This window comes from Apium graveolens, unplaced genomic scaffold (assembly GCF_009905375.1).
Source record: "Apium graveolens cultivar Ventura unplaced genomic scaffold, ASM990537v1 ctg7227, whole genome shotgun sequence".
Taxonomy (NCBI): domain Eukaryota; kingdom Viridiplantae; phylum Streptophyta; class Magnoliopsida; order Apiales; family Apiaceae; genus Apium; species Apium graveolens.
In genome coordinates this window covers 1-55,559 of record NW_027420149.1, presented here as the reverse complement: position 1 = coordinate 55,559, position 55,559 = coordinate 1, and the positions used below count along the sequence as shown (strand labels likewise).

Genomic DNA, 55,559 nt, shown 5'->3' with positions numbered 1-55,559 from the left:
CAAGAGATGAACCTTGACTCAAAGTCTAACGAGTCATTGACTGATCTATATGACAGATTTGTCAAACTCTTGAATGATTTGTCACTGGTTGATAAGGAGTATGATATTGAAGATTCAAACCTTAAATTCCTGTTAGGTCTTCCTGAAAGTTAGGATTTGAAGGCAACAATTATAAGAGATAACTATAATCTTGAAGAAACAACTCTTGATGAAATTTATGGGATGCTCAAGACTCATGAACTTGAGATGGAACAAAGAAGCAAGAGGAAAGGAGGAAAGTCAAGGACATTTGCTCTTAAGGCTGAAGAAGAATCCCACAAGGCAGCTACCTCAAGGAAAGGCAAGGGAAAAGCGCTCATCACAAAATCTGATACTGAGTCATCAAGTTCTGATAGTGATGATGACTCAGAAACTGAAAGCTTTCTGAGATGGATGCTGATGAAGAGATTGTGAAGCTGTGCGCTCTTCTGGTGAAATAAATCATAGGGATTACATATAGGAAGTTCAGGAAGGGAAAAAAGCTTTCCAGGAAAGGTGCAAATTCTGATAAGAGGAATTTCAGAAAGTCTGAAGGCAAAGGAGGAAAGTCTAACAGAGGAGATTACACAAATGTCAAATGCTACAACTATGGTGAGAAAGGCCACATATCTCCTGATTGCAAGAAAGTGAAGAGTGACAAAGGCAAAGATCTTCTCATACAAAAGAAAAGCTGGACAGACACTTCAGATTCTGAAAGTGAGGAGAACTATGCCTTGATGGCAAATGCTGATAGTAGTTCTGATGCTGCTGAGTTAAAGGTACCTCAAACTACTTATGCCTTTCATACTGATGATATTAATGAGTCGAGAAGATATCTTAAAACCATGTTCATTAGTTATAGAGATCAAACTTTAACATGTGAAAGATTAACTTCTGAAAATCTTGCTTGTAAAAATAAGAATGATTATTTAGAAAAAGAGTTAGTCATATTTCATCAAACTCAGAAAGATAGAGATGATGTTTTCTATGTTAGGGATGAAGTACTTAAAATGAATGAATCTCTAAAAACTGAGCTAGAAAAGGAAAGAGCGATTATCAGGACTTGGACTAACTCTGGCAGAACAACTCAGAATTTGTTAAGTAGTGGGAACTGGAAAGAGGGCTTAGGTTATGGAGATGATAAGAATGATAAAGGAACTATAGAAATTAAGCCTAAAGTTGTTAAACAAAAGCCAATCTAAAACCTGTTAAGTTTGTACTTGTAAAGTCTGATACTAAGAAATCAGAAGTTAAAGAGGAATTAACTTCTGACAAACTAAAACTGGAAATGATAACTGAAGTAAACGCAGGCTTAATGACGAAGAAGCAGCTTAAGCATAAGCTGAAAGATGTTAAGAATGTAAACAAGGTTCAATCACCTAGGAAAAATAGGAATGGAAAGGAAGGTGTGAATAAAAGCAATGATTATAAGCCTGTTCCTAATGCTCCTAGAAAAACATGTCATAACTGTGGAAGTTCTAACCATCTGGCTTCTTTTTGTAGGAAGAATAAGAACATAAACTCCTTACCTTCAAAGTCAGGAGTTAAGAGTCAGTTTGTTAGATATAAGCCACATAATCCTTATTTTCATTGTGGTAGTTTATGGCATTCCATTTATACTTGTAAGGAATATCATAGTTTGTACTATGATTATATCAAATAAAACCTTCTTTAAAGAAAGTTGGCATTGTTCCTTCTAGTGTAAGTTCTGATACAAAGTCTAATAGTGTAAATGCTGATAAGAAAAATGTTAACATAAACTCTGATGCAAAATCCGCTGCAAATGTTAAGCAACTTAATAAGGCCACAAGATCCAAGCAAGTCTGGGTCCTTAAAACTAATCATTAGTGGTCTTTGTGATTGCAGGGCAACAGGAAAAACATCTTAGTTCTGGACAGTGGATGTTCAGGACATATAACTGGAAATAGAGGCCCTGCTATCAGACTTTGTGGAGAAAGCTGGCCCAAGTGTTTCTTATGGAGATGGCAATATTGGAAAAACATTGGGATATGGAAATATTAATCTTGGGAATATCATCATTAAAGAAGTAGCTATGGTCTCAGGACTTAAACACAATCTGCTGAGTGTTAGTCAAATCTGTGACAGAGGTTATCATGTGGATTTCTTTGAAGAACACTGTGAAGTTGTAAGCAAATCAATATGCAAAGTTGTTCTGAAAGGATATAGGCATGGTAACATTTATGAAGCCAAGATTTTAACAAATATTCATATCTTGCTGGATCAAGGTTTCTTGAATTTTATTCACCTTGGCATGAGTTGTTGAGTGTTGACCTTGAAGGTGCCTTGTACTCAATACAGTAACTCTCAGTTGTGCCTTGAAATCATCATTTATTAGCATTTCATCAGCTTTTGCCAGATGCTCAGCAAGAATCTTTTCAGAAGGAACAAAACTAACTGAGTTCCATTCTTTAGTCCACTCCTTTCCTCTAGGAGTTTCACTCCATGGTACTGGTGTTTCTCCTCTAACAAACTTCTTCAAGCCAACCTTTGACAGAATTACCTATATTGAGAAAATTCAGGAGAAGCAACAAACTCAGATTGATGAAATTTTAAAGAATCAAGCTTCTCACCAAACTCAACTCAATGAGATCCAATCCTCAGTGGAATTTCTTATCTCTTTCTTTTACCTGCTGATGCCAAAAAGGGGGAGAAAGTGATTAAGTCCAAATGCAAATCTATTCAGACACTGAAGGGAAAGGATGATGGAAATGATGACCAGGGAAACTCTGATAAGGGTAGAGGTCAAGGTCAAAGCAAAGGATTTTTATCAAGTAAAGCTAGAATTACAAGTCAGGAATAAGTTCTGATACTAGGAGAAGAATAAGTTCTGATTCTGGTAAAAGGATAAGTTCTGGTGAACATCTGGAACTTGATGAAGAAATTTCAAAGCAGTTATTTCTTAAAGAAAATACAGGAATGGACTTTGAGAGTCTAAAGGAAGAAGAAGCTAGACTCAAAGCAGAAGGTGTCAAGATAAAATCTAAAGCTTCTGTTATTGAAAAGAAATTTCCAAAGCCTAAGGGTATTGTGATAAAAGAAAGAACAAATTCCGAGGCAACCAAAGCCAAATCACAAGTTGAAATTGATCCAAGGTCCAAGGGTAAAGAAAAAGTTAATAAACCTGTAAAGGTTTATATGCTAGTCATGGATGAAGAAATAATTGTTGATGAAGAAGATGCTAGTCTTACTCTGATGCAAAAGAAGATTTTTCAAACAACCTCTGACATGGCTCATGTTGTTCAGAGTCAAGATGTAATAAGTTCTGATATGACATAGAAGCAAGCAACCTCTTGTATAGCTCAAGTTGGCTTGATATCAGATGATAAGGAAAAGGAATCCTCTGACATTGCTCATGTTATACCTTCAAAGATACTCCAACCAGGATTCACCAAAGCTAAAATACTCAATCTTTGAAGACTGTAACAAGTGGTTTTGAAGCAAGAGTTGTTACAGGAAAGGAAGCAAGAGATAAATATGGATTGGGTAGTTTTGATGAAAGAATAGTACATAACACTACCAATGATCCAACTTCCTTAAGTGAACAAGGTGTTGGAGCAACTCCTGAAAGATTGAATCGACTTGAATCTGTACAAATGGTTTACCATACCTTTTTGAAAAAACATATCTTGTTATATTTTATGATAGATGGAAGGGTATACCATATCAGGCAGAATGCTATACCACTGAAGTATTTTGAGGAACTGGAACATGTCCTATTCCTACTTCAAGTGAGAAACAGATTAACAGATAGTGCTGCAGGTTATTTAAAGTCACAAATTCAAAGACAGAAGAAGCTTTATTCTGTAAAGTCTGATAGCACATATTGTCCCAAGTATAGAGATCACAAAGGTGATATTGTTAAAATGAACCCTAACTCTACTAAGATTATAACTACTTTTCTGGGTTATAAGGCTGTGGAATTCAATTTAGAGTCTGACAAGGCATATGATTAGACTAGATCAGGAGATATGAAAAGCTAAGATAAATGATCTCAGAGCAGCTATTTTTCAAACTGGTGAAGATACAACTGAATTGATAAATGCTAAAAGGAGGATGGTTAATGAACTTGAATATGGTGAGAGATGTCTTTTGAAGAACTATCTCAGAACAACTCCTGACATCAAAGAGATCAGAAATTGAAGCCAAGTCAAAGATCTACAACTGCTTAAATTCTGAAGTGTGTACAGACTGAAGCTGTTATCAGACCTTAAGATGGTAAAGCTAAAAGGACTGTAAGTTGTAGTTATCTAGTCAAATTCTCATGTATTTGTACTTAATATTCTTGACATCATCAAATATTTGTTAAAATTGTATATTATGCTAATTTATAAGTTGGGGGAGATCGTTAGATATATTTGTGATGTCATATGTAATACGATTTGTGTTTATTTTTCAGATCTTACTTAACATGACAAATCAGTACTTAACTGGAAATCAACACTTATAATGAAGAAAAAACTTAAGATATCAGAACTTAAGTTATCAGAAGATATTTATCAGGAGATAATATCAGGACTTAAGGAGACTTTCAGATAAGGCAGGCGGTTGATTGAAAGGAAAGAAGATCGAGACTAAGACATAAAGAAATATGCATGAAGAAGGAATTCTATGAAAAATAGAATACTTGGAAGAAAAATAACTAGTTGATATATTTTAGGAAGCAAACTTATATTCCATATCAATTAGAACATTATCTTGTAATTGTGTAGTATATAAACACAGGAATAGGGTTTACACTATATGTGTTATCATTATCGAAGTTATTATTCATTGTAACCCTAACAGCTCTCGTAATAATTAGTTCATCACTGAGAGAGGATAGTTCCATATTGTAATAGACTTTATTGTGTTCAATAAAATCTATTTTCTATTACTTGAGTTCTTATATTCGATTTGATTGTAGTAAACACTGTATTCAACCCCCTTCTACAGTGTGTGTGACCTAACAAAATCCTAAAAATTATGTTACACCCCTAAAATATATTGTTTCTAACATCCGTACAGATGGATCATCGAAATTTTATTTTAAAAGAATCGATACTTCATTTGCAACAATAGCGCAGTTTAGGTGTTAGTTTATTTTGAGTGCTTTGATTGCTATATATCTCCAAAACTAAATATATAAAATCCTAAATTTCCTGGTACACACCTAAAATAGATAGTTCCTAACATCCGTTATTGAGGGAAGTCGAAAGTTTATTTTAAAAAAATCGATACTTTATTCGGCACAATAGCGCAGTTTTGGGGTGGTTTATTCTGACTACTTTGACTGCTATATTATCTCACAATAATTATATATATATATATATATATTATATATAGGTTAATCCTAAATATGATGGTACACCCCTAAAGTAGATAGTTTCTAACATCTGTATGGATGAATCATCGAAATTTAATTTAAAAAAATTAAAGGAGTCAATTAAGGAGTCTTTTCTTTTAAGTAAAAATCAATTGTTTGTATAAGATTACATTCAAACAATGTGGTATAAAACACATTTTCATCTGTGGTGTAGTGAATTGCACCTCATATTGCTATGTGGGAGGTCACGGGTTCAATTACCAGGTTGTGCAAAATTTTTATTTAACCTTCAATAGTACTTCAACCTCACCACAAATGTGTCCCACCTGTGGCCACATTAGCAGAGTGTACCCTTCACCATGTCATTAGTGGAGCCCCACCAGATGGGGACCACAATCACCACTTCAGCCATGTGGGAACCCCAACTGGCACGTCAATAGTGTGGGGCCCAGAACTGGCACGTCAGCAGTGTGGGGCCCATATATGGGGACCATACTGTCACGTTAGCAATGTAGGGCACACATGCGGGACCCACCAGCCACGTCAGCAGTGTGGTGTCACCCATGTGGGGACCAAAGCTGCCACGTCAGCAACGTGGGGAGTATGTGGCCCACAGATGGGACCCACCGGGGTCATGTCAGCAACTGGGAACCCCCATGTGGGACCCACGTGTGACTACTCAGCAGAATTTTAATTGTTTTTTAATAAAAAATGAATATTTTAGTTTATACTATGGCTTGGCAACACTTTAACAAACCTATGCTAATATAATAAAAACATATTATAATAGGGTAGATTATCATAATGATATGGTAAAATTTTCTACGGCAACATCACTTAATCATGTTGTATAAGGTCGTTTATGGCGTAGTGGTAGTTAAAAGTCTCTGTTTTTGACATCGGTTCTGTACTAATGTGAAAGACTCTATAATACATCATTTCTAACTAAATAACTGATGTATTAAACATACAAAGACATTACTTACTATCCGATATCTTAGACACGTACTAAGATATCCGTTAATAATCGATGTAAAAAATAAGAACGATGTCAATAAACAAAATATATAAATGATGTCTATATATAAACATACATACATACATGCCAAAAACAAAAATAAGCCGAATCAATCATAGATAAATAATCAAAACTTTGATTATCATTATCAAACTAATACAAAGCATTCGAATATAAAACACTGACGAAATAAAAGTCATATATAATGTCAAATAAATAACATTATTATGTTAAAATGAAATTCATGTACTAATCTTTTTCAATGAGAATTTTTATATAAATGCAACAGTTTAACAATCCTCTCTAACATCTGCAACACGCGCTTGCATTACCACAAGATGCATAAATTTTAAAATTTTTAGTTTTTTATATAAAGCTTAGCTTCGTTGTTATTGAACTAATTTGGAGATGTCAAATTTTTAAGCATGACATTGACAGTTTTAGAGCACAAAACAATTAATGTGTTTCGCCACTTGAAGCCAAATACCTGGTAGGAAAATACAATTCAAAACTATCCTATTATCATGATCTACCTTTAGGTATGCTTTAGACTACCCTATTTTCATCAGCTACCAATATCCCCCTTAATATTCACATAATCAACATTAATATTTGTGACCAAATTTTTAATTTGACTATTATGAGCCACTACATCACTATCATAATTTAACAAACTACAAAAATGCAAACTTTCAGTACAATTCAAAAACCTAAACATTCCATATTATAGCCTTCCCTTATGTTGTTTTTCAAAACCTTCTATCAAACCTTTTGCATCAATATTGTGGTTTTATCAAGAATTGGTCGGTTAAAAAGCTAAAAATGTCAAATTTATATGGTCGATTTAAGCCTAGTCAGTTATAACATTTGGTCCTGTTGAACCCTTTTAACCTCAGTCAGTTATGTCCCACCTCAATATATAGAAAGTGGGGTCTTTTCTGTACATATGGCTATACATGTCATAACGACAACCTTAACGACCAACCTTAACCGACCAACCTTAACCGACAAACATTTAAGGATACGGTCGGTTTTACTCTTTAATACAGTCATTTATGTATTCTGGTAGTCGGTTTTTACTGTATATTTATGGTAAAATTTGGTCGGTTATGTCTTAGGTCGGTCGCTTTTTTGGGTTTTTTAGACAAAAAAATAATGGTTTTCTGCAGTTCCTGCAGTGCCATTCCAAAACCAAAAATGGATTTCCAAAACCAATAATACAATTTCAAAACCAACAATGCAATTCAAGTACACAAACAACCTACAAAACATTCAACCAATAAAATTAAATATTCACAAACATACATGATAAATATTAAGCGAGAAAAAGTTAAATTTCATTACAAACCGAGATAATACCAATTTTAAGGATGATATAACCGGACATCCAACAAACTGGTGCATCAAAATTGTCTTAACTTACAACAGAAGTTCCGATTTTTAAATTAATTAAAGTTCATAGAACTTTATAATTAATCCGACAAAGAAACAGAAGAAGATGATCCACCATCATTATTTTGGCCACCATCACCAACATCAGCACAACCACCACTATAATTACCACCGCGACCATCCTCATTGTTCGAAGCCTCATCCTCGGTGGTATAATCATTTTAAACCTCCAAATAAAGTTGTTCCTATATAAATATATAAACCTGTATAAACCAATTTAAAAGCAGGAATAAAATTAAATTTACAATATACCTGTTGAACCTGCGTTTTAGGTTTTTCGACAATATCTTCAATTAATGTTCCGACAATGTGAACAACCTCACTACCAATGAGATTATTCCATTGCAGCCTCTGACTTGGGTTAGAAGAGGGCGGTGCGTGCAAATGTGGGTATTTCCTCATCGAATATCTCATGAGCGAATCGATGTGGATTGGCGCGGATGAGAATGAGTCGGCTTCGCCTCTGGTGGAATCTCTATAGCGTGTAGTTGTGTAGGAATGAGGTCAGTGGCTCGAGCATTTTCACCTTCGAGGAACCCCGTTGCTTCCATCCACTGATCCTATAGGTCATCCCTCATACTTGTTTGAGTAATATCCAAGTGCATCCACTCAAGTATAGAGACATAGCATTCCTGCACAGTTTTCAAGTGAAATTATAACAAAAGAAAATTGTAGTACTTATATAAACAAGCAAGCATGTACACTAAAACTATTTGAATAACTACCGCAATGTGCATGGCATGCAGAGTAGTGTAGATGAGATTTTATGGATCAGAGCCGACTCTCTTATGACATTTATCCCACACCTCAAGTCTGGTTGATTTCTTCTTGTTTTGCTTTATAATTTCCTTAATATCAATAAATTAATTATATTAGCATATATAGTTTGGTAATAAAAACTTGAGTGTGTGCGTAGATGTTTAAATAAGATAACTCCCATATGGTATTGAATGACCGGGCATCGGCACTATGCAACCTTTTTAAGAGTTGACGATTAGCGGCTCCGAGGATGACAAATGTGAATGTCCCTTATTGGTTTCCCAATTGTTCAACATATCTTTCCAAAATAAAAGGGACCAATATGATGGCTTTAACAACAACCTGGACACCCCGGTCTCCCTTTCCATTTTCTTGGTTCTTTTTTAAGCTCATTCATAGTCCTTTTAAATTCTTATGGTAAGATCTTCGTACTTTAGGTAAGGTTGAACTTCAGGAGATTTTAGAAGAACGTATTCTTTGAAAACTTTTAATTTATCGGAATTTTGTACGTCAAACAAAACGTCATTACGATGCAAAGTAATCTCCGAATCAGAGGTAAAGAAAAAGAGAACAAATATCAAGAATATCCTCTTCCATATAATGTTCGATAATTGAACCCTCAACTCTTGCTTTATTACTGACTTTTTGTTTAAGTTTCCCGAAAAAACGCTCAATCAGATATATCCAATACCAATAAGCAGGTCCATCAAGTCTAATTTCTTCCACTAAATGTATAATCAAGTGTTCCATCAAATCAAACCAACTTTTAGGAAAATTTGTTTCTAACAAGCACAATGCTTTAAGAACCGATTTTTTCCATTATTTTCAAATCATTTTTTGTAACCACCTATGACCGCAAATATTGATTTTTGTTTTTGAAATTACCGTGATGGCATCCACAATAGGTGTCGATAGAAGTTCACGAATTGCAAGAGATAATAAGTTTTTTACAAAAATATAACAATCACGTGATTTAAATTCATAAAATATACACTTCTCATTATTGTAACAACGAGATATATTTGAAGACTAGCTATCTAGAAGTTTCAAAGAACTTATCCATTGACACAAAAGTTTAAGTTATTTTCTAGTGAAAGAATAAGGTGCGCTAGGCGACTTGTCATTTTCATCGATCCATAAATGAGGCAATGAGAGGCCTTAGACAAATATTAATATCTTTACCAATGCTATTCGGAATCAGCAATATATCGGTCATAAATATATAAGGCCTTTTCATACACGTCGATGGTGGAAGATTATAAGCAACTACAGTCAAGGGCCACACACTTTTTATGTTTTTTTCCGGTAGGGCCAAAAGGATTGAAACCATCGGTCGCAAGGCCAAACCTTATATTGCGAATCTCTTGAGCAAATGATGGATATCAACGGTCAAAATGATTCCACTCTTCTCCATCTGCAGGATGACTGATTTCTTTATCTTTATATCACGATTCTTATACCTTCTCCTATGATCGGATGTATCCGATGACATATACATACGTTGTAGTCGAGGAAACAAAAGGAAAATGTCTTAAGAATTTTTAGTATTTTCTTACCATCTTTTCTCGCAACATCTCGATTACCGATCTTGACCACATATATCACACACAAATTTATCCTTCACATCTCCATAACATAACATACAATCGTGCTGACATAATATAATTTTCAATATCAACCCTCAAACCCTTTATAATCTTTTTCATTATAAATAAGTTTGAGGAAACGTGTGTTTTTTGGTACCCCCCCTACTGTGAAAAGGTTAAGGCGAACTATCAAAAGCTATATACTATACTTTGAGTATTTTTGAATTTGGAAAAATTCATAGTAAAGCTATTCTGTATACTTTGTATTACCGGGATAAATAGGTTCTCCATTTTCAACAATCATTTTATACAACTTTTTGGCAATATCATTTCCATCTTCTTCTACATTACTAGTTCCCCGATCCACGGTATCATAAAATTCACGCTTTCTTCTGGAAAATCGTTCAACATCGCATTCAATCTACTAGTTGTTCTACCCTAAGAGGTTCCGAATACAATAATGATGATGTGATGTTCGACAACGTTTCCTTCCCAACTTTTTCGATGATCGACATCCATATGATGTACCCTCAAGGTCCTTTAGCGAGCAAATAAAATCTAAATCTCAATATCTAACCAATACAAATTCTGTACAATATTTACAAGGAATTTCATTCTACCATCTTATTTCTTTCCATTTTTTCTTGCAAATTTAAAAAAAAATCTACACCACTCTCTATATGGGAGTTAACGACGTGATTTCCAATCCAACTTCGATCAATGTTTGTCATCTACATACAAACATTTTATAAATATAAACAAGTAATTTGCAAGTATTTCATGAAAAATATGCATTTAATGTAAATACACACATATTTAATACATATAAACACATAAACAAGTAATACACACCCCACACTACAAACACAAATGTAATAAAAATAAAAAAAGAAAAGATTTACATTATATGTTTGTATCACTTCTCGTTCTCAATTCTTTCTATTCTTTTCTTTTTTTTCAATTTCTACTCATTTGGAGATATGAGAGCTTAAAACCGGCTATCTTGAGTTATGACTTTCGTACAAAACTATGTTGTTCCATGGTAAAAATGTACAAATTTTTCTAAATAAAATCACTTTTAATATTTTTCTGGTAAACTCATAATCAACCATGATCGAGGGTCAGTGTGATTCGTGCCATTTCAGCAATATAATCGACACATCTCTCTGCTCGATTTAATGTTGCCACGTCATCAAAAACGGTATGATTTTGTCGATTCATACAGTAATAACCGACGATTACGCCCTGTCAGTCGGTTTAATTTGCCGAATTTTCGTGCGTGCTTTTATGTGGTCGGATTTATTCTCTTTTTTTTCCAAAAATATTATTTTGAAAATAAATTTTTAACTAATATACTTTTTAAATAAGTTTAAAATGTAGGTATTTTAGACAAATTTTTATACTTATTTTTAATTACCTTTTTTTAACAAAAGGAACTTCTACCTTGGCCTTAGGATATGATTAATTTTTTTTTTTTGCTAACAATCACGAAATATATTATCATATTAAGTAAAAGATGGTTAGGTATATGTTCAATGGTGTATTTTTTCCTAAGAACAAATATATACTATCAGCCTTAGCTTATATGATTATTTTTTCCTTAACAACCACTAAATATTATTATCATCTTAAAAATACCCACTAATAAATAACTGCCAATTACATCATGCTATTGGTGCTTAAAATAAACTAGTAACACCAAATTGCTGATTAAATAAACTACTAACACATAACAAGCCAATGACAAACAACACATGCTCCTGCCAGCTATATAGCTAAAAAACAGCAAGCATCTTAGTTCAATATTTGGTAATTAAAATAAAGTGTTCAGCATATTGGTAACTGCATCTTAGTTCAATATTTGGTAAGTAAATAAAAGCATCTTAGTTCAATATTTCTTATTTCATCTAGGTATATATCCAAATTTTCATGGTTCTTGTGAGTAGCTAGAAAGGAAAAATGTACTCTGATTGGCCTCCAAAAACCTGCACACAATATGGTTAGTGTGTTTATTAGTATTGGCTCAGCAAAGCAATTGAGGAACAAAGCCAACATGCTCTCATTATTTGGAATAAAAGAAATTATAGGACCATAGACTGAAGAAAGTTAATATAAAACTGTAGGACGGCAGCCTTTGTTGGTAGAATAGTAAAAACTGAAATCTTCTGCAATGCAGTTAATCAAAAGAAAGAGACATACTTCAGCAATTCAATTATCTCTTGTTGAAGTTTCAGCAGTGATTCCTCGTCAATGTTAGCAGCACGCAAGAACCTTGGCAACTTAACTGTAATTGAAATAGATTGATCAATTAACATTAAAGAATTCCCCATCATAAAGCCTTGATTTGAGGTACAGGCAAACTTGTCTTGTCTGAAACTCTTGTCATTATATATAGCCAAAAAGTCTAGTAGCATGATAGGTCTGAAATGAAATAGTTTCATACTATTTAAACTGATGCTTTCAAAGTCTCTGCAAGCAATTATAGTACCTAGCCACCATATTAAATTAAAAAAAATAGCATGTATAGAAAAGAAAATACCATGAAACTTCATTTAAAATAATCTAAATAGCTCTCTAAGAATTGTCTAGCTTACCAAAAAGACGCAAAAAATGTTCAGCTCCATATATGGTTGAAGGCTGGATATTCTTTGCACGCACTTCGTCATATTGCTGGAGCTCAGTTTTGTAGAGAAGCTTTGTGGACAACGCTTTGTTGAAGTAATTGCACAAACCTTTTAAGATTTCTGGAATTGTCTCTCTTAACCTTTAACCCCAAAGCAAAGCATGTCAGAAGTTAGATGACTTCTAGATCAACAGAAACACCTAGGCCGTGGAACTATATATAAAGAAATATTACAAAATAAAACAACAAAAGTTAGTGACATCAAATATTTTTTTATTATATCACTGAAAGTAAAAGTCAGTTATTTCTTTTTGATGTTGACCTACATATAAAGAACAAACTGTTGTAGAATACATTGTAGGATTTAAGCCTAAGCACACATATTCTCAAATAATTCAATACTAACATCAATTATAAATAAGAAACTTACTCCTCATCTTCATTCACCCTGAACTCATTGAACATCTTCAAAATGCCATCGACGCTGGGAGAACGCGGGAGCCCAACAAGCTGTAAGTCACCAGGCAAGGATATAAGTATGAAGGATACATAGATCACATACGGTACACTAACTATGAAGGTATAATATCAAGGGCAGTTCAAGGGAGCTAATTCATATCACTGAAAATTTCGAAAAAGTTAAATTAACATATATTAGGATCAAAGAATTCCCAATCGAGTTAGTGCCAGAAGAGGTTTACAAGAAATGTAGATGATGAGTTTGATTCTAAACTCCCCCTGCTCCACACCTTTGCTTAAAAAATATATCAACTAACTGAAAATATAAGATAGTTTCATTTAAGATTATAGGATGGACTTAGAGCTAAATATATGATGTGTACCTGGTTAGAAACTTGTACAGTGAAGATTATATAAAACGAGGTGAAGAGTTTAATTTAGTAAAACAGAAATTCGAGTACCTTTGATGAATTTGTTACATATTCTCTATCATTCAAAAGTTGAGTCTTGAGTGCCTGTGGTATTTCAATACTCAACTTATTTTCCTCCATTATTAAAGGATCCTCCTGATAAATAACAAAAATTGAAATAGCATTTAACTGACTGAAAAATAAAATGTAAGAAACAATTAAAATATGAGTCTATCCAAGATCTAAAAGATAATAATTATTATTAATATAAAATAAGGCACAAGATATAATGGATAGCACAAAAATTGAGTGACATTGGTGATCTAACAATAAAAATATCACTAGATATTATCACAGCATTAACAACATCATGAAAATATGCACTTGTCATTTTTAAATAACAATTGAGAGCATAATTAACTTGAAACCATCAACCTCTTGTAATCAAAGTGTTAGTCTTTTATCATTGTTTGAACCTCGAATGGCAAAAATACTTTGCATTCTTGGAGTTCATTTCGGTCTTTCTCAAAAATTGGATTATAACTCAAGAACCTTCACTTTTATCTTACTAAGAATATGACAATTATTATTTGCATACCACCTCAAGGTGTATCTTGGAACCACCTCTTGTTGCATGTGACCATAACATAGGTATTAATATTAATTAAAAGAAGGCGAGGTTGAAACAAATACAAAATATTTGTGCATATAAATATACCATAGCTGATCTACCACGCTTCCCAAGTGCTTTTGAGAACATTCTTCACTAAATTTCTTGAGGAGTTGAGCATCTAATATCCATTCATCGTACCTGTGAGTTTGAAAGTTTTTAACAATGTTCTAGGAGGAGGCTAACATGCTTAAAAGCAAGCTATTAGAAAAAATATGAACATAAAATAGTTGAACAAACATTGAACTAAAGAACTTTTCATGAGCATGTAACCCACTCAATAATATTCAAATTAGCTATTATAACAATAATAAATAAGATAATAATGGATTTAACATAATATAAAGACTACTATAATTGATCTAATTACAAGAACACAAACGTATTAAGGAAAGAAATTATAGAACAAAAAATTTATTAGAAAAAAGTATTTTATTCTCAATGTAAGGTGCTTCCTCTTACTAACCTTTTATTCCAACCCTGCACATATAAAGTGACAATAGGTTATTAAAAAATGATTAATACTAATAATATTCATTGCTCATGAAAAAATACAAGGTTTTAATAAAGCAATACTCACAATATAATGAACCCAATATGTCCATGCCTCTATTTGTTTCTCGTATTCAACCTTGCGCACCTATAAAGAAAATAGAATTTATACCTTTTTTATTGCAAAAGCAAACCAAAAGAATGTTAAAGATGCAAAGGCAATAAAAGCACAAAAGATGACTGACCAATTGCTCAAATATATGCAGCAAGGTGGTAAATAACTTACGGAATCACGCTATATTAATGATAAAAGAAAAAATAAATATGCAACAATGACTTTCATGAGGAGCTAAAACTAAATACCTTAGTGCACATTTCATGTATTTGGACATAGTCACTATAGTATAAGTGCACAGCAAAAATCAACATCTTTGGGATTTAATCCTCAAATTGTGATGTTTGATATGATGTTTGCGAAAAAAGCACTTTGACAACTTCAAAGTATGTATTAACTTCTTCAAATAATCTGAATCCTCTTGAGGACAATAAGAGAACTTCAAAGTATGTATTAACTTCTTCAAATAATGTGACGATACAATAAGAGAATTGTGAAATAACAATGCATCAATTATTTTCCCTTCCCATATAATTATATCATGAGCAATCAATGTAAATCACCCAAATTCAATCACACACATTAATTAAAACAGATAGGAATCACTCCAATGATAAAGAAAAACTTAAAAGATAAAATTGCAAGTGCGATACCTTGGCCGGATACCACTTGCCACCATAAAAGGCCAGGACTTTTTCACCTTCAAGATAAAGACTGTTTGTAAGAGAATAGCGTGAGACTCCACTGTTTGATCGTCCCATTTCTGTATGAATTTTGTTTCTTTCAACCTACAATTACAATGGTTGTTATATCCCTTTTGAAACAAACAAAATCAAGACCTTATTATATAACTCTTTATAAACATAAACTTGGCTACATAGGATAGAAGTACCTGTTCTTGACTGACTGATTGGCTAATAGTTTGTTAATTTTTTTGCACCAGATCTAAATGTCTAAGACTAAGAGAGTGCTTGTTATTATAACGGACACTTTTTTCAAAAAATACATTTATTTTTTTGAAAGTTTTATTTAGAACCTATATTATGAATTTTTTTGAATCTTATGAACCAGATCTATAAAGTCTAAGACTAAGAAGGGATATTTTATAACGCATAACTTTTTTCAAAAAATACATTTATTATGAAGACAGTTTTAATTAAAAACATATATTAGGCACAATATTTTAGTGGTATTTCATATTTGGACACAATATTTAATCACTTTTATTAAAAGATTTTTTCAGTTACAAAAAAATATAGTTATAATTATTTTCGTAATTTTTTACTTTATAGCGATATTTTTAATTAATTTAGGTATTTTACTATTTGTGAATAAATTTGAGTAGAAATTAAATTCTGATTAAAAAATCTTATTATTAAAATACTCATAGTTTAATTAGATTTATTATGTTTTAATTTTTGCAACCGCTAATAAATATTTTTGAGAAAAATGGTCCAAGGATGACCTCAAGTAACTCACTGAGGTTATAAACTTTTACCATACAAATTTAATGTCATTTCAGTAAATACTAGTAAGTTATCTTAAAATTACAAACTTACACTCTTGTATTTATATGAGAAATGTTATTATCTCATGGGTCATCCTCAGCCTCATGTACATGATTTCCAAAACAAAATTTAGATCTTATTATATAACTCTTTATAAAAAAAAATTGGCGTAATGATACTATTACTCTTAGTTGGTTAATTTGGTTTCTAACTCCCATCTCTACTCGTAGATAGATTGGTTATTAATAGTCTGTTTAGCTTGTCATAGAACATAGGATGAACCACTTCAATATTCCCACTACAAGAAAGGAAAGGCCATAAGTCACCACCACAAATACTACCGTTGTGCATTGTTGGTTTGGCTTCACATTTCCAACCCAATATAACCAACCAATGTGGATGGTCATATTTAAGTACATAATCAACCAAGTACCGACCCTTAGTTGTCTATTTTTCTTTTCTTCTCAAACTGAACCAAACCAACAACAAACCATATAATCAGTTAGAAATATTACCAAAATCGACCAAGTTCAATCGGTAATATTTCTTGTAGGTCCCAATCTTATGGCCCAGGAACAGTGTGGTAGTCCGCCTCAGATTCAAAGGGGAAGAAACTCGGTTGAAAAAATGTCATATGGAAATGTCTACTATTATAAATCTCTGCATTTGGTTAGAAAATGATCATTTGGAAATGTTTACGATCATAAATGACCCAAATCGACTGGAAAAGAAGTGGTATTTGTTTTTCTAAACTTGGGAGTTATTTGTTTTTCTATTTGTATGTTTTAGTCATGTAGCTATGGCATATCTATGTGGATTGTGGCATTGAGAGTTTTTAGGAGTAGTCTTGAATAAATCTTTTTGTAACTAATATTGATGGTCTCCTGTGGCCAATTATCTAGGTCCACAGTAGCCACATTTTGTTTTATTTCTTACTCTTTCTTGCTGAACATTTTAATTGTAATAAGCTTTAAGTTCATATATGTCTTTATCTATATTTAGTCTTGGAGGCTAACAATATTGTCCTGTAGTGGTGGTATAATGCTGGAAGGATATAATGTTGTTCAATTGAGTTTTTCAGATCTAATTGAGACTCCTTTTATGCTGTGCATTTCTTGTGCTCTCATTTCTTCATTTTGCTATTTGTGTTTATAAAAGGATTATGGTATCAGAGCAGCAGGTGAAGATTGGTGTGTGAAGAGTGATTTGCATCGAGCTATTTTCTTTGTGATTTTTTCTGTATATTTGTGGTGTCTTTGTTTTGTTTGTGTTCCTGTATTGTTAGTTGTTTAAAAACATCTATGTTTGTGTGGTGTGTCTGCAATGGCGAGTGGGAGTAAGTTTTCATTTTCAGATATGCAAAACCTACTGTTTCTGCATCCCTCTGATAACCAGTTGTCGATTAGAGTCACAAAACTTCGAGGATCTGATGAATATCGATCTTGGAAGCGGTCTTTGGAGATTAGACTATCATCCAAACGAAAGCTGGGTTTTGTACACGGAACGGAGATTCGAAGTGCTACAGATCAGACAGAGGCTAGTTCAATGGGATATGTGTAATAGTATGGTAACTTGCTGGATTCACAATAATGTTTCTGTCACTATTAAAAAGTCTGTGCTTTTTATTACTTCTGCTTCCGAAGTCTGGAAACAATTAGAAAAGCGTTTTTAGTTAACTCATGGTTCCAGGAAATATAAGCTAAGTAAATAGGGGTATGATATGAAACAAAATGGTCTACTATGGTAGATTATTTTACATCTCTAAGTAGTGTATGGGAAGAATTGGAGTCCATGAACCAATTGCCTGCTATGAGTATTGTAGGTGAAGATGTCTCTCAAATATAAGCTAACTCGTATTTTACATCTACTATGGTAGATTATTTTACATCTACTCAAATAATCTACCATAAGCTAACTCATATTTTACATCTACTCAAATATAAGCTAACTCATACTTTATATCTACTCAAATAATCTACTATGGTAGATTATTTTACATCTCTAAGTAGTGTATCGGAAGAATTGGAGTCTATGAACCAATTGCTTGCTGTGATAACTGTAGGTGAAGATGTCTCTCAATTGCTGACTTTTATTCACACTCAAAAAGAAGAGGCAAAATTATTTCAGTTTCTTAATAGATTGGATGATATTTACACTCCTCAACGCAGCCAGATGTTAATGATTACTCCTTTACCAAGTGTTGAAATGGCTTGTGCTGTCATTCAACAAGAGGAGTCACAAAAAGAGGTTTTAAAAGGTGCCTATTCGTATGATACAGATGTGTCTGCTATGCTCAGCAAAACCTCTGTGAGTGCAGAGAGGTCATTGTCATGCTCAGTCTGTGGTAGAAAGGGGCACACTAGGGACAAATGCTGGAACATTGTAGGCTCACCCAGATGGAACTATAAACACAAACCTTCTCCATCCAATTCAAGAGTGTCTGTACCTAATGCACGGTGGAATAGCTCTCGAGTTGGTGCTTCTCCTAAAGGTCCTCCTGCTGCAAATGTGGCCATGGGTTCTACACCATCTGACATAACTCAACAACCAATTGTGTTCTCCCCTCAACAACTGCAACAACTTCTTCAGCTCATCCCATCTCAGTCATTGTCACATGATTATAATGAAGATGCTTTAGAATGTCCAATCTCGGGAATGATCACATGTAACAATGTTGGTATTGAAACTGGAAGGTAGATTATGGCTACGGGCATAACAGATCATATGACTGCAGACTATGGTCTCTTGCATAATGTTAAGAATGCCAAACCTCATGTAACAGTGAATCTACCAACTAGAGCAACAACCATGGTGACTCATCTTGGAGATGTGAAATTAGCAAGTGGTCTTAAACTCTTGAATATCCCGTATGTCCCTGTTTTTACTCGTAATTTGTTGTCAATTAACAAACTATCTCAGGACAATGATTGTTATGCTATCTTCTCTCCAACTGAGTGTACTATTGTTGATGCTGAAACTCATATTGTTAAAAGCAAAGGAATTTTCTAAAATGGGTTGTATCATCTGTCTCCATCTAATGCAGTGTCTGAGAACACCAGTCAACTTTCCTTTGTTGCATCGAAAGCTACTCTTGCAGATGAATACACTCTTTGGCATAACAGATTGGGGCATGCCACTGTGTCTAAATTAAAGTTTATAGAATGCATTAAACAATGCATACATGGTGTAGCAAGGTGTGCTTGACATGCCCAATGGCAAAATTTACAAGGTTCCATTCTCCTTGATTGAGTCACATGCTACCAAGCCCTTAGATCTTGTGCACACAAACATTTGGGGACCGTACAAAGTATGCACAAGATAGAAGTTTACATATTTTCTGACAATACTTGATGATTATTCTAGAGTGACCTGGTTGTATTTACTTCAACACAAATCTGACTACCTCAAGACAATGGAAACTTTTTATCATTTTGTCCAAAGGCAGTTTGCTTCATCTATTAAAGTGATCCGGTCAGACAACGCAAAGGAATTCGACGATACTAAATGCCGCAGATTTTTCCAGATGCAAGGAATTGTGCACCAGACTTTCTGTGCCTACAGGTCGCAACAAAATGCTCGAGTATAGCGAAAGCATAGACATGTGCTTGAGGTTACAAGAGCTATTATGCTTCAATCTGGACTCAAAATCTCTTTCTGGGGAGAGGCTATGCTCACAGCTGCCTACATAATTAACAGGTTACCCTCAACTACTCTCAGTAATAAGATTCCTTATGAATTGCTAAATAATGAATCTGTTGACTATTCTATAATGAAGTGCTTTGGATGCTTAGCATTTGCTATTAACCCTACTTATAGTTCAGATAAATTTGCTTCAAGAGGTGTCCCTTGTGTGCTTAGCATTTGCTATCCACCTACTCAAAAGGGCTATAGACTGTTAGATTTAAGCACTATACAAACATTTGTATCTAGAGATGTGACGTTCAATGAAACTATTTTTTCTTTAAATGTGACTATACCTAAGCCCTATATGTCACCTTTACCAACTGTGATGCCTACAGCTACAGTGCATATGCATATTGATGATGATTTTTTTGTTGAACTTATGAGTGATGCTCAGACATCAAGTGACAACCAACTCTCTGCACATGAAACCTTAAGCCCTATGCCCAGTGTGTCACCTTCTCCTATCGAAGCTACATCTAATGTACCCCACTCACAGCCTTCTACAGTTATACAAATTTAAAAGTCCCCTCGAAGAAGGTCATCTCGACAACATGAAACCCCAGCTCGGATGAAATCTTATATCACATGGCCCTTTCCTAAACCTAGTGCCAATCTGGTAACAGTAACTGAACAATAAATAACCCCGACCTTTGACTGTTTTCTAACCTCTATAACAACACACAAAGACCGTACTTCATTTAAACAGGCTGTTCAAGATGTCAATTGGGTAAATGTCATGAATCTATAGCTTTCAGCACTTGAAGCCAATGATACATGGGAAATCATAACCTTGCCACCTGGTGCAAAGGCTACTGGTTGCAAATGGCTCTATAAAACTTAGTTTACACCATAGGGAACAATTGAACGTTACAAATCTCGATTGTTGATATTAGGGAACAGACAGATTTATGGAGTGGACTATGAACACACATTCACCCCTTTTACCAAGATGACAACAGTAAGAGTCTTGTTGGCTGTAGCAGCTCTTCAGCAGTGGCACGTTATGCAAATGGATGTTACAAATGCTTTTTTGCACGGAAATCTATATAAAACAGTCGATATGAGATTGCCTCAGGGTTATAGTGGCATTGACAGTCATATTGTACTGCACCAGATGGAGTGTTCTTCTCTAAAGCTGAATTTCGTGTGCAAACTGAAGAAGTCACTGTGTAATTGCGTCAAGCTCCACGAAACTGGTCTGAAAAACTATCTAACACTCTCAAAGATCTGTACTTTGTCCAATCTTTCTCCGACTACAGCTTGTTCACTCTCACTACGTCCTCTTCTATCATTCTTGTGTTAGTATACGTAGATGATTTGTTCTTGGCAGGAAACAATCTTGCAGAAATCAATCATCTATAACAAATGATGTCTGGAACATTCAAGATGAAGGATTTGGGGGATGTGAACTACTTTTTGGGTCTTGAAATTAGCAGATCTACAACTGGATTTTTTTGTCTCTCAGAAGAAATATGCGTTGGATTTGCTTGAAGAATTTGATGTTATCTCTGCCACACCATTGAAACTTCCAATGGATATTCACCTTCGTCTCAACGTTGAAACAAGAACCTTCCTCAGTGACCCACATCCATATCAACGTCTTATGGGAAAACTCATTTATCTGACAATAACCCATCCTGACATCTATTTTTATGTCCATATCCTCACTCAATTTATGCAACACCCAACAACAGCTCATATAGATGCTGCTATCAAGCTTCTTCGATACGTGTCAAAATGTTTTCACTCATCTCCATCCAAGCGATGACTAATTTCTTCATCTTTAATATCACGATTCTTATACCGTCTCCTATGATCAGATGTATTTGATGACATATACAAACATTGTAGTCGAGGAATCAAAGAAAAATGTCTTAAGAATTTTTTTAGAATTTTCTTACCATCTTTCCTCAAAACATCTCGATTATGATCTTGACTACATATGTCATACACAAATTTATCCTTGTCATATCCATAAAATAATATACAATCGTACTCACATAAATATAATTTTTAGTATTCAACTGTTAAACCCTTTATAATCTTTCTCATTACATAATAAGTTTGAGGAAACATGTGTTTTTTGGTAACACATTCGTGAAATGGTTAAGCAAACTATTAAAAGCTATATTACTACCATGTGAGTTACTTTTTAATTTGAAAAATATCATAATAAAGCTTAATCTTGTATACTTTGTATTACCAGTATAAATAAGTGCTCCATTTTCAACAATCACTTTATACAATTTTTTGGCAATATCATTTGGAGCTTCTTCTACATTACTAGTTCCCCGATCCACGGTATCATAAAATTCAGGATTTTCATCGGTAAAATCGTTCAGCATCACATTCAAATCTACCAGTTGTTCTACCCTCAAAGGTTCCCAAATACAATAACGATGATGTGATGTTCGACTACATTTCCTTCCCACTTTTTCGATGTGACGTCCATATGATATAACCCTTAAGCATCCCGTTAGCGAGCAAATAAAAACTAAAATCCTCAATATCTAACCCATACAAATTCTTACAATATTTACAAGGACATTTCATTATACCATCTTATTTCATTCCATTTTCTCTTGCAAAATTAAAAACAAATTTTACACCAGTTCTATATTCGGGAGTTAACGAAATTATATCTCTTTGCACTTGATTTCGAATCTAACTCTGATCAATGTTTGTCATCTATATACAAACATTTTATAAATGTAAACAAGTAATTTGACATGTATTTCATGCAAAATATATGCATTTAATGTAAATACACACATGTAATATATATATATATATAATACATAAACAAGTAATGCACACCCACACATACAAACAAAAATTTAATGAAAGAAAAAAAAAGATTTACATTATATATTTGTATCACTTCTCCTTCTCAATTCTTTATATTATTTCCTTTTGTTCAACTTCTACTCATTTGGAGATATGAGAGCTTAAAACCTGTTATCCTTGGCTTATGACTTCCGTACAAAACTACGTCGAACCATGGTAACAACATATAGATTTTTCTAAATAAAATCACTTTTTAATATTTTTAAGATTCAGTTTGCGTTGGTTAATGGTCCTCGCATTCAACAAATAAAATCTTCAATTGCCAAGTGTGAGCAAATGAAGACCATATCAGTGGCAACCTAATTTGGGAAACTGGCCACTTTGTGGGAAGAACTCAATCATCATGAACCCTTGATTACTTATTCTTGTTGCTCGGCTTGTACAGCGGGTCAGCAACATGAAAAACGCAGGGAGGCTTCTCGGCTTTATCAGTTTTTGATGGGTCTATGTTCGGAATATTATGCTCATCTTTGTACATATATATTATCTCAAGATCCCTTGCCAACCCTTGATCGTGCATTTCAATTGGTTGTGCAAGAGGATCGTGTTCGTCACGCTGAGTCAGACCCAGAAGTGCAGCCACCGGATGTGATGTGTTTTCCACTCCGCACTAATGCAGCGAGGGGAAAGGCAACTGACTCAGATGAAAGATATTTGAAGGAGCATAAATCTCACTTGTATTGCACGTACTGCAAGAAAACAGGCCACCTTGAAAAATCATATTCAGAGATAATTGGTTACCTAGAGTGGTGGCCGAATAAATCAAAAGCAAACACAGGGGTTGCAGGAAAGTCACCTCAAAAAGTGGCCACGGACGAGGATCTACACAAGCCAATTCCACTGTGGCCAGAGTGGGTCGTGGGGCAAGCTTTACGGGAGGCTCCTCTCAAGCATTCTCGGCCGATCAATGGAAAGCTCTTGCGGGATTTATTGGTAACATCAAAATTCCTGATGACCGCTTGAATGGTGGATTGTTGACACCGGGGAATCTAGACATGTAACTTGTCATGCTTCGTGGCTCTTTCATACTCATGAAGTACATAACTGTCTCGTTTCGCCTTCTAAACGAAAAATCGGTGATGGCAACAAAGGAGGGCTCGGTCTGATTTTCATCAAAAATAACTCTAAAAAACATTCTTTTGGTTCCCAAATTAAGTTGTAATTTAATTTCGGTAACTCAATTGATTGATCATTTGCAATGCACTGTCCAATTTAATGACTCTATGTATGCTATACAGGACCATTCGAGGATGCTGATTGGAACGAATATTATGTGGGATGGACTATACTACTTTGATGGAGAGGCTTCAGTGCAACATTTAACAACTCATGGGTCTTCTTCAATTTTGGAGTTGTGGCACAGACGAATGGGTCATCCGTTAGAAAAAGTAGTCAAGCTTCTTCCTCCTGTTAATGATCGTAAGGGTAGTTTAAATAAAGCTTGCGAAGTTTGTTTTCGTGCAAAACACCCTAGAGACAAATTTCCTTTGAGTGAGAATAAAGCATTACGAATTTTTGAGAATGTACATTGTGATTTGTGGGGACCGTATAGGCATCCCTCTTCTTGTGTGCTAGATATTTTTTGACTATCGTGGATGATTTTTCTCGTGCCCCTTTGGAATTACTTGCTTGTTGATAAAACTGAGGTGTTTCATAAGTTTATATTGTTTGTTGCAATGGTTGATAGACAATTCTCACAAACAATTAAAGTTGTTCAGAGTGATAATGGAACTGAGTTTAATTATTTGAATTTTTTTTTTTAATACATCTGGAATTTTATTTTGAACTTCTTGTGTGGGAACTCCACAACAAAATGGGAGAGTAGAACGAAAACATAAATATATTTTGAATGTGGGGAGAGCGTTGCGATTTGAAGCTAATTTACCAATTTATTTTTGGGGGAGAGTGTGCTTGTGGCTGCTCATTTAATTAATGTCACTCCCTCTACCTTGTTGCAGAATAAAACTCCTTATGAATTTTTGTTTTGGCACTTCTACCATTTATAACACCATCCGCACTTTCGGTTGTCTTTGCTCCCGTAGCCAAGATGGTCATAGTTCGAGCCTTTCTTGCTATAGCAGCTTCAAAAAATTGGGAAATCCATCAAATAGACATCCACAATGCTTTCTTACAGGGTGATCTTGACGAGGAAGTGCATATAAAACTCCCTCCAGATTTTGAATCCTCTAGTCCTAACAAGGTATGTCGCCTCCGCAAGTCTCTCTATGGTCTGAAAGAAGCACCACAGTGTTGGTTTCCTAAACTTGTGTCTGCCTTAAAAAAGTACGGCTTTTTGCAATCCTATTCAGATTATTCCATGTTTACTTATACCAAAGGAGATATTCAAATTAACGTCCTTGTGTATGTTGATGATCTAATTATCTCTAGGAATGATTTCGCTGCTTTAAGGGCTTTAAAAGCTTATCTCAGTGATTGTTTTCACATGAAGGATCCAGGTTCCCTAAAATATTTTTTGGGGATTGAGGTAGCTCGAAGTTCATCTGGATTATTTCTCTGTCAACGAAAATATACACTAGACATTATTTCTGAGGTAGGATTGTTGGGAGCTAAACCGGCACACTGTCCTATCGAGCAAAATCACAAGCTTGGCTTAGAAAATGGAAAGCTTCTGTCTGATCCTGCATCTTATAGGCGACTAGTGGGCAGACTTATTTATTTGATTGTACCTGTTCAGATCTTGCTTATTCGGTTCATATTCTGTCACAATTCATGCAGGAGCCGAGAACTGAGCATGGGGAGGCAGCCTTACGAGTAGTACCCTATTTGAAAGTACATCTTGTCAAGGCATTTTATTACGAGCAGACAGTGAGTTAACGTTGCAGGGTGGTATGACTCTGATTGGGCCGCGTGTCCTATTACACGTAGATCATTGACTGGATGGATGGTATTTTCTAGGTAATTCCCCAGTCTCTTGGAAGACTGAGAAACAAAATATTATTTCCCGCTGTTCAGCAGAGGCAGAGTACCATTCGATGGATGCTACCACCTGTGAACTGAAATGGGCTGAAGGGTCTTTATTGAGTTTGGGTTGTCCATCATCCAAAGGCAATTTAAACTCTTTTGTGACAGGTCAATCGGTACATCATATTGCTAAAAATCCTAGTTTTCATGAACGTACGAAGCATATCGAAGTTGACTGTTATTTTGTTCGTGATGCGATCTCAGATGGCTTAATCGATCCCTCAATATGTTCATACTAATACACAGTTGGCGGACGTTTTTACCAAGGCTCTTGGCAAATCTCAATTTGAATTCTTGATACGTAAGCTCGGTGTCTTCACTCCGACGAGTCCAGCTTGAGGGGGTGTTAGGATTACCTTAATTATAGGATATATGATTGATATTGGCTGTGGTGATGATTGACCAGATTACCTTAATTATATGATATATGATTGACATTGTCTGTGGTGATGATTGATATTGTCGGTTGTATATCTATTCACAGGCCAGAGAAAAGCAATAGAAAATAGGCCTTACCTAAATCTTTACATAATTATTTATTTGAATATAAATTTTTAAATAATATACTTTTAAAATAAGTTTCAAATGTAGGTATTTTAAATAATTTTTTTATACTCATTTTTAATTACCTTTTTTTAACAAAAGAACTTGTAAAAAAATTCATTAGAAAAAACACTAACCTAGCCTTAGAATATGATTAATATTTTTTTGCTAACAATTCACTAAATATTATTATCATTATTAAGTAAACCAGGCTTAATACTATGATCAATAGTATATTTTTTGTCAACAATTAGTAAATACTATCAGCCTTAGTGCATGTGATTAATATTTTTTTCCTTAAATATACATAGCTGATCTACCACCCTTCCCCAAGTGCTTTTGAGAACCTTCTTCACTAAATTCTTGAGGAGTTGAGCATCTAATATCCATTCATCGTACCTGTGAGTTTGAAAAGTTTTTAATAATGTTCTAGGAGGAGGCTAACATGCTAAAAAGCAAGCTATTAGAAAAAAATGAACATAAATACTGAACAAACATTGAACTAAAGAAGTTTTCATGAGCATGTAACCCACTCAATAATATTCAAATTAGCTATTATAACAATAATAAATAAGATAATAATGGATTTAACATAATATAAAGACTGCTATAATTGATCTAATTACAAGAACACAAACGTATCAAGGAAAAACATTATAGAACAAAAAACATTAGAAAAAAATATTTTATTCTCACTGTAAGGTACTTTCCTCTTACTAACCTTTTATTCCAACCCTGGCACATATAAAGTGACAATAGGTTAATAAAAAATGATTAATACTAATAATATTCATTGCTCTATGAAAAAATACAAGGTTTTAATAAAGCAATACTCACAATATAATGAACCCAATATGTCCATGCCTCTATTTGTTTCTCCTATTCAACCTTGTGCACCTACAAAAGGAAATAGAATTTATATTTTTTTTGTTGCAAAAGCAAACCAAAAGAATGTTAAAGATGCAAAGGCAATAAAAGCACAAAAAATGACTGACCAATTGCTCAAATATATGCAGCAAGGTTGGTATATAGCTTACCGAATCGGGCTATATTAATGATAAAAGAAAAAATAAATATGCAACAATGACTTTCACGAGGAGCTAAAACTAAATACCCTTAGTGCACATTTCATGTATTTGGACATAGTCACTATAGTATAAGGTGCACAGCAAAAATCAAACATCTTTGGGATTTAATCCTCAAATTGTGATGTTTGATATGGATGGTTGCCAACAAAGCAGTTTTGACAACCTCAAAGTATGTATTAACTTCTTCAATATAAATCCTCTTGAGGACAATAAGAGAACCTCAAAGTATGTATTAACTTCTTCAAATAATGTGAATTGTCTTGAGGACAATAAGAGAATTGTGAAATAACAATGCATCAATTATTATCCCTTCCATATATTATATCATGAGCAATCAATGTAAATCACCCAAATTCATCACACACATTAATTAAAACAGATAGGAATCACTCCAATGATAAAGAAAACTTAAAAGATAAAATTGCAAGTGTGATACCTTGGCCGGATTACCACTTGCCACCATAAACGGCCAGGACTTTTCACCTTCAAGATAAAGACTGTTAATTTTTTGCACAGGATCTATAATGTCTAAGACTAAGACTAATAGAGTGGTTATTTCTAACCGACACTTTTTTTCAAAAAATACATTTATTTTTTAGAAAGTTTTATTTACAACGTATATTATGATTTTTTTGAATCTTATGCACCAGATCTATAAAGTCTAAGACTGAGAATGGAATTTTATAATAGATAAATTTTTTCAAAAAATGCATTTATTTTGAGAAAGTTTTATTTAAAATATATATTAGGCATTTTGGAAATATTGAAGATTTTAATTGTAGTTCGTATTTGGACATAATATTTAATCACTTTTATTAAAGATTTTTTCAGTTACAAAAAAATATAGTTATAACTATTTTTGTAATTTTTACTTTATAGCGATATTTTTAATGAATTTATGTATTTTTCTATTTGTGAATAAATTTTAGTATAAATTAAATTCTGATAAAAAAAGTTTTATTATTAAAATAGTTGTAGTTTAATCATATTTATTTATGTTTTAATTTTTTTAACCTCTAATAAAAAAATTTGAGAAAAATGGGCCAAGGATGACCTTAGTAACTCACTGAGGTTATAAACTTTTACTATAAAAATTTAATGCCATTTTTGTAAATACTAGTACGTTATCTTGAAATATAAATAACCCACATTTGGTTAGAAAATGATCACTTGGAAGTGTTTACGATCATAAATAATTAAAATCGATTGGAAAAGGGTGGTTGTAAATATGTTCGCGATGCATTTAAAGTACTCACCAACATTGTAATGCACTTTCTGTTGGAATAATCTTAAATTTAGTTATTAATTTGTGTTTTATTAGTTTTGAATAAATTGTATAGGCCTAAGTGAATGTTGTGTTGGTTAGCACAACAGTAGCTGTAGGCCGGCAGTCATAGTTCAGTTTCACAGCAATATTAGGGAAGTTGAAGAAGTGGAGTCATGCTAGGAAGTTCAGTTGCTATTTTCTAGATATCACGTTATATGTCTAGACTAGTATATATTAGATTGTATGCATTCAGTTTGATAATAAGGAATGAGAAGCAGCTTATTATCTTCTCCATACACAGTAGCCCTGTGCTAAGCACTGCACTTTGTATCTAAAGAACAAGCCCATTACAATTTTTATTCTACACTGGGCATCAGAGCATAATGGTTAGGTTCCTGTATGCCTAAATATCAACCCAAGCACACAAATAAAATCATGGAAACATCCAAAGCAAAAGAAAGTTTTATGGGCTTAAGCTATCCAATGTTAACAAGAAACAATTATACGGCATGGTCCCTGATGATGAAAGTGTTCATGAGGCGCAAGGAGTTTGGTGTGGAATCGAAAGAAGGATCCTAAGGGGGTCGTGGATGAGAAAATGGTGCAAGTGGCACTTGCAGCAATATATCAAGGTGTGCCCGAAGATGTGTTGGTGTCCATTACTGAAAAAGAAACAGCTAAGGAAGCATGTGAAGCGATCAAGACGATGTGCATGGGTGTGGGAAAGAGTAAAAGAGCAAAAGTGTAGATATTAAAAGGCGAGTTTGTGTCCTTAATCATGAAGGAAACGGATAAACTCGAAGATTTTGTTATAAAGTTGAGTGGGATTGTGACTAATATGATGGGTCCTTTGAGAACAATGGAAGAATCGAGTGTTGTGAGAAAAATTCTACTTGTAGTTCCGGATAAGTTTGGTTCAAATAGCTTCAAACATAGAACAATTTGGAGGACATTAAGGTGATGACAGTTGAAGAGGTAGTTGGTTGTCTCAAAGTTTACAAGGAAAGGATGAAGGTCAGGTCTTAGAGCATAAGTTGGACAACTTCTTCTGGAATCTCGGAATCAAAGAGCTAGAGGTGGTTCTTTCCGTGATAAGAGTAGGATAAAGTGTTATAATTTAATACTATGGGACACTATGCTGCAGAATGTGATTATATCGCGCACGGGAAAGATAGAAGAGACAAGAAGTGAACCTCACACAGATCAAGGATGATGAACCAGCATTATTATGGACAGAAGAATGCCAGACAGGCAAAATAAAAGGTGCCAGACAGGTAAACAGAAGTGCCAGATGGGCAGGATTTTTTTAAAGCGAAAAGGGCTAAATTTAAGTGCCATATGGGCAAAGAAGTTGAAAGCCAAACGGGTTAGGATGAATGCCAGACGGGCTAAGCCAAATGAGTTCATGATAAATTTAAGATTAAGGGGGTGATTATTGGAATAATCTTAAATTTAGTTATTAATTTGTGTTTTATTAGTTTTGAATAAATTGTATAGGCTTTAGTGAACGTTGTGTTGGTTAGCACAACAGTAGCTGTATGCCAGGTCAAAGTTCAATTTCAGAATTATCAGGGAAGTTAAAGAAGTGGAGTCATACTAGGAAGTTTAGTTGCTATTTTTTAGATATCACGTTATATTTCTAGACTAGTATATACTAGATTGTATCCATTCAGTTTGATAATAAGGAATGAGAAGCAGCTTTTTTTTCTTCTCCATACACAGTAGCCATGTGCTGTACTTTGTATCTAAAGCACAAGCCCATTACAATTTTTATTCTACACTTTCTCAATGTTATTAGGGAGAAAAAAAGAGATAAAAGGAAATTTTCCAAAATAGACAAACAGAACGACCGCCTAAACATCTATTGATATTGGGAATGTTAGGGGATGCTCGAATTGAAAATCATAGTTTTTCTGATGATGTTGGAGGTAGTAGAGCTCAACAAGCCCCCTAACATAAGTGCTTCCGAATTTCTGTTCGAGGTTAATAAATATGGATGCCCTATTTATCCCAGAAATATTAAATTCAACTTTCTTAAAAATAAATGTATTTTTCGAAAAAAGTGTCCGCTATAAAATACCAACTCTCTTATAGATCTGGTGCAAAACAAATTATGGAATGAAGTTTATACCGTGATTCTGAGCACATAATCCACATATACAATCAACATTTAGATTACAACATGGTTTAAAAATGAACCATATTCGATACTGCAGGTATCCAAAATCCAGTTAATTAAAATTCACATGATGATAGGAAACACAGTGAAACAAATTACACCTTTAGGCCATAAACATATATGTAAATGTGTGTGATCCTCATCTCTCAACCTCAATATATGTAAATGTATGTAATTAATATATAGCCAGCAAATGGCTAAACCTATGACAAGTAGTCCAGTATACTCTGTGCGTTACGTTTATGCCGTTGAGGTGCCAACGTATAATTCTGTGCGGTTTTAGACATTATTGTTATTATGTGCCTTTTTGGGACTACTCTGTTCACAATCATTCTTGTATCACCTTATACAACTAGTTTTAAATATATAAAAACCACAACCGAACGCAAAAAACAAGGAAACTGAAAAAGAAGGTACAATCTTTGTCCATGCCGTATACAAATAAGGATCCAAGAATTAATCAAAGCAACGCACCTCAACACCCTACAACACCAACAACATTCTAACATCGACTAACTTTCCACAAATAAATAAGAGGGCACACATTTGACATTCTATTACATACCAACAACCAAAGTCAATGAGTATAAAACATAATAATGCTAGTAGTCCTGCACTCATAAAGTCGTAATAAGGAGTGTCCTCTGTTTTCAGTTGACATAATTTTTTGGCATAATCAAAATTCAAATAATAAACTAATGAATTAAAGTACCAATAAAATTAGAACATATCCATATTTAATAATAATACAAATGATAAAGCTACCATAGATGATAAAAAATACAGATAGGAAAGAGAGAGAGAGAGAGAGAGAGAGAGAGAGAGAGAGAGAAGGGGGAGGGGGGGAGAGAGGGGCGAGATAGAGGGGGCTAGAGAGAAGGAGAGAGAGGAGAGATAAGAATCAAAAAAACTTAGTCTCAACCTCATTAAAATAGATAACAGATCACAATAACCCCAATCATTATAGCACAAAACCCCAATTAAAGGAAAAAGTCTCAACCTCGCAATAACCCAATCGATTCACCTCTTTGAAGCAGCACCCTCTTCGATTCCCCTCTTTGAAGCAGCACCCTCTTCGATTCCCCTCTTTGAAGCAGCACCCTCTTTGATTGTTCAAGCAGCAGCAGCCAAAACCCCACAATCGAATAAACCCAATCGATTCCCCTTTCTCAGAGCCAACAATTGAACCCTAGAAATCGATGGCCCTCTTTCTCAAAGCCATCACAGAGTCACAATAGATTCATGCAATTTCAATTCACGTAGTAGAATAGATGAAATCGCAGTTGAGATAAAATCGCAGTTGAGATTGAAATTGCAGTTGAGTAGAATAGTAGGAGAGACGAGTGAAATGAATTTTAGTCACCCGCATATGTGTGTTAACCCGCGTTTGTTTTTAAATCTTTTTTTAAATTATTTCTTCTTACATTGGTAAAAAAGAAAACCGACACTGATATTATCTTAATAGCGTCGGCTAAAAAAACTGACACAATAGCAACACCAACAGCGTCGGTCGTTTGACCAACCGACATAGAAGACCAAACTAGCGATGGCATTCAATTTGACCGATGCTATTCTAAATCTACAGCGTCAGTTAATTGAAACGACCGACGCCTTTAGCTTTGAAAAATAGAAAAATGCCCCGGTTCTCTATTTAACCGACACATTAGGCAGTAACGAGTGTCGGTTCTCTATTTAACCAACACTATAGGTGTGACTCCTAAAGTGTCTTCTGTACTAGTGTCTCCAAATCATGAGTAGGATATTTCTGTTCGTGTGGTTTCAATTGTCTTGATGCATACGCAGTCACCTTATCGTGCTGCATCAGAACACATCCTAATCCTTTATGAGAAGCATCACTATAAATTACAAAATTCCTTTGATCGTCTGGAAGTGAAAAACAGGTGTCGTGATTAATCGTTGCTTCAATTCCTGAAACTTTCTTCACATTTATCGTTCCATATAAACTTTTCATTCTTTCGTGTAAGCTTTGTCATTGGTGTTGCAATCCTTGAAAATTTTCGAACGAATCGACGATAATATCCCGTTAATCCCAAGAAACTTCTTACTTCGGTGGGTGTTCTCGATCTTTCCCAGTTTGTAATGGCCTCAATCTTTGCTGGGTCCACTTTGATCCCTTCATTACTGACTATGTTTCCTAAGAACTGAATCTCCTGTAGCCAAAACTCACACTTCGAGAATTTATCATATAACTTCTTTTTTCTTAAAATCTCCAAAACTGTCCTCAAATGTTCCGCATGATCCTCTTCCGTCTTTGAATAAATCAAAATATCGTCTATAGACATAATAACGAACTTGTCCAAATACTCCTTGAATATTTTGTTCATCAAGTCCATGAACGCTGCTGGTGCATTGGTCAATCCAAAAGATATTACTAAAAATTCATAATGTCCATACCTTGTTCAGAAAGCTGTCTTTGGTATATCTTCTGGCTTGATCTTTAGTTGATGATATCCCGATCTTAAGTCAATCTTGGAGAAATACTTGGCTCCTTTTAACTGGTCAAACAGATCATCTATTCTGGGTAACGGGTACTTGTTCTTGATTGTAAGCTTGTTGAGCTCCCTATAGTCGATGCACAATCTCATGCTTACATCTTTCTTCTTGACAAATAATACCGGTGCACCCCACGGGGATACACTGGGTCTGATTACTCATTTCTCTAATAACTCTTGCAATTGCTTCGCTAGCTCATTCATTTCAACAGGCGCCATTATGTACGGGGCCTTGGATACTGGTTCTGTTCCAGGTACTAAGTCGATTGCAAATTTAATTTCTTTGTCTAGAGGAAGTCCTGGTAACTCATCAGGAAACACGTCTGGAAATTCATTGACGACTGAATATCTTCAAGTTTCACTGGCTCCTGACTCTCACTCATATATGCCACGAAATGCTCACATCCTTGCCGTAGTAATTTTTTGGCTTAAATCATCGCTAAGAATTTCTTTACCTGCTTCTGACCTTTGAAGGTTATTATCCTTTCGTCTGGCATCTTCACCATTACCTTCTTATTTCGACAATCTATCTGGGTATCGTGCTTAGATAACTAATCCATTCCTAAAATAACATCAAATTCTCCTAACTTAAATGGTATCAAATCTACACATAACTTACTACCAGAAATCTCAATCTCACAATTCCCACAAACTTGATTAACAGATACACATTCTTGGTTTGCTAATTCCACAGTCATTATTTCATTTAAATACTCAACTGGACAATTTAACTTACTAACAAAATCTTGTGAAACAAATGATCGAGTTGCTCCCGAATCTATTAACACCTTGGCACATAAAGAATTCACATTAAGCGTACCTGCCACGACCTCAGTATCCTGGATAGCATCCTTCATAGACATGTCAAAATTTCTAGCCCTTGGAGTCTCATTCACTGCTGGGGTAGATCCCATAATCCTCAATGCATTACTGACTGGGGCTGGTGTCTTGCAATCCCTAGCCATATGTCCTGGCTTTCCACATTTAAAGCACGTAAATCCAATGGCTGGAACCTTAACAGCTGGATTCTGAATAGGCTGATCCTTATTTGCTGGTTCTTTTGCTGGCTGATTTCGGCACTCCCTTGAATATGCCCTTTCTGGTTGCACTTAAAACAAACCACATTTAACTTATTACAAACTCCTCCATGCTTCTTCCCACATACCTGACAATCTAGAAAAGTTAACCTCAACTGATTTGCCTGATTCGCATTAACTGGACGGTTGCCCTGGCCTCCGTCGCCTGTTTTTTCTCTTGAAATTAAAATTTCTCCCTAGCTGAAACTTGCCCTTCTTAAAATTTGGAAACTTTCCTGGTTGTGACTAACCTTCATTCCCTTCAAATTTCTTTTTCTTGCTTTCTTTCTCCTTTTGTGACATCTCACTCTCTGTCTCTGTAATCATAGCCTTCTGTACAACTCCTGCATAGGTATCCAATTCAAAAATGGCTACCTTCCCTCTGATCCATGGCTTCAAAGCTTGCTGGAATCTTTTAGCCTTCTTCGTGTCAGTATCCACATATGACGGCACATACCTTGACAATTCCTCAAACTTACTCTTATAATCCGTCACCGACATATTCCCTTGCTTTAATTCTAAAAACTTCAGCTTCATCTGATCTTGGACAAACTGAGGAAAATACTTTTCTAAAAACAACTCCTTAAACCTCCCCCAAGTAATAACATCTGTACCTTCCAACGTCTTTACCATCTCCCACCAATATGTGGCCTCATTCTTCAAATAGTAACTTGCAAACTCAACCTTCTATTCCTCCTTCACTTTCACTAAAATGAATGCCTTCTCTATCTCCTTTAACCAAACATTTGCTTGAATCGGCTCTAAGGAACCCTTAAATTCTGGTGGGTTTACTGCCTGAAAAGTTTTGAAAGTTACCTGGGGATTGGTTTGTCTTTGTTGTGGTTGTGCCAGGTGAACTGTTTGTTGGGCCAAGATTTGAAGAATCTGGGCTATTGCTGGGTCTATAGGTCCTGGGTTCACATTCTGATTTGTATCATCTTGGTTGTTATTGTTGTTGTTGGTTTCTCATTCTGGGTGTTGGTGCGAGTATTTCTTCTGGGAGGCATTTTTTGTAAAGAATCAAACAACTTATTTAGCTTTTAAATCAAATCCTTTTCATAAAAGAAAAGTTTGTAAAACAAAATATCTCTATTTAAAACGGTTGTAACAGTTGAACTAAATAAATTGCAATATTCTTTACAGAATATAAACAGTTATGGAAAACAGGGTACATGGTATCACAAGGGTATAACTGGTGCAATAAATAAGGTAAAGTAAAACAGGTGCAGTAAAATAAATGACACTTCTGGAAAAGAAAAGGTACTGGTATATATATCAAAAGTTTTGGGTAGTACAAGCGTAAAGATGCTTCGGAAGTAAAAGAAAAAAGGTACAACAACCTACTAACTAGTCAGCAGCTTTAGTATATAAATACAACCCAAAAGTCTACAGATACATACTACACACTACTGTACATACTACATCATCAAAATAACACTGATCATCATCTCTATCTCTGGATCTCTGACTCAACTCCAAGGAAACTCTGGTCCTCCCAGGCTCTCAAAGTCCTTCATCACCTCAGTAGCCCATCCCATAAGTGCATCAGGGCCTCACAGGTAATGTAGCTCCATGTAGCCTAGCCTCAAGAATCCTGCGTTTCACATTAATCTCCTCCTGAAGCTCCCTCACCCATATCAACATCAGTAGTCCTGATGATATGCTGCAGTTCTCGGATCTGGGCCAATATGGAATCACACTCCAATAAAAGAGCCTCATACCGGTAATAAGGAACTGGGTGCAATGTGGACTGGAATGGGCCACCTGTATCTGAATGCCCAGTGGAATCTTGATCAGCTGGTGGAGGTCCTCTTGTTAGATATATTTGATAATGTCATGACTAATATGATTTATGTATAGTTTTTAGATCTTACTTAAGCAGGACAAATCAGTACTTAACTGAAATCAGCACTTATACTGAAGCCAGAACTTAAGTGATCAATACTTAAGGATCAGGAGATATTTATTAGAAGATAATATCAGGACTTAAAGGAAACTTTCAGATAAGGAAGGCGATTGATTGAAAGGAAAGAAGATTGAGACAAACGTAAGAAGAGATATGCATGAAGAAGGAATTCTATAAAGAATGGAATACTTGGAAGAAAAGATAACTGATTGATATATTTTAGGAAGCAGAATTCAATTCCATATCAATTAGCAATTATCTTGTAACTGTGTAGTATATAAACACAGACATAGGGTTTACACTATAAGTGTTATCATTATCGAGAATATTATTCATTGTAACCCTAGCAGCTCTCGTGATATTTGTTCATCACTGAGAGAGGACAGTTCCATATTGTAACAGAGTTTATTGCATTGAATAAAGTCTGTTTTATGTTACTTGTGTTATTTGAATTCGATTTGATTGTGCTATACACTGTATTCAACGCCCTTCTACAGTGTGTGTGACCTAACAAGTGGTATCAAAGCAAATCTGTTAACACACAAACATATTAAGATCCAAAAATAATCATGTTTGAAGCAGAAACTCCAACCAAACCCACCAAAACTAAAGAACCTCCAAAGACTCAAATCCACATTCGATATGAGACCATTAGAGTTCCCATACTGAAACCATCTGAATATCCCATATGGAAGGTGAGGATGACTATGTTTTGGAAGCTACTAATCCGGAATATCTTGACAGAATCCATGAAGGACCTCACAAGCCAAACAAACTTGTAGTTGCAGTTACATGTGAAGCAGCAAAGTCTGTACCAAAGTAGAAGAGTGATTACACTGCTGAAGATATCGCATCAATTGCTAAGAATGCTAAGGTACGACAGTTGCTGCATAGTGGCATTGATAATGTAATGTCGAACAGGGTAATTAACTGCAAGACTGCAAAAGAGATATGGAATGCGTTAGAGACAAGGTGCTAGGGAACTGATTCGATTAAGAAGACTAGGAAAGCAATACTCACTCAAGAGTATGAACCCTTTGACTCAAAGTCTAACGAGTCATTGACTGATCTATATGACAGATTTGTCAAACTCTTGAATGATTTGTCACTGGTTGATAAGGAGTATGATATTGAAGATTCAAACCTTAAATTCCTGTTAGGTCTTCCTGAAAGTTAGGATTTGAAGGCAACAATTATAAGAGATAACTATAATCTTGAAGAAACAACTCTTGATGAAATTTATGGGATGCTCAAGACTCATGAACTTGAGATGGAACAAAGAAGCAAGAGGAAAGGAGGAAAGTCAAGGACATTTGCTCTTAAGGCTGAAGAAGAATCCCACAAGGCAGCTACCTCAAGGAAAGGCAAGGGAAAAGCGCTCATCACAAAATCTGATACTGAGTCATCAAGTTCTGATAGTGATGATGACTCAGAAACTGAAAGCTTTCCTGAGATGGATGCTGATGAAGAGATTGTGAAGCTGTGCGCTCTTCTGGTGAAATGAATCATAGGGATTACATATAGGAAGTTCAGGAAGGGAAAAAAGCTTTCCAGGAAAGGTGCAAATTCTGATAAGAGGAATTTCAGAAAGTCTGAAGGCAAAGGAGGAAAGTCTAACAGAGGAGATTACACAAATGTCAAATGCTACAACTGTGGTGAGAAAGGCCACATATCTCCTGATTGCAAGAAAGTGAAGAGTGACAAAGGCAAAGATCTTCTCATACAAAAGAAAAGCTGGACAGCACTTCAGATTCTGAAAGTGAGGAGAACTATGCCTTGATGGCAAATGCTGATAGTAGTTCTGATGCTGCTGAGTTAAAGGTACCTCAAACTACTTATGCCTTTCATACTGATGATATTAATGAGTCGAGAAGATATCTTAAAACCATGTTCATTAGTTATAGAGATCAAACTTTAACATGTGAAAGATTAACTTCTGAAAATCTTGCTTGTAAAAATAAGAATGATTATTTAGAAAAAGAGTTAGTCATATTTCATCAAACTCAGAAAGATAGAGATGATGCTTTCTATGTTAGGGATGAAGTACTTAAAATGAATGAATCTCTAAAAACTGAGCTAGAAAAGGAAAGAGCGATTATCAGGACTTGGACTAACTCTGGCAGAACAACTCAGAATTTGTTAAGTAGTGGGAACTGGAAAGAGGGCTTAGGTTATGGAGATGATAAGAATGATAAAGGAACTATAGAAATTAAGCCTAAAGTTGTTAAACAAAAGCCAAATCTAAAACCTGTTAAGTTTGTACTTGTAAAGTCTGATACTAAGAAATCAGAAGTTAAAGAGGAATTAACTTCTGACAAACTAAAAGGAAATGATAACTGAAGTAAACGCAGCTTAATGACGAAGAAGCAGCTTAAGCATAAGCTGAAAGATGTTAAGAATGTAAACAAGGTTCAATCACCTAGGAAAAATAGGAATGGAAAGGAAGGTGTGAATAAAAGCAATGATTATAAGCCTGTTCCTAATGCTCCTAGAAAAACATGTCATAACTGTGGAAGTTCTAACCATCTGGCTTCTTTTTGCAGGAAGAATAAGAACATAAACTCCTTACCTTCAAAGTCAGGAGTTAAGAGTCAGTTTGTTAGATATAAGCCACATAATCCTTATTTTCATTGTGGTAGTTTATGGCATTCCATTTATACTTGTAAGGAATATCATAGTTTGTACTATGATTATATCAAATAAAACCTTCTTTAAAGAAAGTTGGCATTGTTCCTTCTAGTGTAAGTTCTGATACAAAGTCTAATAGTGTAAATGCTGATAAGAAAAATGTTAACATAAACTCTGATGCAAAATCCGCTGCAAATGTTAAGCAACTTAATAAGGCCACAAGATCCAAGCAAGTCTGGGTCCTTAAAACTAATCATTAGTGGTCTTTGTGATTGCAGGGCAACAGGAAAAACATCTTAGTTCTGGACAGTGGATGTTCAGGACATATAACTGGAAATAGAGGCCCTGCTATCAGACTTTGTGGAGAAAGCTGGCCCAAGTGTTTCTTATGGAGATGGCAATATTGGAAAAACATTGGGATATGGAAATATTAATCTTGGGAATATCATCATTAAAGAAGTAGCTATGGTCTCAGGACTTAAACACAATCTGCTGAGTGTTAGTCAAATCTGTGACAGAGGTTATCATGTGGATTTCTTTGAAGAACACTGTGAAGTTGTAAGCAAATCAATATGCAAAGTTGTTCTGAAAGGATATAGGCATGGTAACATTTATGAAGCCAAGATTTTAACAAATATTCATATCTTGCTGGATCAAGGTTTCTTGAATTTTATTCACCTTGGCATGAGTTGTTGAGTGTTGACCTTGAAGGTGCCTTGTACTCAATACAGTAACTCTCAGTTGTGCCTTGAAATCATCATTTATCAGCATTTCATCAGCTTTTGCCAGATGCTCAGCAAGAATCTTTTCAGAAGGAACAAAACTAACTGAGTTCCATTCTTTAGTCCACTCCTTTCCTCTAGGAGTTTCACTCCATGGTACTGGTGTTTCTCCTCTAACAAACTTCTTCAAGCCAACCTTTGACAGAATTACCTATATTGAGAAAATTCAGGAGAAGCAACAAACTCAGATTGATGAAATTTTAAAGAATCAAGCTTCTCACCAAACTCAACTCAATGAGATCCAATCCTCAGTGGAATTTCTTATCTCTCTTCTTTTACCTGCTGATGCCAAAAAGGGGGAGAAAGTGATTAAGTCCAAATGCAAATCTATTCAGACACTGAAGGGAAAGGATGATGGAAATGATGACCAGGGAAACTCTGATAAGGGTAGAGGTCAAGGTCAAAGCAAAGGATTTTATCAAGTAAAGCTAGAATTACAAGTCAGGGAATAAGTTCTGATACTAGGAGAAGAATAAGTTCTGATTCTGGTAAAAGGATAAGTTCTGGTGAACATCTGGAACTTGATGAAGAAATTTCAAAGCAGTTATTTCTTAAAGAAAATACAGGAATGGACTTTGAGAGTCTAAAGGAAGAAGAAGCTAGACTCAAAGCAGAAGGTGTCAAGATAAAATCTAAAGCTTCTGTTATTGAAAAGAAATTTCCAAAGCCTAAGGGTATTGTGATAAAAGAAAGAACAAATTCCGAGGCAACCAAAGCCAAATCACAAGTTGAAATTGATCCAAGGTCCAAGGGCAAAGAAAAAGTTAATAAACCTGTAAAGGTTTATATGCTAGTCATGGATGAAGAAATAATTGTTGATGAAGAAGATGCTAGTCTTACTCTGATGCAAAAGAAGATTTTTCAAACAACCTCTGACATGGCTCATGTTGTTCAGAGTCAAGATGTAATAAGTTCTGATATGACATAGAAGCAAGCAACCTCTTGTATAGCTCAAGTTGGCTTGATATCAGATGATAAGGAAAAGGAATCCTCTGACATTGCTCATGTTAACCTTCAAAGATACTCCAACCAGGATTCACCAAAGCTAAACAGACTCAATCTTTGAAGACTGTAACAAGTGGTTTTGAAGCAAGAGTTGTTACAGGAAAGGAAGCAAGAGATAAATATGGATTGGGTAGTTTTGATGAAAGAATAGTACATAACACTACCAATGATCCAACTTCCTTAAGTGAACAAGGTGTTGGAGCAACTCCTGAAAGATTGAATCGACTTGAATCTGTACAAATGGTTTACCATACCTTTTTGAAAAAACATATCTTGTATATTTTATGATAGATGGAAGGGTATACCATATCAGGCAGAATGCTATACCACTGAAGTATTTTGAGGAACTGGAACATGTCCTATTCCTACTTCAAGTGAGAAACAGATTAACAGATAGTGCTGCAGGTTATTTAAAGTCACAAATTCAAAGACAGAAGAAGCTTTATTCTGTAAAGTCTGATAGCACATATTGTCCCAAGTATAGAGATCACAAAGGTGATATTGTTAAAATGAACCCTAACTCTACTAAGATTATAACTACTTTTCTGGGTTATAAGGCTGTGGAATTCAATTTAGAGTCTGACAAGGCATATCTGATTAGACTAGATCAGGAGATATGAAAAGCTAAGATAAATGATCTCAGAGCAGCTATTTTTCAAACTGGTGAAGATACAACTGAATTGATAAATGCTAAAAGGAGGATGGTTAATGAACTTGAATATGGTGAGAGATGTCTTTTGAAGAACTATCTCAGAACAACTCCTGACATCAAAGAGATCAGAAATTGAAGCCAAGTCAAAGATCTACAACTGCTTAAATTCTGAAGTGTGTACAGACTGAAGCTGTTATCAGACCTTAAGATGGTAAAGCTAAAAGGACTGTAAGTTGTAGTTATCTAGTCAAATTCTCATGCATTTGTACTTAATATTCTTGACATCATCAAATATTTGTTAAAATTGTATATTATGCTAATTTATAAGTTGGGGGAGATCGTTAGATATATTTGTGATGTCATATGTAATATGATTTGTGTTTATTTTTCAGATCTTACTTAACATGAAAATCAGTACTTAACTGGAAATCAACATTATAATGAAGAAAAAACTTAAGATATCAGAACTTAAGTTATCAGAAGATATTTATCAGGAGATAATATCAGGACTTAAGGAGACTTTCAGAAGGCAGGCGGTTGATTGAAAGGAAAGAAGATCGAGACTAAGACATAAAGAAATATGCATGAAGAAGGAATTCTATGAAAAATAGAATACTTGGAAGAAAAATAACTAGTTGATATATTTTAGGAAGCAAACTTATATTCCATATCAATTAGAACATTATCTTGTAATTGTGTAGTATATAAACACAGGAATAGGGTTTACACTATAGTGTTATCATTATCGAAGTTATTATTCATTGTAACCCTAACAGCTCTCGTGATAATTAGTTCATCACTGAGAGAGGATAGTTCCATATTGTAATAGACTTTATTGTGTTCAATAAAATCTATTTTCTATTACTTGAGTTCTTATATTCGATTTGATTGTAGTAAACACTGTATTCAACCCCCTTCTACAGTGTGTGTGACCTAACAAAATCCTAAAAATTATGTTACACCCCTAAAATATATTGTTTCTAACATCCGTACAGATGGATCATCGAAATTTTATTTTAAAAGAATCGATACTTCATTTGCAACAATAGCGCAGTTTAGGTGTTAGTTTATTTTGAGTGCTTTGATTGCTATAATATCTCACAAACTAAATATATAAAATCCTAAATTTCATGGTACACACCTAAAATAGATAGTTCCTAACATCCGTATGGAGGATCGTCGAAAGTTTATTTTAAAAAAATCGATACTTTATTCGGCACAATAGCGCAGTTTTGGGGTTAGTTTATTCTGACTACTTTGACTGCTATATTATCTCACATATATATATATATATATATGTATAATCCTAAATATGATGGTACACCCCTAAAGTAGATAGTTTCTAACATCTGTATGGATGAATCATCGAAATTTAATTTAAAAAAATTAAAGGAGTCAATTAAGGAGTCTTTTCTTTTAAGTAAAAATCAATTGTTTGTATAAGATTACATTCAAACAATGTGGTATAAAACACATTTTCATCTGTGGTGTAGTGAATTGCACCTCATATTGCTATGTGGGAGGTCACGGGTTCAATTACCAGGTTGTGCAAAATTTTTATTTAACCTTCAATAGTACTTCAACAGTGTGGGGCCCATATATGGGGACCATACTGTCACGTTAGCAATGTAGGGCACACATGCGGGACCCACCAGCCACGTCAGCAGTGTGGTGTCACCATGTGGGGACCAAAGCTGCCACGTCAGCAGCGTGGGGAGTATGTGGCCCACAGATGGGACCCACCGGGGTCATGTCAGCAACTGGGAACCCCCATGTGGGACCCACGTGTGACTACTCAGCAGAATTTTAATTGTTTTTTAATAAAAAATGAATATTTTAGTTTATACTATGGCTTGGCAACACTTTAACAACCTATGCTAATATAATAAAACATATTATAATAGGGTAGATTATCATAATGATATGGTAAAATTTTCTACGGCAACATCACTTAATCATGTTGTATAAGGTCGTTTATGGCGTAGTGGTAGTTAAAAGTCTCTGTTTTTGACATCGGTTCTGTACTGATGTGAAAGACTCTATAATACATCATTTCTAACTAAATAACTGATGTATTAAACATACAAAGACATTACTTACTATCCGATATCTTAGACACGTACTAAGATATCCGTTAATAATCGATGTAAAAAATAAGAACGATGTCAATAAACAAAATATATAAATGATGTCTATATATAAACATACATACATACATGCCAAAAACAAAAATAAGCCGAATCAATCATAGATAAATAATCAAAACTTTGATTATCATTATCAAACTAATACAAAGCATTCGAATATAAAACACTGACGAAATAAAAGTCATATATAATGTCAAATAAATAACATTATTATGTTAAAATGAAATTCATGTACTAATCTTTTTCAATGAGAATTTTTATATAAATGCAACAGTTTAACAATCCTCTCTAACATCTGCAACACGCGCTTGCATTACCACAAGATGCATAAATTTTAAATTTTTAGTTTTTTATAAAGCTTAGCTTCGTTGTTATTGAACTAATTTGGAGATGTCAAATTTTTAAGCATGACATTGACAGTTTTAGAGCACAAAACAATTAATGTGTTTCGCCACTTGAAGCCAAATACCTGGTAGGAAAATACAATTCAAAACTATCCTATTATCATGATCTACCTTTAGGTATGCTTTAGACTACCCTATTTTCATCAGCTACCAATATCCCCCTTAATATTCACATAATCAACATTAATATTTGTGACCAAATTTTTAATTTGACTATTATGAGCCACTACATCACTATCATAATTTAACAAACTACAAAAATGCAAACTTTCAGTACAATTCAAAAACCTAAACATTCCATATTATAGCCTTCCCTTATGTTGTTTTTCAAAACCTTCTATCAAACCTTTTGCATCAATATTGTGGTTTTATCAAGAATTGGTCGGTTAAAAAGCTAAAAATGTCAAATTTATATGGTCGATTTAAGCCTAGTCAGTTATAACATTTGGTCCTGTTGAACCCTTTTAACCTCAGTCAGTTATGTCCCACCTCAATATATAGAAAGTGGGGTCTTTTCTGTACATGTGGCTATACATGTCAATAACCGACCAACCTTAACCGACCAACCTTAACCGACAAACATTTAAGGATACGGTCGGTTTTACTCTTTAATACAGTCATTTATGTATTCTGGTAGTCGGTTTTTACTGCATATTTATGGTAAAATTTGGTCGGTTATGTCTTAGGTCGGTCGCTTTTTTGGGTTTTTTAGACAAAAAAATAATGGTTTTCTGCAGTTCCTGCAGTGCCATTCCAAAACCAAAAATGGATTTCCAAAACCAATAATACAATTTCAAAACCAACAATGCAATTCAAGTACACAAACAACCTACAAAACATTCAACCAATAAAACTAAATATTCACAAACATACATGATAAATATTAAGCGAGAAAAAGTTAAATTTCATTACAAACCGAGATAATACCAATTTTAAGGATGATATAACCGGACATCCAACAAACTGGTGCATCAAAATTGTCTTAACTTACAACAGAAGTTCCGATTTTTAAATTAATTAAAGTTCATAGAACTTTATAATTAATCCGACAAAGAAACAGAAGAAGATGATCCACCATCATTATTTTGGCCACCATCACCAACATCAGCACAACCACCACTATAATTACCACCGCGACCATCCTCATTGTTCGAAGCCTCATTCGGTGGTATAATCATTTTAAACCTCCAAATAAAGTTGTTCCTATATAAATATATAAACCTGTATAAACCAATTTAAAAGCAGGAATAAAATTAAATTTACAATATACCTGTTGAACCTGCGTTTTAGGTTTTTCGACAATATCTTCAATTAATGTTCCGACAATGTGAACAACCTCACTACCAATGAGATTATTCCATTGCAGCCTCTGACTTGGGTTAGAAGAGGGCGGTGCGTGCAAATGTGGGTATTTCCTCATCGAATATCTCATGAGCGAATCGATGTGGATTGGCGCGGATGAGAATGAGTCGGCTTCGCCTCTGGTGGAATCTCTATAGCGTGTAGTTGTGTAGGAATGAGGTCAGTGGCTCGAGCATTTTCACCTTCGAGGAACCCCGTTGCTTCCATCCACTGATCCTATAGGTCATCCCTCATACTTGTTTGAGTAATATCCAAGTGCATCCACTCAAGTATAGAGACATAGCATTCCTGCACAGTTTTCAAGTGAAATTATAACAAAAGAAAATTGTAGTACTTATAATATAAACAAGCAAGCATGTACACTAAAACTATTTGAATAACTACCGCAATGTGCATGGCATGCAGAGTAGTGTAGATGAGTTTATGGATCAGAGCCGACTCTCTTATGACATTTATCCCACACCTCAAGTCTGGTTGATTTCTTCTTGTTTTGCTTTATAATTTCCTTAATATCAATAAATTAATTATATTAGCATATATAGTTTGGTAATAAAAACTTGAGTGTGTGCGTAGATGTTTAAATAAGATAACTCCCATATGGTATTGAATGACCGGGCATCGGCACTATGCAACCTTTTTAAGAGTTGACGATTAGCGGCTCCGAGGATGACAAATGTGAATGTCCCTTATTGGTTTCCCAATTGTTCAACATATCTTTCCAAAATAAAAGGGACCAATATGATGGCTTTAACAACAACCTGGACACCCCGGTCTCCCTTTCCATTTTCTTGGTTCTTTTTTAAGCTCATTCATAGTCCTTTTAAATTCTTATGGTAAGATCTTCGTACTTTAGGTAAGGTTGAACTTCAGGAGATTTTAGAAGAACGTATTCTTTGAAAACTTTTAATTTATCGGAATTTTGTACGTCAAACAAAACGTCATTACGATGCAAAGTAATCTCCGAATCAGAGGTAAAGAAAAAGAGAACAAATATCAAGAATATCCTCTTCCGTATAATGTTCGATAATTGAACCCTCAACTCTTGCTTTATTACTGACTTTTTGTTTAAGTTTCCCGAAAAAACGCTCAATCAGATATATCCAATACCAATAAGCAGGTCCATCAAGTCTAATTTCTTCCACTAAATGTATAATCAAGTGTTCCATCAAATCAAACCAACTTTTAGGAAAATTTGTTTCTAACAAGCACAATGCTTTAAGAACCGATTTTTTCCATTATTTTCAAATCATTTTTTGTAACCACCTATGACCACAAATATTGATTTTTGTTTTTGAAATTACCGTGATGGCATCCACAATAGGTGTCGTAGAAGTTCACGAATTGCAAGAGATAATAAGTTTTTTAAAAAATATAACAATCACGTGATTTAAATTCATAAAATATACACTTCTCATTATTGTAACAACGAGATATATTTGAAGACTAGCTATCTAGAAGTTTCAAAGAACTTATCCATTGACACAAAAGTTTAAGTTATTTTCTAGTGAAAGAATAAGGTGCGCTAGGCGACTTGTCATTTTCATCGATCCATAAATGAGGCAATGAGAGGCCTTAGACAAATATTAATATCTTTACCAATGCTATTCGGAATCAGCAATATATCGGTCATAAATATATAAGGCCTTTTCATACACGTCGATGGTGGAAGATTATAAGCAACTACAGTCAAGGGCCACACACTTTTTATGTTTTTTTCCGGTAGGGCCAAAAGGATTGAAACCATCGGTCGCAAGGCCAAACCTTATATTGCGAATCTCTTGAGCAAATGATGGATATCAACGGTCAAAATGATTCCACTCTTCTCCATCTGCAGGATGACTGATTTCTTTATCTTTATATCACGATTCTTATACCTTCTCCTATGATCGGATGTATCCGATGACATATACATACGTTGTAGTCGAGGAAAAAAAGGAAAATGTCTTAAGAATTTTTAGTATTTTCTTACCATCTTTTCTCGAAACATCTCGATTACGATCTTGACCACATATATCACACACAAATTTATCCTTTCATCTCCATAAAATAACATACAATCGTGCTGACATAAATATAATTTTCAATATTCAACCCTCAAACCCTTTATAATCTTTTTCATTATAAAATAAGTTTGAGGAAACGTGTGTTTTTTTGGTAACACATCCGTGAAAAGGTTAAGCGAACTATCAAAAGCTATATTACTATACTGTGAGTTATTTTTGAATTTGGAAAATTCATAGTAAAGCTTATTCTTGTATACTTTGTATTACCGGGATAAATAGGTTCTCCATTTTCAACAATCACTTTATACAAATTTTTGGCAATATCATTTCCATCCTTCTACATTACTAGTTCCCCGATCCACGGTATCATAAAATTCACGATTTCTTCTGGAAAAATCGTTCAACATCGCATTCAAATCTACTAGTTGTTCTACCCTAAGAGGTTCCGAAATACAATAATGATGATGTGATGTTCGACAACGTTTCCTTCCCACTTTTTCGATGATCGACATCCATATGATGTAACCCTCAAGTGTCCCTTTAGCGAGCAAATAAAATCTAAAATCCTCAATATCTAACCAATACAAATTCTTACAATATTTACAAGGACATTTCATTCTACCATCTTATTTCTTTCCATTTTTTCTTGCAAATTTAAAAAAAAAATCTACACCACTTCTCTATATGGGAGTTAACGACGTGATTTCCAATCCAACTTCGATCAATGTTTGTCATCTACATACAAACATTTTATAAATATAAACAAGTAATTTGACAAGTATTTCATGAAAAAATATGCATTTAATGTAAATACACACATATTTAATACATATAACACATAAACAAGTAATACACACCCACACATACAAACACAAATTTAATAAAAATAAAAAAAAGAAAAGATTTACATTATATGTTTGTATCACTTCTCGTTCTCAATTCTTTCTATTCTTTTCTTTTTTTCAATTTCTACTCATTTGGAGATATGAGAGCTTAAAACCGGCTATCCTTGAGTTATGACTTTCGTACAAAACTATGTTGTTCCATGGTAAAAATGTACAAATTTTTCTAAATAAAATCACTTTTTAATATTTTTCTGGTAAACTCATAATCAACCATGATCGAGGGTCAGTGTGATTCGTGCCATTTCAGCAATATAATCGACCACATCTCTGTGCTCGATTTTAATGTTGCCACGTCATCAAAAACGGTATGATTTTGTCGATTCATACAGTAATAACCGACGATTACGCGGTCAGTCGGTTTAATTTGCCGAATTTTCGTGCGGTGCTTTTATGTGGTCGGATTTATCTCTTTTTTTTCCAAAAATATTATTTTGAAAATAAATTTTTAACTAATATACTTTTTAAATAAGTTTAAAATGTAGGTATTTTAGACAATTTTTATACTTATTTTTAATTACCTTTTTTTAACAAAAGAACTTCTACCTTGGCCTTAGGATATGATTAATTTTTTTTTTTGCTAACAATCACGAAATATTATTATCATATTAAGTAAAAGATGGTTAAGGTATATGTTCAATGGTGTATTTTTTTCCTAAGAACAAATATATACTATCAGCCTTAGCTTATATGATTATTTTTTCCTTAACAACCACTAAAATTATTATCATCTTAAAAATACACACTAATAAATAACTGCCAATTACATCATGCTATTGGTGCTTAAATAAACTAGTAACACCAAATTGCTGATTAAATAAACTACTAACACATAACAAGCCAATGACAAACAACACATGCTCCTGCCAGCTATATAGCTAAAAAACAGCAAGCATCTTAGTTCAATATTTGGTAATTAAAATAAAAGTGTTCAGCATATGGTAACTGCATCTTAGTTCAATATTTGGTAAGTAAAATAAAAGCATCTTAGTTCAATATTTCTTATTTCATCTAGGTATATATCCAAATTTTCATGGTTCTTGTGAGTAGCTAGAAAGGAAAAATGTACTCTGATTGGCCTCCAAAAACCTGCACACAATATGGTTAGTGTTGTTTATTAGTATTGGCTCAGCAAAGCAAATTGAGGAACAAAGCCAACATGCTCTCATTATTTTGGAATAAAAAGAAATTATAGGACCATAGACTGAAGAAAGTTAATATAAAACTGTAGGACGGCAGCCTTTGTTGGTAGAATTAGTAAAAACTGAAATCTTCTGCAATGCAGTTAATCAAAAGAAAGAGACATACTTCAGCAATTCAATTATCTCTTGTTGAAGTTTCAGCAGTGATTCCTCGTCAATGTTAGCAGCACGCAAGAACCTTGGCAACTTAACTGTAATTGAAATAGATGATCAATTAACATTAAAGAATTCCCCATCATAAAAGCCTTGATTTGAGGTACAGGCAAACTTGTCTATGTCTGAAACTCTTGTCATTTATATATAGCCAAAAAGTCTAGTAGCATGATAGGTCTTGAAATGAAATAGTTTCATACTATTTAAACTGATGCTTTCAAAGTCTCTGCAAGCAATTATAGTACCTAGCCACCATATTAAATTAAAAAAAAATAGCATGTATAGAAAAGAAAATACCATGAAACTTCATTTAAAATAATCTAAATAGCTCTCTAAGAATTGTCTAGCTTACCAAAAAGACGCAAAAAATGTTCAGCTCCATATATGGTTGAAGGCTGGATATTCTTTGCACGCACTTCGTCATATTGCTGGAGCTCAGTTTTGTAGAGAAGCTTTGTGGACAACGCTTTGTTGAAGTAATTGCACAAACCTTTTAAGATTTCTGGAATTGTCTCTCTTAACCTTTAACCCCAAAGCAAAGCATGTCAGAAGTTAGATGACTTCTAGATCAACAGAAACACCTAGGCCGTGGAACTATATAAAAGAAATATTACAAAATAAAACAACAAAAGTTAGTGACATCAAATATTTTTTATTATATCACTGAAAGTAAAAGTCAGTTATTTCTTTTTGATGTTGACCTACATATAAAGAACAAACTGTTGTAGAATACATTGTAGGATTTAAGCCTAAGCACACATATTCTCAAATAATTCAATACTAACATCAATTATAAATAAGAAACTTACTCCTCATCTTCATTCACCCTGAACTCATTGAACATCTTCAAAATGCCATCGACGCTGGGAGAACGCGGGAGCCCAACAAGCTGTAAGTCACCAGGCAAGGATATAAGTATGAAGGATACATAGATCACATACGGTACACTAACTATGAAGGTATAATATCAAGGGCAGTTCAAGGGAGCTAATTCATATCACTGAAAAATTTCGAAAAAGTTAAATTAACATTATATTAGGATCAAAGAATTCCCAATCGAGTTAGTGCCAGAAGAGGTTTACAAGAAATGTAGATGATGAGTTTGATTCTAAACTCCCCCTGCTCCACACCTTTGCTTAAAAAATATATCAACTAACTGAAAATATAAGATAGTTTCATTTAAGATTATAGGATGGACTTAGAGCTAAATATATGATGTGTACCTGGTTAGAAACTTGTACAGTGAAGATTATATAAAACGAGGTGAAGAGTTTAATTTAGTAAAACAGAAATTCGAGTACCTTTGATGAATTTGTTACATATTCTCTATCATTCAAAAGTTGAGTCTTGAGTGCCTGTGGTATTTCAATACTCAACTTATTTTCCTCCATTATTAAAGGATCCTCCTGATAAATAACAAAAATTGAAATAGCATTTAACTGACTGAAAAATAAAATGTAAGAAACAATTAAAATATGAGTCTATCCAAGATCTAAAAGATAATAATTATTATTAATATAAAATAAGGCACAAGATATAATGGATAGCACAAAAATTGAGTGACATTGGTGATCTAACAATAAAAATATCACTAGATATTATCACAGCATTAACAACATCATGAAAATATGCACTTGTCATTTTTAAATAACAATTGAGAGCATAATTAACTTGAAACCATCAACCTCTTGTAATCAAAGTGTTAGTCTTTTATCATTGTTTGAACCTCGAATGGCAAAAATACTTTGCATTCTTGGAGTTCATTTCGGTCTTTCTCAAAAATTGGATTATAACTCAAGAACCTTCACTTTTATCTTACTAAGAATATGACAATTATTATTTGCATACCACCTCAAGGTGTATCTTGGAACCACCTCTTGTTGCATGTGACCATAACATAGGTATTAATATTAATTAAAGAAGGCGAGGTTGAAACAAATACAAAATATTTGTGCATATAAATATACCATAGCTGATCTACCACGCTTCCCCAAGTGCTTTTGAGAACATTCTTCACTAAATTTCTTGAGGAGTTGAGCATCTAATATCCATTCATCGTACCTGTGAGTTTGAAAGTTTTTAACAATGTTCTAGGAGGAGGCTAACATGCTTAAAAAGCAAGCTATTAGAAAAAATATGAACATAAAATAGTTGAACAAACATTGAACTAAAGAACTTTTCATGAGCATGTAACCCACTCAATAATATTCAAATTAGCTATTATAACAATAATAAATAAGATAATAATGGATTTAACATAATATAAAGACTACTATAATTGATCTAATTACAAGAACACAAACGTATTAAGGAAAGAAATTATAGAACAAAAAATTTATTAGAAAAAAGTATTTTATTCTCAATGTAAGGTGCTTCCTCTTACTAACCTTTTATTCCAACCCTGCACATATAAAGTGACAATAGGTTATTAAAAAATGATTAATACTAATAATATTCATTGCTCATGAAAAAATACAAGGTTTTAATAAAGCAATACTCAATATAATGAACCCAATATGTCCATGCCTCTATTTGTTTCTCGTATTCAACCTTGCGCACCTATAAAGAAAATAGAATTTATACCTTTTTTATTGCAAAAGCAAACCAAAAGAATGTTAAAGATGCAAAGGCAATAAAAGCACAAAAGATGACTGACCAATTGCTCAAATATATGCAGCAAGGTGGTAAATACTTACGGAATCACGCTATATTAATGATAAAAGAAAAAATAAATATGCAACAATGACTTTCATGAGGAGCTAAAACTAAATACCTTAGTGCACATTTCATGTATTTGGACATAGTCACTATAGTATAAGTGCACAGCAAAAATCAACATCTTTGGGATTTAATCCTCAAATTGTGATGTTTGATATGATGTTTGCGAAAAAAGCACTTTGACAACTTCAAAGTATGTATTAACTTCTTCAAATAATCTGAATCCTCTTGAGGACAATAAGAGAACTTCAAAGTATGTATTAACTTCTTCAAATAATGTGACGATACAATAAGAGAATTGTGAAATAACAATGCATCAATTATTTTCCCTTCCCATATAATTATATCATGAGCAATCAATGTAAATCACCCAAATTCAATCACACACATTAATTAAAACAGATAGGAATCACTCCAATGATAAAGAAAAACTTAAAAGATAAAATTGCAAGTGCGATACCTTGGCCGGATACCACTTGCCACCATAAAAGGCCAGGACTTTTTCACCTTCAAGATAAAGACTGTTTGTAAGAGAATCGCCTGAGACTCCACTGTTTGATCGTCCCATTTCTGTATGAATTTTGTTTCTTTCAACCTACAATTACAATGGTTGTTATATCCCTTTTGAAACAAACAAAATCAAGACCTTATTACATAACTCTTTATAAACATAAACTTGGCTACATAGGATAGAAGTACCTGTTCTTGACTGACTGATTGGCTAATAGTTTGTTAATTTTTTTGCACCAGATCTAAATGTCTAAGACTAAGAGAGTGCTTGTTTTATAACGGACACTTTTTTCAAAAAATACATTTATTTTTTTGAAAGTTTATTTAGAACCTATATTATGAATTTTTTTCAATCTTATGAACCAGATCTATAAAGTCTAAGACTAAGAAGGGATATTTTATAACGCATAACTTTTTTCAAAAAATACATTTATTATGAAGACAGTTTTAATTAAAAACATATATTAGGCACAATATTTTAGTGGTATTTCATATTTGGACACAATATTTAATCACTTTTATTAAAAGATTTTTTCAGTTACAAAAAAATATAGTTATAATTATTTTTGTAATTTTTTACTTTATAGCGATATTTTTAATTAATTTAGGTATTTTACTATTTGTGAATAAATTTGAGTAGAAATTAAATTCTGATTAAAAAATCTTATTATTAAAATACTCATAGTTTAATTAGATTTATTATGTTTTAATTTTTGCAACCACTAATAAATATTTTTGAGAAAAATGGTCCAAGGATGACCTCAGTAACTCACTGAGGTTATAAACTTTTACCATACAAATTTAATGCCATTTCAGTAAATACTAGTAAGTTATCTTAAAATTACAAACTTACACTCTTGTATTTATATGAGAAAATGTTATTATCTCATGGGTCATCCTCAGCCTCATGTACATGATTTCCAAAACAAAATTTAGATCTTATTATATAACTCTTTATAAAAAAAAATTGGCGTAATGATACTATTACTCTTAGTTGGTTAATTTGGTTTCTAACTCCCATCTCTACTCGTAGATAGATTGGTTATTAATAGTCTGTTTAGCTTGTCATAGAACATAGGATGAACCACTTCAATATTCCCACTACAAGAAAGAAAGGCCATAAGTCACCACCACAAATACTACCGTTGTGCATTGTTGGTTTGGCTTCACATTTCCAACCAATATAACCAACCAATGTGGATGGTCATATTTAAGTACATAATCAACCAAGTACCGACCCTTAGTTGTCTATTTTTCTTTTCTTCTCAAACTGAACCAAACCAACAACAAACCATATAATCAGTTAGAAATATTACCAAAATCGACCAAGTTCAATCGGTAATATTTCTTGTAGGTCCCAATCTTATGGCCCAGGAACAGTGTGGTAGTCCGCCTCAGATTCAAAGGGGAAGAAACTCGGTTGAAAAATGTCATATGGAAATGTCTACTATTATAAATCTCTGCATTTGGTTAGAAAATGATCATTTGGAAATGTTTACGATCATAAATGACCCAAATCGACTGGAAAAGAAGTGGTATTTGTTTTTCTAAACTTGGGAGTTATTTGTTTTTCTATTTGTATGTTTTAGTCATGTAGCTATGGCATATCTATGTGGATTGTGGCATTGAGAGTTTTTAGGAGTAGTCTTGAATAAATCTTTTTGTAACTAATATTGATGGTCTCCTGTGGCCAATTATCTAGGTCCACAGTAGCCACATTTTGTTTTATTTCTTACTCTTTCTTGCTGAACATTTTAATTGTAATAAGCTTTAAGTCATATGTCTTTATCTATATAGTCTTGGAGGCTAACAATATTGTCCTGTAGTGGTGGTATAATGCTGGAAGGATATAATGTTGTTCAATTGAGTTTTTCAGATCTAATTGAGACTCCTTTTATGCTGTGCATTTCTTGTGCTCTCATTTCTTCATTTTGCTATTTGTGTTTATAAAAGGATTATGGTATCAGAGCAGCAGGTGAAGATTGGTGTGTGAAGAGTGATTTGCATCGAGCTATTTTCTTTGTGATTTTTTCTGTATATTTGTGGTGTCTTTGTTTTGTTTGTGTTCCTGTATTGTTAGTTGTTTAAAAACATCTGTTTGTGTGGTGTGTCTGCAATGGCGAGTGGGAGTAAGTTTTCATTTTCAGATATGCAAAACCTACTGTTTCTGCATCCCTCTGATAACCAGTTGTCGATTAGAGTCACAAAACTTCGAGGATCTGATGAATATCGATCTTGGAAGCGGTCTTTGGAGATTCAACTATCATCCAAACGAAAGCTGGGTTTTGTACACGGAACGGAGATTCGAAGTGCTACAGATCAGACAGAGGCTAGTTCAATGGGATATGTGTAATAGTATGGTAACTTGCTGGATTCACAATAATGTTTCTGTCACTATTAAAAAGTCTGTGCTTTTTTACTTCTGCTTCCGAAGTCTGGAAACAATTAGAAAAGCGTTTTTAGTTAACTCATGGTTCCAGGAAATATAAGCTAAGTAAATAGGGGTAGGTATGAAACAAAATGGTCTACTATGGTAGATTATTTTACATCTCAAGTAGTGTATGGGAAGAATT

General features: G+C 34.0%; 2 protein-coding genes across 2 annotated transcripts; both read right to left on the bottom strand.

The window, feature by feature from the left end:
- Positions 1-13,506: 13,506 nt before the first annotated feature.
- LOC141703949 (protein MRG2-like) lies at positions 13,507-15,686 on the bottom strand. Its single transcript, XM_074507326.1, has 6 exons — positions 15,579-15,686; positions 14,899-14,958; positions 14,785-14,798; positions 14,367-14,459; positions 13,700-13,841; positions 13,507-13,554 (listed from the first exon to the last, which is right to left on the bottom strand). The coding sequence occupies exons 1-6, from the start codon at positions 15,684-15,686 to the stop codon at positions 13,507-13,509; spliced, it is 465 nt and encodes a 154-aa protein (XP_074363427.1).
- Positions 15,687-50,866: 35,180 nt separating this feature from the next.
- LOC141703948 (protein MRG1-like) lies at positions 50,867-53,044 on the bottom strand. The gene is made up of 6 exons (XM_074507325.1): positions 52,937-53,044; positions 52,270-52,317; positions 52,146-52,159; positions 51,726-51,819; positions 51,060-51,164; positions 50,867-50,914 (listed from the first exon to the last, which is right to left on the bottom strand). The coding sequence occupies exons 1-6, from the start codon at positions 53,042-53,044 to the stop codon at positions 50,867-50,869; spliced, it is 417 nt and encodes a 138-aa protein (XP_074363426.1).
- Positions 53,045-55,559: the final 2,515 nt, after the last annotated feature.

Bases quoted from the DNA above. Each gene is read 5' to 3' on its own strand.
- LOC141703949 (XM_074507326.1), bottom strand. From the start codon at position 15,686: ATGGGACGATCAAACAGTGGAGTCTCACGCTATTCTCTTACAAACAGT. The intron at 14,959-15,578 runs GTATCGCACTTG...TTTTCTTTATAG, and splicing joins GCAAGTGGTATCCGGCCAAG to GTGCGCAAGGTTGAATACGA. The intron at 13,842-14,366 runs GTATATTTATAT...TTTATTTTTCAG, and splicing joins AGCGTGGTAGATCAGCTATG to TCAGTTAAATGCTATTTCAA.
- LOC141703948 (XM_074507325.1), bottom strand. From the start codon at position 53,044: ATGGGACGATCAAACAGTGGAGTCTCAGGCGATTCTCTTACAAACAGT. The intron at 52,318-52,936 runs GTATCGCACTTG...TTTTCTTTATAG, and splicing joins GCAAGTGGTATCCGGCCAAG to GTGCGCAAGGTTGAATACGA. The intron at 51,165-51,725 runs GTATATTTATAT...GTTATTTATCAG, and splicing joins AGCGTGGTAGATCAGCTATG to GAGGATCCTTTAATAATGGA.